Source organism: Moschus berezovskii, chromosome Y (assembly GCF_049115385.1).
Source record: "Moschus berezovskii isolate FMDL1 chromosome Y, NW_MosBer_1.0, whole genome shotgun sequence".
NCBI classification, from domain to species: domain Eukaryota; kingdom Metazoa; phylum Chordata; class Mammalia; order Artiodactyla; family Moschidae; genus Moschus; species Moschus berezovskii.
In genome coordinates, this window is record NC_142489.1 from 307,865 (window position 1) to 379,953 (window position 72,089).

The 72,089-nt window shown below is 38.4% G+C and overlaps 1 protein-coding gene and 1 pseudogene across 4 annotated transcripts; both read left to right on the forward strand.

Annotated features, from left to right (window-relative positions):
• Nucleotides 1–6,499: 6,499 nt before the first annotated feature.
• Nucleotides 6,500–44,359, forward strand: ZFX (zinc finger protein X-linked). Of its 4 annotated transcripts, none has more exons than XM_055438116.2 (8): nucleotides 6,501–6,854; nucleotides 23,596–23,684; nucleotides 26,576–27,145; nucleotides 37,581–37,730; nucleotides 37,951–38,094; nucleotides 38,545–38,697; nucleotides 39,230–39,370; nucleotides 40,487–44,359. In XM_055438116.2, the coding sequence occupies exons 2-8, from the start codon at nucleotides 23,624–23,626 to the stop codon at nucleotides 41,668–41,670; spliced, it is 2,403 nt and encodes an 800-aa protein (XP_055294091.2). In that variant the 5' UTR covers nucleotides 6,501–6,854; nucleotides 23,596–23,623; the 3' UTR covers nucleotides 41,671–44,359. The 4 variants fall into 4 exon arrangements, with proteins under 4 accessions (XP_055294096.2, XP_055294091.2, XP_055294094.2 ...); XM_055438119.2 differs by having other exon boundaries at nucleotides 26,645–27,145; XM_088834559.1 differs by lacking the exon at nucleotides 6,501–6,854 and adding an exon at nucleotides 24,922–24,976 and having other exon boundaries at nucleotides 23,605–23,684.
• Nucleotides 44,360–49,381: 5,022 nt separating this feature from the next.
• Nucleotides 49,382–52,396, forward strand: LOC129564575 (acidic leucine-rich nuclear phosphoprotein 32 family member B pseudogene; annotated as a pseudogene).
• Nucleotides 52,397–72,089: the final 19,693 nt, after the last annotated feature.

Sequence of the window (72,089 nt, forward strand, 5' to 3'; positions counted from 1 at the left end):
CTGGTTATTACTCTGGTTAGCAGCTATTGATGATCATTACTCAGATCCATTGATTTATTAGTGGTTGCAAAGTGGTGATATTCTATCAAGTCTTCTTCATATAATGTAGGGATACTTCTTCGGTTCAGTTCAGTTCAGTCGCTCAATCATGTCCAACTCTTTGTGACCCCATGGACTACAGCACGCCAGGCCTCCCTGTCCATCACCAACTCCTGGAGTTTACTCAAACTCATGTCCATTCAGTGGGTGATGCCATCCAACCATCTTATCCTCTGTCATCCCCTTCTGCTCCCGCCTTCAATTTTTCCCAGCATCATGGTTTTTTCAAATGAGTCAGTTATTTGCATCAGGTGGCAACTGATGGCAAAGTATTGGAGTTTCAGCTTCAGCATCAGTCTTTCCAATGAATATTCAGGACTAATTTCCTTTAGGATGGACTGGTTGGATCTCCTTGCAGTCCAAGGGACTCTCAAGAGTCTTCTCCAATACCACTGTTCAAAAGCATCAATTCTTTAGTGCTCAGCTTTCTTTGTAGTCCAACTCTTACATCCATTCATGACTATGGAAAAACCATAGCTTTGACTAGATGGACCTTTGTTGGCAAAGTAAGGTCTGTGCTTTTTAATATGCTGTCTAGGTTGGTCATAACTTTTATTCCAAGGAATAAGTGTATTTTAATTTCATGGCTGCAGTCACCATCTGCAGTGATTTTGGAGCCCAAAAAATAAAGTCTCTCACTGTTTTCATTGTTTCCCCATTTATTTGCCATGAAGTGATGGGACTGGATGCCATGATCTTAGTTTTCTGAATATTGAGGTTTAAGCCAACTTTTTCACTCTCCTCTTTCAGTTTCATCAAGAGGCTCTTTAGTTCTTCTTCACTTTCTGCCATAAGGGTGGTGTCATCTGCATATCTGAGGTTATTGATATTTCTCCCAGCAATCTTGATTCCAGCTTGTGCTTCTTCCAGCCCAGCATTTCTCATGATGTACTCTGCATATAAGTTAAATAAGCAGGGTGACAATATACAGCTTTGACATACTCCTTTCCTAATTTGGAACCAGTCTATTGTTCCATGTCCAGTTCTAACTGTTGCTTCCTGACCTGCATATAGGTTTCTCAAGAGGCAGGTCAGGTGGTCTGGTATTCCCATCTCTTTCAGAATTTTCCACAGTTTGTTGTGATCCACACAGTCAAAGGTTTTGGCATAGTCAATAAAGCAGAAGTAGATGTTTCTCTGAAACTCTCTTGCTTTTTCAATGATCCAACGGAAGTTGGCAATTTGATCTCTGGTTCCTCTTCTTTTTCTAAATCCACCTTGAACATCTGGAAGTTCACAGTTCATGTACTGTTGAAGCCTGACTTGGAGAATTTTGAGCATTGCTTTGTTAGCATGTGAGATGAGTGCAATTGTGTGGTAGTTTGAACATTCTTTGGCACTGAAATGAAAATTGATCTTTTCCAGTCCTGTGGCCAGTGCTGCGTTTTCCAAATTTGCTGGCATATTGCGTGCAGCACTTTCATAGCATCATCTTTTAGGATTTGAAATAGCTCAGCTGGAATTCCATCACCTCCACTAGCTTTGTTCATAGTGATGCTACCTAAGGCCCACGTGACTTCGCATTCCAGGATGTCTGGCTCTAGGTGAGTGATCACACCGTCGTGATTATCTGGGTCGTGAAGATCTTTTTTATATAGTACTTCTGTGTATTCTTGCCACCTCTTCTTAATATCTTCTGTTAGTTCCGTACCATTTCTGTCCTTTATTGTGCCCATCTTTGCATGAAATGTACCCTTGGTATCTCTAGTTTTCTTGAAGAGACCTCCAGTCTTCCCCATTCTATTGTTTCCCTCTATTTCTTTACATTGATCAATGAGGAAGACTTTCTTATGTCTCCTTGCTATTCTTTGGAACTCTGCATTAACATGGTCCACTGGAGAAGGGATACTTCTATTAAAAGATTATTCCCTTCATCAACTGTTTTTTTTTTATAACTTGAAGTATAGTTCATACAGGGCTTCCCTAATAGCTCAGTTGGTAAAGAATCTGCCTGCAATTCAGGAGACCCCGGTTTGATTCCTGGGTTGGGAAGATCTGCTGGAGAAGGGATAGGCTACCCAGTCCAGTATTCTTGGGCTTCCCTTGTGGCTCAGCTGGTCAAGAGTCCACTTGCAATTCGGGAGACCTGGGTTCAATCCCTGGGTTTAGAAAATCTCCTGGAGAAGGGAAAGGCTACCCACTCCAGTATTCTGGCTATTTCAGTATAGTTCATACAGGATAAATACTTGATCTTCCCCTTTACTAGTTTTTAAAAAATGGTTGGTTCTTTGCATGTGTTTGTGCTAAGTTGCTTTAGTCGTGCCTGACTCTTTGCGACCCTATGGACTGTAGCCCACCAGGCTCCTCTATCCATGGGATTCTCCAGGCAAGAATACTGGAGTGGGTTGCCATGCTCTGCCATGCTCTCCTCCAGGGGATCTTCCCATCCCAGGGATCAAACCCATGTCTCTTGCTTCTTCTGCATTGGCAGGTGTGTTATTTACCAGTAGTGCCACTTGGGAAACGTGGTTGGTTCTCTAGTATTCTCCAAAGGTGATCATATTTTAGATGTTAAGATATAGTTCACATGCTATAAAATTCACCCTTTTAAAGTATACAATTCACTAGTTTCTAGTATATTCACAAAGTTGTGCAATCATCACCACTAGGTGATCATTTTTAAAAGCCTCAGTATAAACTCAGGGACATATTTGATGTATTTTGATCCAAAGCAATTATTCTTTTAACATTCAATTGTTTTTCATCTTTAGCCAGCTGGAGCCTCTTTAAACTGGCTCCTGAGACCTTCTGACACTTTCTTTTTTGCTTTCTTTTATGAGAAGGTATCGCTGGTTCATCTTGTACTGTTCTGCTCCAGCCCAGGAATCAGCCATTTCTCCCAGAAACCCTGGTTCCTGTAGTGTGAAATTATATATAGAGATCCCAGTCTGGGTGCCTCGGGTGCTCATCATTACTGGTTATTGTTTCTAGACCTCATATATTGATTTTCACCTCTTCAGTGGAGCTAATTTGTTTGCTTTGTCCTGTGATTTATAATCCATGAGGTAGAATTTAGCTATTAGTAATTTTCAGGAATTAAACAGTGTCTTATTCAACTAATGATTTGTGTGAAAAATACTGTTTGAAAACCACCTAATAGCCAGTATTTATTTTAAAATTATTTCCCTTGGGTAGGGTGGTTTAAAGATTCAGAGTAAAAATTCTTACTTGGCATTAATTACAGTCAGCTGAATTCCAACATGATGCAACGTGTTCATGTTAAGTATAACTTAAGTATCAAGTACCAGATAAATGGTAAATTTTTATAGGGCATGCTTAGTTCAATAAAACTAGGTTCTTGCTAGGGGAAAGTAAATGCTTTTTTAACCTTTGGGATGTAATATAATGAATTACCACAACTTTATTCAAGAAGGTCTATATTTCTCATAAGTTAGTGATTTTTTGTTTCTTATTTGGATTTCCGTCAGTCAGTGATGAGAAATGAAAAGCAACAGCTTCTTTTTTTTTTTTTAACAGCTTCTTTTCTGAATAATCTTTTTTCTGAAGAGATGATTGAAAGGCCTTGTATTATTCCTGGCTCAAGGACCCATAAACATGTCAGGGATTTTTAGTTGAGTTATTAAAACACTGTCAAAACCTTGAGTAGTTGCTTTTAACTATCTGATATACGTTAACAGCTCTGAAGGAACAGATAAATTTTAGCACATAACTAAAATCCCTTTGACTGCTTTGAAACCATCTAGTTTGTATTCACAGCATATGCCTTTGAAATGTTCTGCTCTCAATCTCCCTAAATAAAATTTCACTTTATTGTGTTTATTTAAGTGAGAAAATGAAAGCACTTAAGAATGTTTGTATTCAGCCATACACAGCCTCCTTATTCTGAGTTCCCCAAGGGCAAGCCCCACATCTTTTTACTCCCTGTGCCCAGAATTCTCTAGGTCCCTAAGTCGGACACAACTGAGTGACTGAACTGAACTGAACTGAATACTAAAACAAAAAAAGTATCAATGCAAGAGAGGCTGTAGTAGGTCCCTTAAATGCAAGGTCTCAGGTGCTTAATCACTTAATGCTTGATTATCAAATGCTTTCAGTGATTTTAGGTGTCTTCAAGGTCCTACTGTGAATATTTTCACAACCTATATTTTGTGTTTTATACAATATGGAGCAATCTCCTTTTTAAAAAATATATTTATTTCTTTTTTCGGCTGTGCCGGGTCTTAGTTGTGGCATGTGGGATCTAGTTCCCTGATCCTGGGCCCCCTGCATTGGAGCACGGAGTCTTAGCCACTGGACCACCAGGGAAGTCCCAACATCGAACCATTGAACAATTTCTGATCTCTGCTGTTCATACTTCCTTTGTGACTTCACTTTTATCACATGAGAATTTGTATTAAATGTACTTCCAGTGAAATGATTTTTATCATATACTGTTTCTTACAGCCTTCCTTAAATGGATTTGAAATACCTTTTTAAAAAACGCGAAAAAAAAAAAGATTGTAGCTGACCTCATCTGTACAATCATCCATAGACTAATCTTTGTTGGACTTCAATAATGGTTTGTTAAATATAATTAATAGAACTAGGCCATCCTTTCCTTGTTTCCCATCAAACAGTCCTTTAAAAAAATATTTATTTTTGGTTGTGCTAGGCCTTAGTTGCAGGCATGTGGGATCTAGTCCCTGACCAGGGATTGAACCCACTCTTCCACATCTGGAGCAGGGAGTCTTAGCCACTGGGACCACCAGGGAAGTCCCCTAACAGTCTTTATATGGATGAAAGGTAATGGCAAAAGGCTCTTTAAAAGTATCTATACCTAAACTGCTTTTGGCTTTTTAAATTGAGCAAACATCTTTTTTATGTTCCTTGACACTTTTTCCTCAAATGCTAGTGGACTTAGAAGTATTGAAGGGTAATTATGGAAGAACTAGAACAAGAATATTGACGTTAGGTTGTGTCCTATGTTGCTTAGTTACATGATTGATGAGACCCATAAGAATGTCAAGAGACATGCCATAGCATTAAAAGGAGGCCCTTGGAAAGTACCTATTAAATGCTGGTTACCAATATTTTGAGATCATATTAGTGTGGTTATACAAGCTATTTTTCACTTTTTTTTTAAACTTGAAAAAATATTAGTTTTATTTACCTTTCTGTGAATAGTATCTCAGCCCAGTGGAATTTTCTATAAATGATGACATGTCATTTATCATTTAATTGCTTGAAAAAAATCAAGGTTAAAGCCTTGAGAGGAAATTTACCATCAAGTACATTTTCAGAGTACTTCTTACTGTACCTTTGCTTTTCCTTTTTGAAAGCAACTTTATAGTTTTACGAGGTCTGAAGGAAAGGACAAATTGCATTCTGGGAGTTTTAAAAAGTCATCACGGGATACTAATATAGAAGGCCTCTATATTTGAAGAGATTTCACACTAATATGCTATTTGCTTTATAACTTTTGTGTTCTTTACTGTTTAGAAGTATCTTTAGCATTTAGTGAGCTGAACAAAGAAATAAAGCATATCAGATTCGAATTAATGTAAAGGCTACATTATTTAGCGTTTAACTAGTAAGTTTTAAACATAGTTTGGGTTCACTATGGAAAAAAGCATACCAATTTCAGTAGCGAAATTGCAAAATACACAGTTTTGGAGTTGATAAATGTTTTGTTTACTCCAATACATATTTTTCTAAGTCTCTTTAAACTTTGAAAGGATTAGTTTGTAAAAAACACCCATATCGCCATTCTGCTGCTCCCTCTATATTTATTAAAGAATGTGAAAAATTCTTTATTTATGAAACAAGCACACAAGACATATATTTCAGACTCCCCAATCGTGAAACACAGATATACAGAAAATATACGTTAAAAATTCCTGTCCGTTGCAACGTGCGAAACAAGTTTCAAAATGTAACACTTTTTCTTTTTCCCGCCGTAAACTATCCATTAGGTTCTCTGAACGTTTATTAAAAAGAAAAAAGTAAACGGTTGTTACGTGCTCTAGGATAACCCTTCTCCCGCTCCTTTTGCCCACACACCCATTTAGAGTGGCAAGCCTATTTTCATTTTATTTCAAAGTTGCTTTTTTTTTTTTTTTTAAGCGAAGGCAGGGGATAGTGGGGGTTGCTAAATTTATCTTCTTCTCCAGCCACAGGGATGAAGAAAACACATTTACTGCGGGCGGGGGTCTGAGGGCCTGCAAACAACTCGAGCAGGCGCCTGGGCCAGGACCGGCGCGGAGAGGCGGTAGGTCTCCGGGGAGGGCCCGGGGGCCGACCGCGGCCCTCGGGAGATGGTGGGGGGTGGCCAGGCCGGTTGCGGGCCGCTTCCCTCTCCACGGGGTCGGCAGACCACGGCCCCGCGCGGGCTTTTACGGCCGAGACGGCGGCAGCGGCGCGTGTGTAGCGGCGGCGGGCGGGAGCGCGGAGGAGGTGGAAAGAAGGGGGGCGCTGTCACGGAGACTGCGGCCGCCGGAGACCCCGCCGCAGTGAGGCCACTGGACTCCCCGGTCGCGTAGCGTGAGAGCGCCGACCGGGGCGCCAGGGGGACACACCGGCAGAAGGAGGGGGCCTATCTATCCTTCCGCATTTTCCTGGGTCTCTCTCCCGGGCGGTGACGTGACGTGCTGACGGCGGGCCCGTGCCGGGGAGCTGGGCCGCTTTTTGTCAGCTCCGAACTCGGCCCCTCCTCCCTCCCTCCGCCCGCCCCACCAGCCGGAGCCCGGCCCAGTGCTCCAGAGAAAGGCCGGCCTGCAGCACCCGCCACCGTCGCCGACCGCCCGCACGCCCGTCCGGTGAGTTCCGGGCGCCGCCGCGGCCGTAGGGCCTAGCCTGCGCGCAGGGGCCTGGTCCCGGCCTGGTCGGCGGCCCGCGTGGCGCCCTTCCGCGCTAGGCCGGGCGGTGTGGCGCGCGGCGCCGAGCAGGCCCCAAGGAGGCCGCAGTTAGGCCCGGGGAGGAGCCCGGCTGCCTCGAGCGGCGGCGGAGGCGCGCTCCGCAAACGGGCGGAGGTTGGGGGAGGGTTGCCCGGTGGCCTTGGAGACGGCCGAGGGGCCCCGGGTCGGTGTCGCGGCCGGCCTGGGGCATTGCGCGGGGGTGAGGCCTGGCAAGGAGGCGAAGGCTGCAGGCGTGAGGTGAAGGCCGCAGGCCGGCCGGGCCGATTTTCGCTATGTAAATATCGACGAGGGGGGGAGGGACGGGGGACAAGATGGCGGCACCTCGGCGCCTGCTACAGGGAACGGTTGAGGGGGTTGCCGGGAGGGGGAGCCGCCATCTTGAAGGCGGTGTCTGAAGAGAAAATTCCGCTACAGCCCGTGAGGGGGGGTTGGAGAGCGGGCGGCGGCGGCGGCGGCTCCGGTGACGGGTCCCGGAGGCCCGGCGCGGCAGCGTGTGCGTGCGGAGGGGGCGTGCTCGCTCCCCACAGCGGCCATTGCCCTCGCCGCCATGATGGGCGCTCGGGCTCCAGGCGCTCGGCGGTAGCGCCACCTTCCTGCCCAGCCTCCCGCAGCCCCGTGACTGGCTCCTGTTTCCGCTGTATTTTAACTGAGCTGCCGCAGGCGGCCATAGCTGGCGCCCGGGCGCCGGGGCCATCTCGTCCCTCAGGTCCCTTCCCCCGCGCTGGTAGTATTTGAGGGTCGTCCGGACGGATGGCCGCCCAGGCATGTGGACTCATCACGCAAAAGGGACCCCAAGACATTTTTTAATTTTTACCACATCGAAGTCACACGTGACTGTTAGAGTGCCCTAGATGCAGTTGTTTTCCAACAATCACTGTCTTCTCGAGTAAAAAAAAAGTAAAAAAAAAAAGTTGATAGGTAAGAAGTTCTTACCACTTTTATGCTATAAGGGAAAAATGCAAATTGCACAACAGGGAAACGGAGGAATGAAAATCTTACCGAGTCATTTGAATTTTATTAATTCGGCAACAGCTTTCTAGAAAAGATACAGTTAAGCTCTTAGCGATCTGTTGGTAGCATTTTTCCCCCCAGGAGTAAGAAGAGGGCAGAAGTTTTATATTCTTACTGAAGGACAGCATAAAGCGATGCAGTGCTGTTCCAGTACCTGTACCTGTATGATATTCAGTTTCTCTATTTGATGTGAAAAACTACGGTGCAGTTCCACCTTTTAAGTAGTTTTGATTGCGTACTCTACTCTCCCGTGAACTCGGAGCCCAGTCCCAGGTGGTGCTCCGAAAGAGTAAAAAGATACTTGTCGTGCAGACGGCGACTCCAAGAAGTTCGTTGTTGAGAGGCAGATGAGGTGAGATGTACTGAGGTGGTGCGGGGAAGGTACAGCCAGTTATTGGGGTTTCAGAGGAAAGCAAGGTTAGGTCACATTTTGAGGTTACTGAAGGATGGGTAGGACTTTGACGGAGATGGGGGTGGGGAAAGGGCGTTTCAAGGGTGAACGCTTCTTACAGAAAACAGCAAGTGTGTATAATTTGGTTGGAGTAGATGGTGTAGGTAGGGGAGTGGTGGCTAAGGTAGATGGAGCTTGCTTTGCAGGTAGAGAGGCTTATACTTGATGGGAAAGGCCCAGAGAGCCGTCAAGTATCAAGAGTGATGACGCACCTGAGCGCGGCTTTATAGTCTCTTGGTCCTTCCGCTGGCCTCGGAAGAGTTTCAAAATTGAGATATAATGAGAGTAGCAAGTTAACCTTGAAAAGCAGTGTTTCACTACAGGAATGATTATCAAGAATGTTTGGAAGTTCAGCCAATTTTGCTACTTTAAAAAAATAGTCTGTTATAGATAACTGCTCCTTTTTCCTGTCCTAATTTCTCACTTCAAGTAACCTTTTGTTCAAGAGTTGCTATAATTTCTGTAATAAACCAATGGGGAGGGACTTCTAGGTTTTCATTTACCGTGGTTGAACATTACAGGATCAGTGCTGTGGGTTACTTTACCAAAAGGAGGAATGAACCTGTAAGTATCCCCATGGTAATTTTTAAAGAAGTCAGTTTTAATGATGATTAAAAAGGCAGGAACCTTCAGATGGCTTTTTTGAAATCCCTATTTTTATGCTTGGTAAGAGGAACCACCTTTTTGATTAAGAGGGTAACTAAGGCTGTTTGCTAAACTAAGCCTTCTCATGTTTTGATTAATATTTGAACTAGTCTAGATGCATTTTGGGAACGTGTTTCCTAGAATTTTATGATAACGTAAATTTATAGGTGGCATAAATATTCATTAGAAAGTTGTTTCACTTTTTCTATTTTTTTTTTAGAGTGTCGTGTTGATTGTAAAGGGCCATGGGTTAGAAACGTTTGAGACAGTGCATTGTAGGAGGCTGACTCTTAAGCAAGATACTAAGGTGGGCTGTGGTTGTTGAGATGGTAAAGGTAAACGTAAACTTGAAAGAACCAGTTGCTTTGTATCTTGACGACTGGGAAATCCATAGAACTCTCAAAGAGAGAATTGTTATTGCTGCACATGCGGGACAGCAGCAGTGGATGTTCCAGTGCAGCGAGAGTGGGTGAATCAGATTCAGAGTTGGACTCAAGTACACTTAAGAGGACAGACATCTATGATTTAAAACTGGTGGAACACTGGCCATCTTGGATAAACGAGGTGTTGATTTTCAGTTTGTGTATCTTTCAGATAGATTCAAGTTTGCCTTTTTAAAAAAGGATGCTCATAATGCATTGAAGAAAACTTTTCTTTCGCATTGCTGTTTGTAAATGCTGCTTTTCTAAACCCATCTAGACTTTTATTGCCACTGATGTCCTTGTTTGTATCATTTGTGTTTGTGTACACTGGCAATTCCAGACTTTTCTTTTTTACTCTTTAACTCCTCAACCTGTCCTTTAAACCACTCAGCCTCAACAGAGATTACCTAATCGTTTACTTAGGCCAGAAAGATAGACGACTATCAGATATAAGCAACTGAATTTCCTTCCTGCCACTTCAAGCTCTTCCTTTGTCTCTCCCTAGGCTGTCCTCCTGTTCTTCGCTTGCAGGAAGAGTTGGCCTCCTTCAGACCCAGATGCTCTCTGCCTGTGGGATCCACCGGTCCCAAAGGATGGAGCTCTGTCAGTGTGGTTCTGCCACTTGCATCATTGCCCTCTAACTCGCTGGTGCCTTTTTCCCTGTCCTTAAAAACATTCCTGGGTTTGCTCATCTTACAAAAACTTCAGCTGTTTTTCCTTTCACCAGTGCTTTTATTTCTTTTTATCCCACCCTTCCTAGATCTGATACTTTCCAAATTGGGAAACTTTTCCACAGCATGTCAGCAGGTGTATTTCATAAAAGTGTTCTGTGTTTCACAAACTGTGCCTTCTCTGCCCTCTGGCACGGGATTTTCCTCCAGGTCAGTCATCTATGCTGTTTTCTTGAATCTTCTCCCGTGGTTTTGGTGCCCTTTGCGATGCCCACCCTCTTTCTGGTATCTCATCTAGCATTTCCAGTTGCCTATTAACTACCTCTATTCAGGTGTCTAACATGGCTGAAACCAAATTTATCTGGAACATAGCAGATGCCCAGTACTGTTTTTTGGGGAGAAAATTGTTCTTTAAACCCAGAGCCCCTAAAATAACTCCTGCTTCTAGCTTGTTTTCTTTATTTTATGGTACCATCATTTTTCCAGGCTTTTTCTTCTGTCTCATATAGCAGTGTCCATATGTTTTAACTTAGCATTTAACCTATTCTGTTTTAGCTGTGTATTTATATTTTTGTTATCTTTTCTAAACCTGTAGAGACAGGTTTTCATTTATCCTTGTCCCAGAGCATTACCTGGCACATAGTAAAGACAGTTACCTAAAAACAATTATCTCAATTATTGGGTGCAGAGAATTGTATGTAGTTGGATAGTTTTCAACTATTAAAGTATCTGTCTAGTCACTGTGTTCTTTGACCAAGGGGTGTATGTAGTAAGACATACCACATAAGCTGAGTAACCCTCACTGCTTAAACTTGGGGTTAATATAGCCAGTCTCCTCTTATTCCTGTCGAATTATTTTCCAAAGAACTTTTTTTTATAAAATCCAGGAATCTTGTTTTACTCAAAGGGAGGTACATTTTAATTTTGAGGAAGCTACATGACCTTGAAAATACAACCATTAGGATTGAAAAAATATTTAAAATTTTAAAATTATGAAATATCTCAGAATTGCTAAAAAGCAACTATTGCTCAGATTTAATAGATCTTAAATATCTTATACGTATTTGTTTCATAACTTGCTCTGTGTTTAAAAAAAAACCTCACAGATTATAAAGAGTGCCTCCCTATCCCATTCCTGTCTTTTCTTTGCCAGAAATAATCACTGTCCTAATACGTATGTACCAGAAACAATATCAAGTACTGCTTTGTGTGTTTAACTTTACATATATGGTATCGTACTGTTTATCATTTTATATATATTTTTTCACTTAGCAAAGTGTTTTTTTTGAGATTTTTTTCATGCTTGTTTGTGAATCTAGCTTAGCGATTCTCAGAGTGCTCCAGGAATTCCCAGGGATCCTTGAGATTCTTCCAGCCTCATTCTTTTGTGCACTGCACAAGTACTGTACAAAGGCGCCACGGAACATGATGTCATGATAGATGGAACACAGACGCAGTTATGGGAATCCAGCTGTCCTCTATTAAGCCTGTCTTTGAAGAGATTTGCAGAAATGTAAAACAGTGCTACTCTTTTCACAATTTTTTGTTTTGAAAAATAGTTCTTTAAAAATCAGTGTTCATGTTTACATATAGTGGGTTGATTTTCTATGAACTAATTTTTTTAAGATGGCTTGGATTTAATTTCTAACATAAACATATCTAGCTAGAACCCACATAAACAAAAACTCTTTTGAGGTCTTAAATTTTTAAGAGTGTAAAGAGGTCCCAAGTCCAAGAAATTTGAAAACCACTGATCTGCTTCATTCATTTTACTTATATTTTAATGTGTAAATATACTGTGGTTTATTTATCTATTCTTAGGGAGGGGCCATTAGGTTGTTAGCTGCTACTGCTGCTAAGTCACTTCAGTTGTGTCCGACTCTGTGTGACCCCATAGACGGAAGCCCACCAGGCTCCCCCGTCCCTGGGATTCTCCAGGCAAGAACACTGGAGTGGGTTGCCATTTCCTTCTCCAATGTGTGAAAGTGAAAAGTGAAAGTGAAGTTGCTCAGTTGTGTCCAACCCTTAGCGACCCCACGGACTGCAGCCTACCAGGCTCCTCCATCCGTGGGATTTTCTAGGCAAGAGTACTGGAGTGGCTTGCCATTGCCTTCTCCGAGGTTGTTAGCAGTTTTCTGCAATTTCAAACAATGTGGCCCTGAGCATCCTGATAGGGGGTTCTTCTCTCTTGAGATTGTAGAAGTCGAGTGGCTACATTCAAGAGTCAGTGCATTTGTCAATTTTATTGGGAATTGTCAAATTGTGCTCCATTTGACATCCCCACCAGCTGTGTATGAGCCTCTATCTCTCCAGACCACTGCCAAAAGGTTAGACTTTGCAGTTTTCTCCAGTCTTTTGGGTAAAAATGGTATCTCATTGCTGTTTTCATTTTGCATTTCTTAGATTACTCATGTTGTTGAACTTTTTTCCCCATGTATCTATTGGCTGTATGAGTTTTCTGTGACTGACTTGTGCCTAACCTTGGTTCATTTTTTATTGGATTGTTGCCTATTCCTCATTGGTTTATGGTTATTCTTTTTATATTGTGAATATTAATGATGTGTAGTTTTACACACCGAAAATACCATTTTCTAGTCTGTGGCTAATCTTTTAGTTTTGTTTGTGGAATGTTTTTTGTGTAGGACTTCTTAATGTGAAAGTAGTCAGTTTTCTTAGTTTTTTTTTTTTTTTAAATACATGTTTTACGTTTTCTTGTATCAGCAAGAAATTCTTCCCTTGCCCCAAGGTCATAAATGATATTGTACTTTTTTCATATTTAGGTCATTAATTCATCTGGAACTTTTTCTCTATTGTGTGATGTAGGGATCTAATTTTATCTTTTTAATACGAATTTGCTGAGTAGTTTGGCCTTCCTCCTCACTAATTTGTAACACTACTCTTGAAGTTTATCGTGTACTCAAATATATATCTGTTTCTATTTTCTTCTGATTTCATTGGACTGTTTGACTATAATACCTCTACCACTCTGATTTAACAATGATAGCTTTATAATTAAATCTTAATAAGTGTTCTTTTTCAGAGTTTTAAAGCTGTTTTCCTTCATTTTCGGGTCAGTTTGTTGGTTTGTATGAAAAACTGTTGGATTTTTATTGTATTTGCATCAAATTTACAGAATAATATATAGATTATATAGATATATGCTAAGTAGTGGAGCTGGGATTTGAGTCTTGGGTATATTCTACTGCTTTTCATAAAGCTCTTGCACAGCTTTTATTAGATTTTTTGCTAGAAAAAATTTGTATAATTTTTGTTATTGTGAATATCTTTTAGATATTGTTTCTAGTTATTGCTGATATATAGGAAGTACTATGGACAATATATTGATAATGTAACCTTGTTGAACTTGCATATTACTATATTTCATAGATTCTGAAGTACATTCCCCTGCTCCATTACATCTTACATCTCTCCCCCTCGGAGAGTCACATAGATCTTCAGTTGATAGTGTCCTGTAATCATGGTTGTCCATGTCTTGATGTTATTGTCTTTATATGCGTGTACTTGGTCAGGACTCTTCATTTCGTCATCACTTAAATGAGTACGTGGATGGTTGTTTTGTAATTTCTGCTCAGCAATACAACTGAAAGCAGAAGGAATTGTGAAGTGAATGTCTTACCAGAAAGAAAATCCCATAGATAATAATGGAACATTTTACGAAATGCTGTATCACCAATACTCTTGTTGGTAGAGGACAGTATTGTTAGGAAAAATTGAAGAGCTTTAAGTAGAAGAGCATTCCAGAGTAGGACCCTGAATGTGAAGTTTTAGGAGTCCCCCTCTATCAATTATTTTGCTTCTATTTTTTTCTTCTGTATATGCATAGGCTATGGTGGAAATACATCTAAATCCATCTAAAAGAATTGTCTTGATAAGTCCAAAGTGAAATTTCTAGATATTAAAGTGTAGTATCAGTTTAATTGACAGTGTATTTTCCTTAGTTGTAGGTAGAACAAGGATGCATCTTGAAACAGGTGGTATTTTTGGATTCAGTGAAATGTGGGAGTTTATAATTTGTTTTTATTTTCTAAATACATAAGTGTATGTGAATAAAGATGTTTTATTTCTTTTGATTCCCTTTTGCCTCCTCTTTGTTTTTTGTTTTTTCTTCTACTTCATTGACTAATGCCTCTAGCACAGACTTGTATGAAAACGTTGATAACAGGCATTATTGTCTAGGTACTTTAATGTTTAATGGAGTGCTTCTAATATTTTATCATTTTGGAGGGGGGCGTACTAGTTTTTTAGTTTATGTTCACTCTTCTGCCTAGCATTTTAGAGTTTTCGTTATGAAAAGTAGTTGATTTTTTAATGTTTTTGCTGCATCTATACATGTGATGGGTTGTGTTAATAGATTTTGTATTTTTAACTGTCTTTGGAGTCCCTCGATATCTGTGTCCTTTTGTTATTGCCATGTAGTTTTGTTTTTATGCTAACTTTTTAAGACGTATTGAGGAGTATTTCTTTTTGAAACAAGTTGTGTTTAATAAAGATGATCTGTTTTTAGAAAGTTAGAATCATCTGTGAAATTGTCTTTGCCTGGTGTCTTTTTTTTTTTCCCTGAAATTTTTTTTGATTAATAGTTTTTTTCATGGTGATAAGTCTTTTGGCTTTTCTTGAGTTTTCTTTATACAAAATAAAGTATTCTAGAAAGATATAACATTTCAAATATATTGGTATAAAATATAGTCTTCTCTAATGACTTTAAAATGTCTAATTTCATTAATTTGTTAATTTTTTTTGATGAGTACTGCCAGTAACTTGCCTATATTAAGGCTTTTTAAATAGTTCTTTTTATTGACCCTTTTTGTTTCTGCTCATATGGTTAATATTTCTATCTTATTTGCATTTATTCTGACATTTTAAAAGTTTAATTTGAAGTTTAGTTCATTAGTTTTTAATCTCTACTGTTAAATGCCTTCAAAACTATAAAATTTCTTCTGAACTGTAACTGGATACTATGAATTTGATATGAATTGATTTTTTGTTATTTAGTTCTAAATGTATTGTGATTTTTATAATTTTCCTATTGCTCGTTGAATTACTGAGACTTTCAAATTTATGGGAATTTTTTTGGGGGGTGTTATTAGGTCTGTGACATTTATTTCTGATTTTACTACTTTATAGTTGGGGGACGTTGATTAATACTCAAAAATAAACTGTATTTCTCTATACTGACAACAAACAATTTGAAAATCAGATTTAAAAGCCAGTACAGTTGATTGATTGTTTCATATTTTTGTTTTGAAAGCTAGTAGTACAATTTATAATAAGATCAGAAAGCATTCAATACCTTGAAATAAACCCAGCACAACTTACTAAGACCTTTAGTTTAAAAGCATTACTGAGAGGAAATGAAAGACGAGCTAATAAATGTGGAGAGACACAATGTTCATGGATCATAAGTGTCCATATTATAAATATGTCAATTTTGACATACAGAGAGATTCAATGAAGTCCCAATCAAAACCCCAACAGGTTTGTGTTTTTTTTGATAGACCATATCAGATTTATATGGAAATGCAAAGGTTCTGGAATAGCAAAGCCAGTATTGAAAAAAAAAGTTGGAAAACTTACACTACCATATATCAAAGCTTATTATAAAGTTATAATGATTAATATAGTGCATACAAGGCCGAATTGGTCAATGGAATAGAATAGTCTGAAAGTAGACCTACGTATATAAGGTCAGTTGATTTACAACAAAAGTGTGTTGGGATTTTAATTGAATGTAGTAATCAAAGATAATTAATATTACTGATTCAATATATTGAAGAGCAAGATTGATTTTTCTGTGTATTTGTATTTTTTTAAAAAATCCTACTTAGTAGAGTTTTCAGTTATTCTTATCGGTGGTATTTTACATTTTTAACTATGGCATAAAAAAGAAAAACCTTTGCCTTCAAGTATATTAATTTTGTATCAGCACACTTTATGAATTCACTCTGAAATTAAGATTTTAGTTGATTCTCTTGAATTTCCTCTGTAAGTCATATGTAAATAAATATAATTTCTTTCAAATAATATCTTGCATTTCATTATATTACTGCCTTGGCTATCAGTTCCCATACAATCTTAAATAATAATAGTGGGCATCCTTGTCTGAAGTTTGACTTGAGAAGAAATACTTCTAGTGTTTCACCTGAGTTTTAATACATTTCTTTTTATTATAAAGTGATACTGATATCAGTCTCCTATCTAAAAATACATATTGTAACATGAACTAGTTTTTGATTTGCATGTACTTGTGTGTTTTTTTAAACAACTTTATTGAGAGAAAGCTGTTATAAAATGCACCCTTCAAAACTGTACACTTAAGTGAATTTTTTGTAGATTGAGTTGTCCCCCTGTCACCAGTAATTTTAGAACATTTTTGTCACCTCAGAAAGCCTGTACCCAGTTAGCAATCAGTTTCCACCCCCTGCCCCTGCCAGTCTACTTTCTGTCTGTATGGATTTACCTTTTCTTCACATTTCACGTTAGTGGAATCCTTTTGTTGTCTTCCTGTTCTTCCTTTTTCTCTTCACCTCCTTCTCTTTCATAATAAGAACACTTAACATATGATCTACCCTTTAAGGAAATTTTAAGTGTACACTACAGTATTGTGAGCTATAGATACTATGCCATATAGAGGATTTGCAGAACTCTCTATCCTTTACCATTATTTCTCCAGCATCTCCTCCATTTAACCCCGGGGAACCACCATTCTACTCTCTGCTTCTCTGAGTTTGACTGATGGGATTTTGAGACTGAAAACTATCCCACTGTGTTTATATATTACATTTTCTTTATCCATTCATCTGTCAGTGGACATTTAGGTATTAATGTTTTGGCAACTCTTAATCTGAACATGAATAGGGGCTTTGGAAAAATAAAATTTTAGGAAGACTTGTCATTTTGAGGTCTAATTTTTTTTTCCTGTTTAAAAGCTTTTTTTAAAGAAAATTTTTTTAATTGAAGTATAGTTAATATGCAGTGTTGTGTTAGTTTTAGGACAAAATTTTAATAGATTTTGAAAGTTTGAACTCTTAGACTTCAACCAAAAAATGAAATGACTGATTGGCGCAAATGGTTTTATGGAAAAAACTAATCTGTAATAACTTGGCATTAAATTTTTGAGCAAAACGTACAGAATTCCAAGTAGGATAGGGCAAGGTAGGAGGAGCTCTGACATTTACAACAGGAAGCGTTTTTTTTTCCCCTCTTCTTGACACAGAGGGTGGCGAGGTTGTTTAAAATATTCTGTTAGTGGAATTTGGATTAAACCTTTTAGTTTAATATTAGTTATATATATATCTATCTTATTTTTTGAGTGTTTGATCTGTCAGGTGTTGATAAGAGTTTTTTTTACTTTTTACTACTATTGATTTTTTTGGTTCCGTTTCTATTTCATAGTTTTTTCTTTTCTTTTTTCTTGCTTTTACATGTTTCCATGCTGTTTTATTTGACACGTACAAATTAATAATGACTTCAAGATAGACTAGAGAACACACATTTATTTTTACTTTCTTTTGAAATACAAATCCAAATTCAAAGGAAAAAGAAAACCTGAGGGATATGCCACTTGTAGTCCAGAATATGATGAATTTCTGGTTGCATAAAGCAACTGGGAATCAATCAATGACAAAGCCCTAGAGAGCTTAGCTTAGTGAACATGTATCCCTATTTGAAAAGCTGGAAGGACCATCCCCAAATTGTCATTTTGTGTTATCCCCAGTGTCAGAAGTGGGGACATCCTAGGAGAAAGAGCAAGCCATGGGCACAACCAGATAATTAAAGTTATGGAAAGCCAAGCCATTTACTTATCAGTATAGGTATCTCTAGTGGTTGTCCTCCTGACCTAATGCCAGAAATTTGGCTTTCTGAATTGCAAATTCATCCATAGGAAATTCCAATGTGAATATTGTGGGGAGAAAGCTAAGGTCAGTGCTTTAGGTAGCTTATAGCTATCCTGAGGATATTGGACCTCCAGTACCTGCATGATGGGATACTCATCCACCATAAAGGAAAGCCTGGCTAGCTACATGGTTCCTTTCTCTCCCTTGGCCTTATTCTAGACAGGACTCCTTTGGTCAGAACTTGGGTTCATTGCTAGGCAACCAGGGATTCTCACTTGGGCTGAGAAAATACAGAATATAGCCCAGCTATCAGAATGTAACTCTAGTCTAGACCCTCATCCACAAATATACGTGGAGAACCTGTAAGAACAAAGCTTTTGAGGAATACCATCAGTCTGAAAGAGAGGCACCAAATTCAACCCACTGAATAATGAAACAGCAGAGGAGACAGTTTAATATAGAGTACAGAATAAATCCTCAGAGATATTTGAGAAGATGCAGTATCCACTGAAAAAAGATTACTGTGAAAAAGAAAAGTAAGTTTATTTTGAAATTAAAACATTTTTTAAAAAGCTTTTTGGCCATGCTACTTGGCATGTTGAATATTAGTTCCCTGACCAGGGATTAAACTCGTGCCCTCTGCATTGAAAGCACAGAGTCCTAGCCTCTGGACCGCCAGAGAAGTCCCCAAATATGATATTTTAAGTAAAAACCAGTGGATGGGGTGAAGATCAAATAGCTAGTTTAGAAGAAAGGGTTTAAGGATTCTGAGAATATAATAGAAAAGGATAGAACATACAGGAGAAAAGGTTAAAGCAATGTGGAGGCTAAATTTATGAGTTCTAACATTCTATGATAGAAATTCTAGTAAGAATGAACAGAGAAAATGGAAGAAAGTGTAGAAACAGAAGAAAATTTCTTCAATTCAAAAAGGGCTCAAACTTTTAATTGGAAGATTGCCACCAGAGCTTGTTAGGGTGGTAGCGATGAAAATAAAGGGGACGTGATGAATTTAAGAGTGACTGGCTGTGAGACAAATTTAAGGGCTGAATTGGTGAGAGAAGTGAAATAGCATTCCAGATTTGAAAGCTAGATATCTGAAGAAATGATAGCTACATACCCCACAGTGAAGAATGTGGGAAAAAATTGGTAAAGAAATGTAGCTTGGGAGAGAACATATTAGGCTTTAAATGTAAATTTTAAGCAGTTTCATTTTCTTTTTAAGAAAAGTTCTGTTACAGATGGGTCTGCTTTTGTGTTTCCTGTAACTTGAGCAGTTTCATCTAACATGTATAATACAGTTTGAGTCTCTGAGCATGTCTTGGGGAGAGGAACTAGAGTTACATCATAAAATTAAAAGGCACTGAGTTTTTGGAAGACCAGAAGCAGACAAGTGATTCTTTTATGCTTATGACAAAAAAGCAGAGTGAATACGTAAGTACCCTGTTAATTTGCCTGAGAGGAAGATTGTGAAAGTGTCTAGGTATCAAAAGATATAAAACAAATAAATTATATTCTTTATCCCTAATTTAAGACAGATAAAATGCCACTGCTATACTTATTAACTTGGCGTGGTATTTTTATTGCTTTATTTTAAAGGATGGAAGAAAGTTATTTGAATTTCCTGAGTTTAGCTCAACCCATTATTTCTCTTAAAATGGTACGTTTTTCTGCTGTGAATTCTTCCATAGCATTTTTAAGATCATGTATCCAGGAAGGGAATATTTTACCAAGCTTAAGGTGACAGTGGGGTCCTGGAATTATTTTGAGGACATTTGATAGACTAAAACTATGTGTTCACCCAAATCGTTGGGTTCTTGGTTCTCTGAACCATTCTGCTGATTTGTCTTCAGATTCAGCTGGTCCTTGGACATGGTTCTTGCAGCAAAGGTAGGGGTGCTTTCAGTTACATCATCAGTGTGCACCCCCTACCACCCCGACTTTGTCACAGTCCATAGAACTTTCCTGAGTAGTCCCATTCTAAGAACATTGGTTTCAGTCTGATTATCAGAGAGGTTTCTAACCCAGAGGGGTTACAAAGTTGAAGTATAGTCACGTCTGCCTGGAAGTTCAAAAAATGTTTTTTCCTGATTTGAGTTTTTATAATGACAAAATAGAAGGAAAAATAAGCAGTCAAAACTGTTGAACAGTTACTGCTTACCTGAGTCAAAATAAGGTGAGTGGACACCCTCCATTTGGACCAGAGTATCTGAGGAAATGGATATGATGTGAGATGTTGGGAATAATAGCGAATAAGTCTAATATGGTAACTTGGGTTAATATTTTAGAGCACCCTGAGTTTTGGGGAACTGCTGGAGCTTTCTGAGCAGGGAGTGCCTTGAACAAAACAGTACTTCTGAAAATTAGTCTGCCTACAGATTGCAGGAATGCCCTGGCAGTTGGCACCAGCCCTTACTTGTAGATTCCTGGTCATTTGTTGTGGGAGTGGCAGAAAGCGAAAGCCCAATTGAGAGGCTATTTTTGTCCCTTGGGGATCAGGAAATACGAAACCGAGAGTGAATGGTGACACTAGGAATAAAAAGGGACACAGTCTGACAACCTGGTGGAATATAAGCAGGGAAGAAGGAAAAGGCCTTAGTGGTCATATCGGGAGAAAGCGGAATTTTCTGCTGATGAAAAGCTTCAGCAAACAGCCTGGTGGAAGTGTTAGGAACTACCCTGAGTATTGGATTTGGGGAATTATCTTTGTGTAAATCGTAATTGAAACTCTGGAATAAAGAGAAAGAAGCGAATAGGGCTAAGTGTCCTGTTCTGGGCAGGACCGCAGTAAGGGAAGAGGGCCAGCAGAGTAGACAGAAGCTGGGAAGATGGGGAGAGACAAGAGTGTCACTTAAACTGAGGAAGGAGAGAATGTCAGAGTTGAGGGGATTAGCTGCCAAACTCTTAATAGAACAGCTGAGAAAAGGAGTTACTGTGCAGGTGGAAAATTCTTAGAGCTTATGGGTTTGGGTTTATGTAGGGAAATTGGGGAGAGGAACCTTAATACCTTAAGGAACCCCATTTATTACCTTCTAAATTGACTTAATTTCATGTTTTAAGACTATGTCATTATGCTTAGAAAATTAGCTTACATTTATAATTTTGTAGTTACATTTTTAAAAGGGGAAAATGGACTATGGCCAGAGGTGATTTTGTTGGGGAGAGAGCAGTGACAATTTATTCAGAGCATTTATGTTTTACTTTTTTTTTCTTTTTTACATTTCTTATAGTTGAAATATTTTTGTTTCTGGTCCGTTTAATTTTAATACCTTCAAATAAATAACATGAAACTTTCACTTTCCTGAAAATGGATAGAATACATCTCAGAATTGACAAGCTGAAAATCTGTTTATTAATGTTAATTGAGTTTCTCATGGATATTTCATTAAGGATTATATATGTGGAGAAGACTCCTGAGAGTCCCTTGGACTGCAAGGAGATCCAACCAGTCCATTCTAAGAGAGATCAGTCCTGGGTGTTCACTGGAAGGACTGATGGTAAAGCTGAAACTCCAGTACTTTGGCCACCTCATGTGAAGAGTTGACTCACTGGAAAAGACTCTGATGCTGGGAGGGATTGGGGACGGGAGGAGAAGGGGACGACAGAAAAGGAGATGGCTGGATGGCATCACCGACTCGATGGACATGGTGATGTTCATTTGAGTGAACTCTGTGAGTTGGTGATGGACAGGGTGGCCTGGCGTGCTGTGATTCATGGGGTCGCAAAGAGTCGGACATGACTGAGCGACTGAACTGAACTGATGTGTATGTAAATGCAAGGTTAGCATCTGAGAATAATCATAAATAATTTACAGCAAACAAGTACAGTCAGAAAAAGGGAAAAAGGATAAAATGCTGTAGAAATTCAGAGGAAGGGGGATATTATTTTCATCTTTTTCTTTTTTGGGTGTGGGGAAGGGGGTTTGGGGAAAGGTCCAAACAGATGATAGAGGAAAGGTGTTCCTGGTAGAAGAAATTCTGAGCCAAGTATAGAATCTGGATCTTATGTGGATATTGAGCAGTTTTGGTTGAAGTGTGTGAATGTGGTGTTTGGGAATGTTGCTTGAAGGAGAGCAATTTAGGGAAGATAATGAGAAAAAGATAATTTGCAGCTGGAACTTAGAAGATGGCAGGAGTTTCAACTTTATTTGAAGGAAACAGGGAGCCATTAAACATTTTTTGAACAGAGGCCTGATATCACCTAGCTGATGCTTTTTAAAAAAATGACTCTTGTTTCTGTTATTTGAAATTTTAGCAAGCATCATGCGGCACTTTTATCATCAGCAAAAGATGATAAAAGTAAAAGAAAGATGTGTTTAATACTACCATTTAGGTTGGATTAGAAAGTGAGAAAGTAGAGATAAGGAAACCAGTGAGGGAGGAAGTTTATGTAATACTTGTAACATGAGTAAGCCCTAATCCCTGATGTCTGCTCTTTTGAAGCAGTGATTAGTATTAAGTAGTATATTATTTGAAGCAGTGATTAGTATTAAGTAGTATATTATTTGATTGGTTAATTTTTTTGTTGTAAATTTTTGGCTTTTGTAGAAAAGGGAGCATTAAGGTCATTGGGGTGGCTTGCAAAACTCAAGGCAGACTGTAGCTGGACCTCAGAAAGATCTAGAACCAGGAGCTAAAAAGCTGTTGTTGGTAAGCTTCCCTTCCCTGCTCCCTCTTCCCTATTTCTCAAGGCATTCACTGGATTCTTTTTGTTTTTTATTTGTAAACTTTATCTCACTAGTCTAAGCTGAAGTTGGTAAATAGTCTTCCTCACCTCCTATGTTCCAGCCATGAGGAGAGGAGAGAGAGAATGATAGACTGAGTGACCTCTGCTCATGGTTTCAATTCTAGGGATAGGACTTTGATTTTATTGTGCTCAAAGATGAACTTATTTGTACTGTTTTATAGTTGGTGCCAATCAGCTATGGCCAGGAGAGTAAATTCACTGTGGGAATTTACTTCTCTAGACTGGAGGGTTAGTTAAAAGGTCATTGTAAGTTAGGCAGAGATCCTAAAGGGTGTTTGCTACGATTACACACTTTGAATTTTTAACTGTTGTTTAGTGTATTGGTTGGAAGATAGCAGACTACATTAAATTTAGAGAAGTAATAAGAAAATTGTGCAGAAATTTCCTCTCAGTAAGCTACAGAGTTAAGTCTTAATGAAGCCAGTTGCCCTTGTGTGAGTGAGGAGTATTACAGACTGAGAGGAGACAAGAGTGCTGGGATGCTGGAAATGTTCTCTATCTTGATCTGGGTATAGTAGTGATTACACAGATTTATGCATGTGTCAGAATTCATCAGGATGTTTGCTGTATGTATGATGTATGTAAGTAGTATCTCAGAAAGTCTAGGCAAAGTTGATTTTTTGATTTATCTACCTTTGCTTGTCATACAAATGCCCATATATCATTATATTTTTGGCAATTTAATTTTAACTTTTCTCTTTTATTTCACCTAGATACATTTTTGATAGATATTCATTTGTCACATAATTTTGAGTGTTTCAGAAGTGTAAATATTATGATGACATTTTTAATACATGATATAAAAACCTAATGCTTGGTTTACTCTCCCCCCTAATTTAGGAGCTGTGACTGATGAAAATTAAAGGCCATGGATGAAGATGGACTTGAATTACAACCACAAGAATCAAACTCATTTTTTGATACAACAGGTATAACTATTTGGGTTGTTCCACTTCCCAACTACCAGATTTGGAGTTGGTTGTCAAGTGGACATATTGCTAGATGCTCTCGTTGATATTCACATTTAGGGATCTTATTATCCTGTCAAACCTACAGATGTTGAAGTGAGTGCATTATTATTTCCCTGCCTAAAAATACGGCTCCCTCTTAACCATCACTCATTCTTGTCAGTAACAGCAGCAGGATCAAAATCTTAGTGTATAGTTCAGTTATAGCAATAAGTTCTATTAAAGTTCTTCCTTTGAAGATATTCCTTGCTTACATCTCTTCATTCTACTTTCTTTCACACAGACCAACTCTATCATCTCATTCTTAGTCTTCAGTAACTTTTAAATTCTTTTCCTTCCCCTTAGTCTTTTTTGCCTAGCCCAGCAATCAGAGTATTCATCATAAAATAACATGTGGATCTTGTCATTTCTCTGTTTCCCATTATCCAGCAGGTAAAGTATAAACCAAGGCACTCTGTTTTCTGACCCCATCCTACTTTTAAAATCCTCTCTCTCACAAAGTAACAAAAGGAGCCATTTGCTTCAGGAAAATGGAGTCTTACCTCACTCCCCAAACTGTTCAAGGAAAATTAAATTTATGAAGTTCTAAAAATAGAAGAAAAAGTATTCACAATTTTTAATTACTCGTGGTTCCCATTATATAACATAGTGAAGTGATTATGCTAGGTTTTGTCATGTAAAATGGTTTTATAAAACATTAACTAGGAACCTTTATAAATAAAATGTTAATGAGTTTTCCATTGGACTTGAAATGACTATTGTAGTATATTAAGGAAATAGTAATTAACAGGAAATTAAATATTAATGATACTTACTTTTAACTTTTCTTTAATCTCTAAATCTAATGGGGGTTTGTGTATTTTTCTTAATATGGGATAGTCTTTTGATTCAGCTTTGGTAATTTCAGCTTGATAATGATAAGTGCAAAGTTATGATTCTTTCTTCTTTAGAACATGAAGTATAATTAATGTGCTTGAAGGAGAGACTAAGCTCTTTGGAGAAAAATGCACGCTATTTACTAGCTTAATCTTGCCGCACGCAAGCGTAGATCATGGGCTGAGGGGTAGATTGAAGGGCTGTTGCATTTTAGCCCTGATGGTTAACACTTATGGTGTTTGTTTATCTTTGAGCAAGTCACTTAATCTGCCAGGGCCTCCATTTCCATATGTCCTAATAATAATGAAACCTTTCATTACAGTTTTTCAGAACACTTCCCATATATTCCCATTTGATCATCACAACAGTCCTGTGAGGTATGCATGGCAGATACTACTGTCCTCATTTTACTGATGAGGAAACCGAAACTCAGAGGTTAAATGACTTGCCCAAGGTCACAAAACTAATAAGTGTCCAGATCCTGCCCTGTGGTTTAGATTTTTTAACCAGTACTCTTGCCACTAAATGCTTTCATCTTCATGCCTGCAAAATGGAGATTACAGTGCTCTATTGCTTGATGTTACATTGAGAATATTGAAAACAGTATAAAACATTTTGTGTAAGTTCTATGGGAATTAAAGCAAACACGTTGTTATTTCTAGGAATAATTAAAATTAAAATGAATATTAACTGGCTTTAAGATGTCTTACATTTTTAAAGGTTCTTTGGCCCTTGTTGATTTTTTGTGTTCGTTAAAAAATTTTTTTAAAAAGCCCTATGTGTCTCTGCGGGCCTGGCCATTGATACAGTCATTGAGTTAGGCAGCTGCTTGGACTCAGCTTGGTCTGAGTCACTTCCAGAAGCACTGATCGACTGAATAGCTATTTAGGTAAGACTTTTATAAAATATTGTTTGCTTTTCTCTGGATCAGGAGCCAAGATACTAGATTTGTTTTGTCTTACATTATGTTTTTGGCAAGGATATCTGATTTTGATTCTCATTTGTGGCATTCATTCAGAGTAATATTTACTGAGCACCATAATCTGTGCAAACTGTGTGATCTTGGTGAAGTCATTTAATCTCACTGGGCTTCAAATGATTCAACCCTCTACCTTCATTTGTTAACTGCAGAGTGGACTAGAATAGGGTTTCTTATATTCTGAGGAACTGCCTGGGGGATGGGATATGGGAAGATGGGAGGAAGCTGGATGGAGGCAGACTACCCTGGTGAGGTTGGATCAGGCCCTGCTCCAACTAACCTTACCCTCCACTGCTGCAGAGCAGCTGCAGTTTTATTCATCTTACCTTTCCACAGAGGCTCCTTAACCAGTTGTCTTTCCTCTTTAACTGTGGCCTTCTAGCCCTGGTTTTATTTATGGCCCAATCCTTTTTATATTCTAGATTCAGAAGATAGTTTCTGAATTTCCATAGTCATAAATGGAGGATATTGGTGGGATATTGTCCTCAGCAAAACAGGAGAAAGGGGAAAAAATGGAAGGGAAGTAAAAGAAAACATGGGAGAGGTGAAAAGAAGAAAAAACATGAGAGAGACCATGGAGCAAGAAGGGAAAGAAGTAAAAAACATATAATGAGGGAAATGGTATATTTACCTCCTGAAGTTGCTTTACTTACTAGTTTTTATAATCATCCCTTAAGTACCTATACATATGGGTTTAATCTTAGTCAGCCTAGGAAATTATTTTCATGAATATATTTTTTTGTGTGACTGTCTCAATTTGTTTTTCTGTTATTTCCTTATTAATTGATTTGGGATGAGTATAAAAATTCTTCTGTTAAGAATTTCTAATTTCTGGTATGATTCTAAAATATATTCTCTCTTTAATCTGTCTTAATGTTTGAGACAACTGAGGAGCTCTAGACTGTTTCCCTGGTATAACTTAAGTAACACTTGTATTAATTGAGGTAGTCATGCAGGTCTACCTGAAATTTGTGATTTTAATTTTTGTTTTTTTAAGGAGCTGATGCTACACACATGGATGGTGATCAAATTGTTGTGGAAGTACAAGAAACTGTTTTTGTTTCAGATGTTGTGGATTCAGACATAACTGTGCATAACTTTGTTCCTGATGACCCAGACTCAGTTGTCATCCAAGATGTTATCGAGGACGTTGTTATAGAAGATGTTCAATGTCCAGATATCATGGAAGAAGCAGATGTATCTGAAACAGTCATCATTCCTGAGCAAGTGCTGGACTCAGATGTAACAGAAGAAGTGTCTTTAGCACATTGCACAGTCCCAGATGATGTCTTAGCTTCTGATATTACTTCAGCCTCAATGTCTATGCCGGAACACGTCTTGACGAGTGAATCCATACACGTGTCTGACATCGGACACGTTGAACACGTTGTTCATGATAGTGTAGTAGAGGCAGAAATCGTCACTGATCCTCTGACAGCCGATGTAGTGTCAGAAGAAGTATTGGTAGCAGATTGTGCCTCAGAAGCAGTCATAGATGCCAACGGGATCCCTGTGGACCAGCAGGAGGATGACAAAGGCAACTGTGAGGACTACCTTATGATTTCCTGTAAGTCTTATAGTACAGTGATTGTCAAAGGTGTTTTCAAAGGTTGTCTTTCCTAACTTAGCTTGGGAGGATATTTTCTTGACTTCTATAAAATTTAAATTAAATCTCATTGATCTTTCTTCATTGTTGTTTCAGCCTGGACCCTGTAAGACAACTCAAAATTAAGAAAACTGAAATGATATGGAATAGTCATTTCTTTTTAAGGACACAATAGAAAGATGAAATTTCTTTAGCCTAGAAAGACAAAGGTGGAAAGGAATAGAACTGAACTTTGTGGAATCATGAAGGATGTGATTAGGCTTTTACAAGCCTTTATTAGAATTAGGAAACCTCTTGAAACTTAAAAAGGAGAAAAATGTGTAATCAAACTACTTATATTCTTGTATATGGATGTACAGTACTACTTACATAATAATTTATGTACTTATACAGTATGTAAAATACTGTTTATTATAACAGCATGGAAAAGAGTTCTGGCACAGTATTTAAACAAGTGATTCCAAAACATGATTTCAAATGTGACAGACTCATACTAGATTATTGAAGAAAAGTAACTGTTTTGGAACACACCTCTAACATCTGGGAGGACAGCTGTGTCGTCTTAAAGGCACCACTGTCTTGGTGCCTCTGTCAGAGATCAAATCCACAGTTGAAAAGACCACAGTTCTGACCCAGTGTGGAAATTCCCATGCCTTTAGGAACTGAATTCAAGCAAGACTCACAGACTATTTGCTCATATAAATTTACGAGACTGTTTGCTTTGCTTGAATACCTGTTACAATTAATTTAATAGAACATGTTGGAGTCCACCAGCATTTTAGGAAATACCTTTTAAAAGTTCTTAAGATTTTGGAAATCAGAGAATTGTGTGAAAAGAAAAATGCCTTCACTCCCACACGTTTATTGTACCTCTGCTGTGTTTCAGAAATTTGTGTAGATAGTGCAAATATAGACTATAGCCTGCCAGGCTCCTCTGTGCATGGGATTTCCTGGGCAAAATTACTGGAGTGGGTTGCCGTTTCTTCTCCAGGGGATCTTCCCAACCCACCCAGGGATCAAACCCGCATCTCTTGTGTCTCCTTCATTGGGAGGCAGATTCTTTACTGCTGCACCACCTGGGAAACCCAAGAATATGGATATATGCTAAATAAAAAAACACAGAAAACCATTGTTCTTGGAGAGTTTGCAGTCTACAATGGGAGAGAAAGATAGGTCACACTATGATGTAGAGATAGGACTAAATTAATGTGGAGACAGAATGGAGTTGCTGACCTTTGAACTCAGTGATGAGTTCCTAGTTTAACAAGATGAAGATGGTCATGGATGAGAGGAGCCATTCTAGGAAAATGGTATAGTATGTCAAAAAAGGTCTTGGGTTCTTCTGAGAGTAATGGGAACTTTAGGATGTACTTGTATCTTTGTGCACTTTCTGTTTAATTACTTAGAATGCATTTCTAGAAGTAGTATTGATGGATCAAAGGGTACACATATTTACACTCTGGTTATATTTGCCTTGATAGTTTGCCTAATATTAACTCTACCCACCAAGTTTATGAGAATGTCCATTTCCCTACATTCTGACCAGGACATTGTTTCCCCTTTTAATTTTTGCCATTCTGACAAGGAAAAATATTAATACCCTGTTTGAAACTTGAATTTATTTTAGGAAGATAATCCTAGTAGTAATATGATGTAAGAATAGGTGAGGAGAGGTTAGTGGTAGAGAGTAGATGAGATGGTTCCTAGATGAGACAAAGAAGATCCTGAGTACCTTCATAATAGTAGGAGTATAGAAGGGGAGTTCAATTTAAGAGAGTTTAGGAAGTAAAATGAATGTGATTTGGTGGTAGATTAGGGGTAGGGATTTAAGGGAGAAAGAATTCGAGGAGGACCCTAAGGTATTCTACCTTGGGAGATGACTGCCTGGTTATGCTGTTACTTGGGAGGAGGAATAAATTCAGTGGAAAGAAAGTGGTTTAGGACCTGTTTAAAGTTTGGGTTGTTTGCTGGGAACAATCTGGTGGATGTTTCTGTGGAAGTAAAAAATATGAATTTGGTGCTTTTGAGAGAGTTTGTGACTAGAGAGGAAGAAATTTGGGACGAGATTATATAGCTGGTATCCTGTCATATCTGGAAATGGATGGTGGGCCCCAGAAAGTGCTTATCAAATAAGAATGTCAAGTAGTGATCCTTTGGGAATTTAAGAAGTAGGCAGAGAAGAGCCCATGAAAATCAGGAAGGTTTAAGAAAAAGAGGAAGAGAAAAATCTTTAGAGTGTTTTTAACACTGTCAAAGATAAGAATGTCTAAGAGTGTCAATCACTGAGGAGGGAGTGGCCTTTATCTTTAGGCAGTTAGGAGGTCATTGGTATCTTTTTCAGTGAGCCTTTGTTTTTATTTTTGTGGAAAGGCAACTTTATTTTTTAATTAAATTTTTTTTTCTTTTTTTTTGTTTTTTAAATTAATTTTAATTGGAGGATAGTTACTTTACAATTTTGTGATGGTTTTCTCCATACATCAACATGAATCAGCCACAGATATACATATGTCCCCACATCCTGGACCCCCCTCCCGCCTCCCTCCCCATCCTATCCCTCATGTATATTACCATATGTAAAAAAATTTTTAACTATTGGGTGTAATATAGGCTCAAGGATGTATAGTACAACGTGAGGAATATAGCCAATGTTTTGTAATAACTGTAAATGGAAAGGAACTTTAAAAATTGTAATAAAAAGTTATTGGTATCTTAATTAGAACAGTTTCAATAAAGCATGGGCCAGTGGAGAGGACATAGAGGAGATAAGCTATAATGGGTTGAGAAGTTGGTGGAAGTGGTGGAGTAGGTGAAGCAGTTTGTATAAATTGCCATTTTGGTCACTGAAGGGACAGAAAAAGCGTGAGTACAGGTTTTGATGGTTGGCTGGATGGTGGAAGTGTGTTGAGCATTTACAGGTTTATAGGTGCAGAACACAACTGTTGAACAGGGACTGAAGATAAAGGAAGAACTAACAGGTGGAGCAGGTTCCAGAGAAGAGGAACGGAGTAGGGTCCAGGGCAGTGGTGGAAAACTGATAGGTGAGTCCTAGAAAGGAAGAGTGAGAGAGAGGTAGTTAAGGTTCAGGAAGACTGGAGAGCCTGAGACAGTGAGTTTAAAGGAGTGTTTGAATGTTGGAAGCTGTTCTCTCTGTGTAGCAAATTACCTGCTAGTATAGAAGGACCTGCAGAGGTTGGGTGGGAGCTGAAGGGTAGTAGCAAAGGCCTTTATCTTATGGGGATGGGCCAGGATAGGAAGCTAATAAGAGCCTATAAGATAGATTGCTGAACTGCAGGGGCCCGGTGAGATTGGGAGACTTAAGTTTACTTGTAAGATGCATTATTCAGTATGAAAATGCTCTTTTTAAAATATAACTGCCAGATTTTGTATCCCACTACTAGGCAACCCAAGGGCAAGGCTGGAGAAAGGAGGGAGTTGGGTTCTTTGTGCTTTTTGAGGGGACAAGGATCTTTGTCTCCATCAGTGGAGAGAAAGCACTCTCCATTCTTGACTTGTTTTTCCATTTTCTGCCCTGTCTTAAACCTGTTTTCTGAGGAGTAAAATGCATGGCATTGATTCGACCTTTAGCATCTCACTTTATTACCCTTTTAAGAAGTCAACTCTTCAAGAAGGTTATCCAAAAAGCCAGAAGTTTCTTTAGTAATGATTGACACAGTGTACTAGATTCTTGTATTAGAGCTCAGGCTTGCAAAATTTTTATTAAAAAATCTTTATAATCATCTTTTTTGTAGGCCCTGGGCTTTCTGCTAATTTATATAGATTTTAATGTTTCCTGAAAAAGTAAATAAAAATGGATACAAACTGCTATTATACTGTATTTTAGTATATTTTATATATGTACATAAAATACATATTTTAATAGTAAAATGCAATTTTACTTTTTGTTTCCTTCTTTACTTTTAAAATAGAATATCACATCCAAGCCCAAAGAATATAAAAACATATGTATTAGTACAAGTTCTTATCCCCCTATTTTACTCTAATGAAATGGTTGGATTAGTTTTAAATTGGGTTTAGGGACGGTGGCTTTTGGTAGTTTCTTTTGTCTTCTCTGTTACACAGACTCTTCTTCACTGTTTTCCTCTACTCCACACTGTCATCCCTTTTCCCCTCAAAGTAATAATCATGTTAAACTGTTGGCTTTGGAATCAAACCAGTTGAATGCCTTGTGATTAATTAGCTTTTCTCTTGTTTTTGCCTCTCAGTAAAGACACTTCTTTTATGCTGCATTGTAACTTAAAACCCATATTGATTTCAGAAGTTTAGGATTTAGAGGGCTTTGTGCCAAACATGTACAGGAATGGCCTGATTTTATCCGTGATAGAGAATGCTGAGATGCCATTATTAGCAGTCAGCTTTAATGTTCTTCATAACATGGTGAGAGATGGTGGTATCTCTGAATTCCTGTGATGTTTATTCATTACTTGATAGATCAAAGAAGAATATGAACAGATGTGCAAATATTCTTCTCATTAAAAATTTCAGGAAGTCATTGAATCGAGAGAAAGAAAGCGCTAAGTTGTGTCCGACTATTGTGATCCCAATCAACTGTAGGTTGCCAGTTTCCTATGTCCATGGGATTCTCCAGGCAAGAATACTGGAGTGGATTGCCATTTCCTTTTCCAAAGGAGTTGAATCAAGGAGACTGCTAAATAGCTTTTAGAATCTTTAGTGTCCCTCTTGGCAGATCTCTTCCCTCTGAAGGTCTCATTTAAAAAGATGATGACATAGCAAGTAGTAGTGTTGTGGGTAGTGTACATTGGCACACTTTTTCACAGTATAGACTGCCTTTGAAGTCAGGATGATCTCTATTGCTGTCTAGATGTTGTGATTGCTTCTAAATTGTTTCTTGAGGACAAGAACTATCTGTTGCATCTTAGCTACTTACATATCTTCCCCATCAAACCCTTTGGCATATTAGTTGTGAAATATTTGTTGAATAAATGAATATATGAATGCTATAGCTGAAAATCTGTGGACATTATGCCTCATCTAAGGTATTAATGACACATTTCTTCCCTACCAGTAGCTGTGGCTCTTACTTGGTTCTGGTCAGGCTAGATTTGGTAACTTTGCTTTATGACACTTAGGAGTTTCACACACTAAGTGAAAAGATGTTAGGAAATTTGGGGTACACTTGAGTGAGCTAAATGCCGTAGAAGTGTTATAATCCCAAGTTCTGTGGAAGCTTGCTTGAAGACATGTCTGAATTTATTTCATTTCTACTCCTATGCATTTCCTTCCTTCCTTAAATTGTTTTGAAGCAAATTCCACCTATCATTTCATTCATAAGTATTTGAGTATATAGTTCTCAAAGACAAGGATTTTTAAAAAATGAAGCAGTAATACCATTATCACATCTTTAAAAAATAGTGTATGGTGAACTTAAATTGAAAGGGGAATGAAATGTTCAGTGGGCAGCCGAGAGGGGAGGAATGGAGCATGCTTAAATGGAAGGAGCTGGAAAAGATAAGTTCAGAGACTTTTGCTTGGGGTACAAATAATGCGTTTGCTGAGGCAAATGAAGTGGTGAGAAATGAGTGGCAAAATAGGGAAGGGCACAAATCATACAGGCTCTTAAATATCTTGTACTAAGAGGGGAGTTGTTAGAAGGTTGTAAATAGATTAATAATAACATGCCTAGATTTACAGTTTAGAAAAGTAAGCTTAATGGTAATGTTGAGAGCAGACAAGGTAAGAGTAAAATCAGAAGCAAAAAAAATACACTATTGGAGGAGGTTGTAGAAGTCCAGGTGAGGAACAGCTGATGATGGTTTTTGAAATAAGGTTCTCTCAATAGAGTTTGGCAGAAGCTGCTTTGTGACGTGTGTAGAAAGTAGGATCTGGATTAAATTTAGGGTTGGGGAAGAGGGTTTGAAGCTCCCTCTCAGGGAACTTTCTGTGCAACTGGGCAAATAGCAAAACCATTGCTGGAAGTGCAGCACATGTAGACAAGCTGAGGGTCCGTCTACAGGGTTGCTGCCTGCCACTGTTCACTGTCCAGCCACAGTGTCAACTGTACCCCTGAGGATGCGGAGTGTGGTGGCCTTGGCCTTCTAGTTTAGGTGTTTTGACCAGTTGGTCTCATGTTAGCTCCTAATTAAGAACAACTTTGTAGTGAAGACATCCAACTAAAAGTTTTTTTGGGAATGATTAAATAAATAAATCCAAACCCCTTTATGTTTGATGCATAAACTCAGAGGATCAATACAGTCAAAGGACTTGTTTTTTGATTCTAGGAGTTACTAGCACAGGAGACATGATAAAATATTTATTTATTTCTTTGTTCTACGGGCTGATTCTTGAATGTGTATGTATCTTACCATTTTTAAAATATATGTGCTCTATCAGTTTTCTTCCTTAAACCATTTGATAAACCACAGCAAAATTTCAGAATTTAAAAAATATATATCCACATGGGAATATTTCTGAAATGTGAGAAAAGTCTTATTTATTGAACTATTATAGAGAAGATGCTTGTTCTGATAAAACTCAGAAAGGTTTGTGTTAATCCATAGAAAATTATTGTCTTTACTGTAGGCATTCTGAAAATTACTTAGAAATCACAGCACTAAAATTATAGTGAATTAAGAGCTTTCGGTTTAATGTCCATTCTGCATATCGGTTAGATTTGTACTAGGAATGAAAAGTGTTAGTCACTCAGTCATATCCGACTCTTTGAGACCCCATGGACTGTAGCCTGCCAGGCTCCTCTGTCCATGGGATTTCCCAGGCAAGAATACTGGAGTGGGTTACCATTCCTTTCTCCAGGGGATCTTCCCGATTCAGGGGTCAAATCTGGGTCTTCTGCATTGCAGGTGGATTCTTTACCGTCTGAGCCACCAGGGGATAAAGTGCTCAAATAAAATAAAAATGCTGTAGTCCTTCCTTCTCCCCACCTCAAGAAAGATTGGGTTAAAAGTTCTACATCTTACAAGTCTTAGATACAGTTGGAGCTTCAGATTGGGCTTGTGATTCGTATTTACTATTTATCTGCTTGAGCCCTAGACAAAAACTGTCTGATAGCTTGCTTTTGGGACAGATCTCTGCTTACTTGATGGGATAATGGGAGTTGGTTAGTGGAGAGACGGGAGAGAGAACATACCTGTCCTTTCATAGGGATGATAGAGAAGCAGCATGGTGTATGGAAATAGCACGTGTAGCTTAGAGTCAGCCAGCCTTCAACTTGGATGCCATGCCAGCTGCCTATGAGCTGTATGCATTTGAGCAAATTACTAATTTCACTTTTTTGAAGTCTTATTTGTGAAAAGGCAGTAATACTACCTGACCGACAGTGTGGTTGTGAGAATTAGAGGTCAGGCATACCAGGCTTCCAGCACAACCTGTCAGTAACTACTAGCCATAGTAATCATCCACACAGAGTCTCTCTGTTGGTGACATCCATTGGGTTAGCGAGACTAACCCTGGACTGGCTTCATTTAAAACCTTCCTGTTGTCCCATCAGGGCATTTTTGGGTAAAGGCAGGCATAGGGTGGAATTGTAGCAGTCATTTCTCTTCCCCCGGAATTTGTGAAGAAAGCAGTTCTTGGTTAACTAGGTTTAATTAACTATGTGTTTTAGACCAATTCAGTGTAATTTGGCTTATAATTTTCATTAATTATGTCTCTGATGCCATGTTGGAGATGACTGTAACTTAGGGTAGGCACTTGAATGGCTCTGATCCTTTAAGTCTCTGTCTACGGAGACTAAGTAAGCCTTTGAACCTCTCTAGGAAAGTTTCAAGAGTTAAAGGAGATCAGATTATAACCAATTCTTTGAAATATTTTATAGGCTATATAATAGAATTAAGTTGAAATTTTAACCTCATAGGATTCTTGAGGAAGAAAAGAGAGGGAAGTCTAAAAGTGAACTTCTGAGTTAACTGATAGCTTGGTTAGGTTGAAATGAATTTTCCCTGAGAATTTGTGATGGCATGTTTCATTGTCATCCAATGTTTGGTTTAAGAGCCTAATGCCATTTTGATTCTCATTTCTTTGTAGACATTTCTTTTTCTTCTGAAAGTTTTACAGATCATCTTTTCATCCCCATTGGTCTGAAATATGATCATGGGTTGTATTTAGTTAGGTGTGGATCTTTTTTCATGTGTTGTGTTATCATGCATGGTGAGCCTTTTGAAGATTCATGTTCTTCAGCTCTCTGAAATATTTTATTTCATATTTTGTGAGACGAATTTAAGTACATAGTTTCTAAATTGCACCAACCACATTTCAAGTCCTTAGTAGTCAAATGTAGCTAGTGCAGATATATAGAACATTTTCGTCGTCACAGAAAATTCTGTTGATTAGCACTGACCTGCAGGCTCAATGAAATTGCAAACAATGTGATCTCTTAAAACTCAGAGAAGAGATACAGAGGTTAAAAAAATGTATTATAAGACAATAGAGTTAAATAGTAAACTGAAGAAGTTGAAAAGTAAGAATATGATCAAGATAAAAGCCACCATAGAAGTAACTATAAGAATAAATATGCCTCAGTATATAACCAGGGACAGAGGGATACCTGGCTTTAGAAAATCACAAAAATGAAATGATTAAAAATAAAAAGATATAAGTGATTATGGGGAAGATGGATAGATATGGGAGACAGATAAAGGAGACAAGTGCACATAAGTGAAATTCCAGAAGAAGGGACAACTGAACTAGAAAAATACTTATAATGGAAAGAATTTTTCTGAAATAAAGATTAGAATCTTGAAGGAACTTTCCTGAAATAAAGATTAAATCTTTCTTTCAAGTTGACCACGCAGTGCTAGAAGACAGTGGAACAGTATCTACAAAGTTCTGAGAAAATGTAACCTAAGGATAAAGTACACCTGTATTTTGCTGTAGTTTTGCTTTTGCTAATGAGATCGTTGATAAGTCAAATTTTTCTTTAGCTTTTAAGTTTAAGATACTAAATGGGATGTAATGATGATTATTACATAAGACTTGACAATATTGCAAAGTAATTAGCCTCCAATTAAAATAAATTAATTTTAAAAGAAAAAACTAGGAAGAAAATTTACTAATGATGCAATCTCTGGTTAGTGAGACTATAGGGGATTTTTTTTAATACCAAATTTTATATAGTGAACATTTCTTTAAAAATCTGAGGATGGAGGACCGAGGTCTTAAGTTCTAAAGACAGGCACCTCCCCACTCTGTCTCCCACCCCTTACTTATTTACTGATGGGACTAATCACATATCATTTCAGAGCTTTCCTTTCTTTTTTTGGAAAAGGTAAGAATCAAATAGAATATATAGAAATGCTAAGGAAATTGCAAAATGCTATGCAAACGATAGTTATTATTAGAAGTGGTCTTAATTTCCAGAAATTATGCTCTTCTGTTTTGGAGAGGACTTATTCTGAAACTTTAGTTCTTCATTACAACATTAGAAGGAGGCGCTTATGCAGAAATCATATGTGTGATGACTCAGTGTTATGAAAGCCTTCTTTATCTGTTTTTAGAAATTCATTTTTAATGGAATCTTTAAAATCACAGTGAAATTTTTAGTACTTAATAGGACCACCAAAGTGTTTTCTTTTTAAAGCAAATCACTTCTGTAATATTTCATATTCAGAATAATTTCATAGTTTAAGTTAGTAGACACATTCTCAAGGTGAAAATCTGAAGGTGAATTCTCCTTTTGTAAAAGACTGAATAATGAGAATAGATTCTGCTTTATCACTGGAAGAGATCCATTTGTTCAGTTTTCATTTGGGCTCCAAGTTCTGCAATTTTAGTCCTAGATAGCCCTCTTCCCCATGCATCCGACCTCTGTCCTCATTTTTGAGGCCTTCTTGCATTATTGCAGTAGACTCAAAAGTGGTATCTCTACTCTGTGTCTTGATCCCTTTGAAGCCACCTTTCTTAAGGCCAGCTCTGTGAGACACTTCCACCATCTACAGCAGAAGTTCTTGAACTGCTGATCAGAATTCCTGGGGCAGGGCACCTCTAAATCTGTCAGGCCCCACCCCTGCAGTTTCTGATTCTGTAGAACTGCTTGGCGGTGCCCATGTTTTTAAGTTTCCTGAGAGGTTGTCATACCTGACCAGACTTGTGAAACCTCCTGCCTATCACAGTCAAGTCTGAACCCCTCTGCCTGGTTGTACAAAGCCCTCCGTGACCTGGCTCTATCTTAGCAGTTAGCCACGTTTCCAGTACCTGTTACAATCAGTTTTACATGTCTACTTGTTGAGATAAAAATCATACAGTTTTATGTGAATCAAGTTAAGAGATTATATTTATAAAAAGGGCATTTGAAAACGATAACATTTTATTTTTAAAATGGTAACATTTTATTTAAATATTTATTTAAATATTTAATATTAAATAATAAATATATTATTTATTATATATTTCCTGCCCTTTTTAGTGGATGATGCTGGCAAAATAGAACACGACGGTTCCTCTGGAATGACCATGGATGCAGAGTCGGAGATCGATCCTTGTAAAGTAGATGGCACTTGCCCTGAAGTTATCAAGGTGTACATTTTTAAAGCTGACCCTGGAGAGGATGACTTAGGTAAGAAAAGACCTGCAGCATAGTATCCATCCTGATTAAACACTTCACCCTAATTACTGTTTGGTGGTTTAGACAGTGAATATTTGTAGTCTTTTCTGAAAATAACCTTTTAAGTGAGGATTCCAATATAGCTGTAGAAAAGTATGCAAATGTAATAAGTAAAACAAGTGGAAATGATGTTTTCACATAGATTCTTGGAGCTGTCATTTTCCCTTGATAGGTGGGACTGTAGACATTGTGGAGAGTGAGCCTGAGAATGATCATGGAGTTGAACTACTTGATCAGAATAACAGTATTCGTGTGCCAAGAGAAAAGATGGTTTATATGACTGTCAACGACTCTCAGCAAGAAGATGAAGATTTAAGTAAGTAGGTGGCCTTTTTGTGGGAGAGAATTTTATGTTCCTGAAGCTTTTTTTTTTAAATATGGCCAGTAACTGGAGGAAACAAGTAGCTGTATTATAGAGACTATGATTCTGCTGTATTCCAAGAGAAACATCAGTGACTTACTGTGTGTGCTTAGAATATGGCTTTAAAAGCAAATTATGGAACTGTATTCAAAATCATATAATAAACCATAATGGAAAAGAATATGGAAAAATAAAATTTAAAGAAAGCAAATTATGCTAAAAGCCAAGAAGTATATGATTCATTCAACAAATATTGATTGAGTGCTTACTATGTGAAAGCTGTGTTCTAGGTATATAACATGTGAACCTTCTTTCTACTTGTCCATTAACCGAATTCACATGAAAATACCTTTCCTGTGATCTCTGTAAACGTGGTCACAGAAGTTTCTAAAATTTTCTACTTAGATGTTGCTGAAATTGCAGATGAAGTTTATATGGAAGTGATTGTAGGAGAGGAGGATGCTGCTGCCGCTGCAGCAGCCGCTGCCGCCCACGAGCAGCAGATGGATGACAACGAAATCAAAACCTTCATGCCAATAGCATGGGCAGCAGCTTACGGTAAGTCCTGTTGCAGTGCTTGGGATTGAGTTGGTTCTTTAATGTACATTCATGATTGAAAACAGTTTCTGTGGTCTTAGGTTTCACAAATCTGAAATACCAGCATCCTGTAAGGGTTATTTGATTTTGAATAAGAATAGAGGAAGATTATAAAGTCTACTTTTTGTCTTTATTTTTAAGAGGAATTTCCTTCATGTGTATATCACGTAGAAGGAAGTAGTGCAAGAAGTACACAGGCTTTCAAGCTGAAACTTTTCATCTTGATTATATGTGGCCCATGACTTTACAGTTTGGGGAGACAACAAGGGAGTCCATGGGGCAAAATGCTGACATATTTTTTAGATATGGAAGCTAGGCATTTCTTACAGTCTTGCTATAATAGATGTGGTCATAAAACCCATTACCTAGAATGGGGAATTTCCGTCATTCATGAGTATCATGGCTTATTTTCGTTGTTATAGTTAATAAAGAATCCCTAATTCTTTATAATTTATAATACTGTATAATTTTGTTTTTTAATGCACATTGTTAGGTAATAATTCTGATGGAATTGAAAACCGGAATGGCACTGCAAGTGCCCTCTTGCACATAGATGAGTCTGCTGGGCTTGGCAGACTGGCTAAACAAAAACCAAAGAAAAGGAGAAGACCTGATTCCAGGCAGTACCAAACAGGTGAGGGCATACGAGTTCCACAGCGCAGCGTGCTTTGCGAGCTCTCAGATGAAACTCTAGTATGTATCCTTAAAGGTGTTGTGATGGCATTTTAGCTGCTAGACCACATAGAGTTTTTGTGTATGAATTTAAAAATATAATTTTAAGAATTCAGTGATATTCATGAATGATTTCCTTGGATTAAAAATAGCAGCGAGTGGATCAAATGTAGATTTAAAAAATTCAAAACTTGGGTGATTTTTATGTGGCTATGCAAAGAAATCCCTGAGATATGTTATAAGCATTAACTTTTTTAAAAAATGAACATATTTAAAGAATCTGATTATGTCAGCATAAAGCAGGAATAATTTACAGAGCAGCAGGACAAGTACTTCAGTTCATGTGGCATATTCCTGTCTATTCTTACATGCTGATTAGCATACTAAAATTTTTTAGACATCTTTAAGCTGTACTGTAAATTGACAAGTTATATTGTTAAGAATAACCAAAACAGCAATTGTGATTATGAAACTTTTTTTAACAATAATTTTCCACCAATTTCTTAATTGGTATAGCTTCAGTTGGTAGTTGGTAAAAGTTACATATTTATTTCATTTATTTTTTCCAAGCTGAAGGGAGTGAGATTGGTACAGTCATACTGAGTGGAGTCTCCAGACCAGGTTCCCTTCATGATGAGGCTGCTAACTCTTATGTTGAAAAACTATAAAAGGAATGTTAAGCAGCAAGTACGGAGAAGGCAATGGCAAGCCACTCCAGTACTCTTGCTTAGAGAATCCCATGGATGGAGGAGCCTGGTAGGCTGCAGTCCATGGGGTCGCTATGAGTTAGACATGACTGAGCAACTTCACTTTCACTTTTCACTTTCACACATTGGAGAAGGAAATGGCAACCCACTCCAGTGTTCTTGCCTGGAGAATCCCAGGGACGGGGGAGCCTGGTGGGCTGCCGTCTGTGGGGTCACACAGAGTCGGACACGACTGAAGTGACTTAGCAGCAGGAGCAGCTTTACATAGGAGTACTTGCCCAATAATGTTTAGAACACACACTTTGAATTCTTGAAGAAACCAAAACAGAACTTGGTTTGATCACTCATGCTCCTTTCTTTTCCTTTCTTAGCAATAATTATTGGCCCTGATGGACATCCCTTGACTGTTTATCCTTGCATGATTTGTGGGAAAAAGTTTAAGTCGAGAGGTTTTTTGAAAAGGCACATGAAAAACCATCCTGAACACCTTACCAAGAAGAAGTACCGCTGTACTGACTGTGATTACACTACCAACAAGAAGATAAGTTTACACAACCACCTGGAGAGCCACAAGCTTACCAGCAAGGCTGAGAAGGCCATTGAATGCGATGAGTGCGGAAAGCATTTCTCTCATGCTGGGGCTTTGTTTACTCATAAAATGGTGCATAAGGAAAAAGGAGCCAACAAAATGCACAAATGTAAATTCTGTGAATATGAGACAGCTGAACAAGGGTTACTGAATCGCCACCTTTTGGCGGTCCATAGCAAGAACTTTCCTCATATATGCGTGGAGTGTGGTAAAGGTTTTCGTCATCCATCAGAGCTCAAAAAGCACATGCGAATCCATACTGGCGAGAAGCCATACCAATGCCAGTATTGCGAATATAGGTCTGCAGACTCTTCTAACTTGAAAACGCATGTAAAAACTAAGCATAGTAAAGAGATGCCATTCAAGTGTGACATTTGTCTTCTGACTTTCTCAGATACCAAAGAGGTCCAGCAACATGCTCTTATCCACCAAGAAAGCAAAACACACCAGTGTTTGCATTGTGACCACAAGAGTTCGAACTCCAGCGATTTGAAACGACACATAATTTCAGTTCACACAAAAGACTACCCCCATAAGTGTGACATGTGTGATAAAGGCTTTCATAGGCCTTCAGAACTCAAGAAACATGTGGCTGCCCACAAGGGTAAAAAAATGCACCAGTGTAGACATTGTGACTTTAAGATTGCAGATCCGTTTGTTCTAAGTCGCCATATTCTCTCAGTTCACACAAAAGATCTTCCGTTTAGGTGTAAGAGATGTAGAAAGGGATTTAGGCAACAGAATGAGCTTAAAAAGCATATGAAGACACACAGTGGCAGGAAAGTGTATCAGTGTGAGTACTGTGAGTATAGCACTACAGATGCCTCAGGCTTTAAACGGCATGTTATTTCCATTCATACAAAAGACTACCCTCACCGTTGTGAGTACTGCAAGAAAGGGTTCCGAAGACCTTCAGAAAAGAACCAGCACATAATGCGACATCATAAAGAAGTTGGCCTGCCCTAATAATACTTGGGCAGATTTTTGTAGAGATGTTGGCTTTGAAACAGAAAAATCATTTTAAAAGCCAGTCAGTCTCGCTTACATACAATACTGTATATTGACTTACGCTATGTACAAATAGATTTATTGCTTCTAGTTGACTTTTTTTTTTACATTTTGTTCAATAGTGTGTTCTGAATTCTATTCAGTTTGTTTAATAAATGGGGAAAAGCAGCAACAAGCAAGTTGCTTTTAATAAAGTAATCCCTGATTCTATACTGAGTTTTTCTATCTTAGAAGTTTTATATTTATTTAAGTATTTACCTTGCTTACCTTGATGGTACTCTTCTAAGACCATTTAACTTAAAGTAATTTTAGATTGGTAACTCTGAAAGTACTCATGTTGACTTATTTTTTCCCATAAATTTCTCACAATAAAATTTTCAGAGACATCTACTAACATAAATGGGAGATTTTACGGTCAGGTCTAATTATCCTAACATGGAAGTCATTTACTCTTGTTTAATATTTTCAGACCACGTGACAATGAAAGTTTTCATTTGAGCTTTTGCGTCCCTGGCATTGCTGAGTGAAGAGCAGTGGCCGGGTTCGGGTTTACCTTTCGTTTTGTTCAGCAGACAAAATATCCTTTCAGGGGGTGCTTTCTTTGGAGTATTTACACCTTTTGTCAGCATAGCAAACTTTTAGAAAACTTTATTGAAAAATTTTGCTTGATCCTGTTGTATTTTGTCTGTGCTGCTTTGTGTTGGAATGGTTGTGTGCTACAAATGAGACTTACTGAGGACTGCATTTGGAATTTCCTAGAGGTAATTCGTGGCTCATAGGATCTTTTGCAACTTTATATATGTAAATGTACCCTGACTTACGTATATGCACATATATATGACATGTATCGTGTGTATCGTGTGTATTGCTTATTTTACATATTTATACACACAACCCCAATTAGTTGTTTAACATCTGTAATGAAAAGTATTAAATTCACAATAATATGAAAGATGCAGGGATGCATGAGAGAGCATTTTGTAAATCATGCTCTTCGGAGAGACTACTCAGGTGAAGAATTAGAAGGAAAATAAGGACACTAGTATTTTTAAAGAGTAAAGGTATTTTCTTTTAAATATCTTTGGTAACTGAAAAATAGAACTTAAGATGTTTCTACATAGAATGTTTTCATATAACTTCAGCTTCATGCCTTTATATTTTTCTGAAAAGCTAATGAGTATCCAGATATATACTCCCTCAGTTCTCTCTGAGAAGTCCATGAGGGCACTCTGTGTCACCAAGTGAGGGGACTAAGGAAGCAGCGATTCCGAGTACCACAGAATGGGTGCTAATTACGACTTCCACTTGACAAGTTGAGATTGCTTGTTACTTCTCCGTTACAGCTAGCAACCTTTCAAAAATGTGACACGCAACATTGGCTTTGATTAGAAGGTAAAGGTGTATTCTCAGTGCATGAGAAAATTTTGAGGCCTTATTTGGAACATCACCAAGTCTTTCACAGTTGTGTTTTTCTTTAGCAGTTAACTTTTTTTAAACAAATAGATATGATTCAGGGTCATAAATACACAGAATGTACTTGGTTACTTAGAATTTGGTTAAGGTGAATTTTGGAGAACAGAAAATAGGTTTTGGGGTCTCTTACATTGGCTGTTGACACATGAGTATCTGGCACATTGTGGGAGATTTTGGAATTCTTTCCCCACTTGTTAGCTGCCTTGCCACTTCATTATGGTGCTCCAGCCCCTTTGTGCTATTAGGTTTTTAGCTTTCATCTTTCTCTTTGCCATTGATACTTTGTAAGAGTTATATTTTTAGGGTTAGAAATCTAATAGTGTTTGGCAAGCCTCTGAAGTGCTAGATTGATTGAGTCCATTTCTAAATCAAGTGCTGTAGGCTGGTATGAACACCATCCTTAAATGCCAGTGAAAGCCAAGGCATAGAAATGCCTGTGCCCTTTTGCCCCCCATAATGTGCTTTTTTTTTTTAAGTAACTAACAATTATGTGATTCATTGCCCTGCAGTACAGTTGAAAGCTCTGTCTGTTTTTTTGTGAGAACCTTTAAAATCTCCCTTAATTTTTATTTTTCCCACAAATAATGTAAAAGAAAACACTTAAATGGAAGTGGAAATTTATTACTTTTAAAACATCCTGTAAAAATTAATACAGAAAATATAATTGGTCATTTATATTTTTTTAAATAAACTGAAAGATAAAGAACACAACAATTTACACACTTTATATTTCTCTTACATGGTCTGGAATCATACACCGTTCTTTTCTTTTTAAAGCACAAATTGAAACCTTTAAAAGGTATTTAAGGGTTTGGTCAAGTGAATATGATAAAGTGTATTTGTCTGTATAAAGAGAAACTGAAATCGTAGTCACTGTTATGTACTGACATTAGTTACAACCTAGTTTTAATTCTTAAAACAATTTTGACTAGCAAAGCTAAAAAGTGGATGTTTCAGTTAAATGTTTTAAAGAGGTACAGATTTTTACAAGGACATAATATAAGTTATTGTTCTGTAGAAATATCCTGTTAAATATTGTATGTCCCTCCCTCTGTACACTTTGTAAAAAAGTAAAATACATAAAAAGAAAATCATATAGGGATGTGTGACATTATTGTAATTGTGTACTTGAGAATAACGTGCAAAAATAAAAATCAGAATATTTTCCTGTTAATGTTTAGTCTATTTGATACCAGTACTAAGTTAATGCTTTTTCTTAAGAAAAAAAAAATGTACAGTTTTTGTAAACACAATAAACATCAAAAGCAGTGGATTATTTTCCTTTCCCCATTTCTTAATTCCTTACATGCCGCAGCGGAATGCACAATGCTTGATCGCTTTGAATTTTGTGACTTGGATTTAAATACTACTAATATTTGAGTTCTGCAAATTTGCAAGTAACATTTCAGAGAAGTTAAGAGGTGATTGGGAAGTCCTTTGATGAGCATGTCCTTGAAATTGTTATTTTCTTTTATCTTCATAAAGGATTTGTTTTATTAGCATCTCTAATTCCCCCAAGATAGATTTCCCCATGCACAAAATGGTTTTTGAGAGCACTTAAAGTTTACTTCAGCATCAGTCCAATAGCACGTTTAATCAGTGGAGTTGTTCCCACCTCCACAGCAGAAGCCCTGCCCTAGAGTTACCCCTTTGTACACAGTTGGAAGGCTTTAGTAGACACTAACATCCTAGAGAACGGTCGTTATAAAAATCAGAAGTCAGGTAAAAGTTGTCAGGAGTCAAAAGAAAATAATAAAACAGATTTGAGTCATCTTTGATTTTTAAAGATGAGATCTTACAGTTATTTATTGGAACAAGTGTTTCTCTAATAGTTGAAACACTAATCAAAATTTGAGGTAAATGATTAAGAAAATATGGTGAATGTCACTGTCTAGAGCCATAAAAAAGACAAAACCACTCCATGCTGAAAAAATCACGATAGAACCCCTGATGGATAACATCTTACTTGTCTGATCCCAACCACAAAGTACTGCTCTCTTCTCTGGGAATCTCAGTATTAATAATTTCCTTTATTTCTCACAAATTCTAGGATTCATGTAATGAAAAGCTTTATGAGTAGTTGAAATCTTAAAAGGGTGATAGTTCAGGGCATTGGCTTTCAAAGTGTGGCCTGGTGGCAGTGGTGGCTTTTACCTGGACTTTGTTAAAGATGCAAATTCTCAGCCCCACCCTAGATTCACTGAATCAGAAACTGGGTGTGGGACTCAGTCAGTGACCTGTGTCTTAACATGTCTTAACATATGACTCTGATGCATGTTCAAGTTTGGGAAGCACTGCTTTAGAGCACTTGAGGAACTTTAAAGATTACTGGTGCATTAATTTTTTGTAGTAGACAACACACACACATGCCCTAGAAGGAAGCAGTGATGGTGAAATGGGACTCAGTTTATATGTTCACTTCATACCACTTTATACCCCTTTTGAAATGTGAGCCTGTCAGTCTATCTTTTAGTATACATGTAAATATCCTGTATGTACTTCATAAATCTTGTATGGCCTCCCCAAAGTTACATTCCTCAAAAGTAAATAGAATTCACAGGAAGGTTCAGCAAGTATAAAAGGCTGAAAAAAGTGTGTGTTGAATTGGCCCAGCAGTACTTAAGTAATTTATATCTGAAAAACCATTTTGCCACATACGTAGCTGTTAAGGTCACATTAAGTTTGCCCTTTTGGATTTTGTTTTATCTTTTGTGTATGTATTGTTTGCCTTTTTCATAAAATAACTCTTGGATTTGTTATATATTGTTCCTGTTATTTTTGACACCTTTGCTATTGTAAATAAATTCCTATTTTTAAGTTACTCTAGTGGAGTGTTGCCTGTAGACAAGGCCTACACACACACACATACATGGACACGAGGCTTAAATCACACAGTTAACTCCCCAACACAGTACAAGCGGAAAGTAATGTGACTCCTTCAGTAGTTCAGCATTTCTAGGCCCAATGAAAGTATCACTGTTATACCTAGATATAGCATCTGCACTTCCTCAGACTTCAGAATCTTTTTCATGGCCTCTGATGGAAATTCTTAGTCAACCAAGTTTGAGGTCAAAGTAAAAAAAATTAATCATTTTCCTTGATTTATCCTATTGTCTTGGTCTCGGGTTACTTGTGTTGCTGATACTGGTGCACACAAAGGATTTGGCGTTGTAGTGATGTGCTGATACTATAGAGCCACAAGGGAAGTTCACCACAGAAAACCTACGCAGTATGTCTGGATGGTGTTTATTCACTGATGATGTGAATTACTCAGAAATAGCTAAACCCATTGACAAAAATGGAATAGTTAACTAGACCTATATTTTACTTTTCAAGAGAGGCCAATTTCTGCTTTTCCTTCATGCTGTGTTTGAACCCATTTCCCTTTGCCTGAACTCTGAAGTGAGGGGAGGTATTCCAAAGCTATCTGATGGAGTTTGGGAGGTCCTAATCACATTGAAAATAGACATAAGAAACCACCCACATTGGGTATGTGGCTTCATGTTGTAAAGCTGGATTGAGAGACCCAGAGGCTGAATCTTTTCCTCCATCCAGTCTAGGCCTTGAAAAATGCAGCCAGTCACTTGAAAGTGTGGGATTCACCTTACCCTCTGTGAGCTATAGAGAGAGGGCTTGGTCCTCTCCCAGACAAATGGAACAACCATCTTCCCCACTCAGGGGAAGCAAAGAAGAGTTCACTTAAGCCATTCTCATAAAGTAAGGGTTAGTCCAATTCTGGGTTGCCCTCTGGCATTAGCCCACTAGCAGAGATCTTTACTTTTGGCCTTGCATATTCCTGTTGGTTTTTCCTCTCTTGAGGTAGTTGTGACAGACTTTCAAAGATTTAGTTCCTGTTTCTCCCAGGGTGGTATGCTTCAATTTTTCTTCAGGAAAAAAAAAAATAGCTTTTAAAGGGAACATTTATTAAGCTATACAAAGATGGATATCTTGCAAGTTATTTTTATTGTGTGTGACCCACAATACACTTGCTTTATTAAAGGGCTGTTCTTTGTTTTCTTCCAATCTCAGTTGATAACGCGTAAATCTTGTGTTTTGTAACCACAGCATTGATTCTGTTGTATGTTTAGTGATTTTCTTTTCAAACATCAAGTATTTCTGTAAATATTGCTTGACTTGAAAGATTTTTTTAAATGCACATTCTTTTTGGAGAGAATATGGAAAATTCAGAATGGTACAGAGAAGAAAGTAAAATGCCTTCCCCTCTTATCCTATTACCCAGAACATTGGTGGTGGTGGTTTAGTTGCTTCAATTGTGTCCAACTATTGCGACCCCATGGGCTGTAGCCTGCCAGGCTGCTCTGTCCATGGGATTTCCCAGGCAAGAATGCTGGAGTGGGTTGCCATTTCCTTCTCCAGGGGATCTCCACACAGGGATTGAGCCTGCGTCTCCTGCATTGGCAGGCAGATTCTTTACACTGAGCCACCTGGGAAGTCCCACCCAGAACATCCTTTAAATGAATCTTTACTGTGGGATTTCCCTGGTGGTCCAGTGTTTAAGAATCTATGCTTAATGCAGGGGATGAAAATTCAGTCTCTGGTCAGGGAACCAACATCCACATGCCCTGGGGGCAACTGAGCCTTTGTGCTCTAGGGCCTTGTCTGCAGTTGTGTCCGACTCTTTGCGACCCCGTGGACTGTAGCTCGCCAGGTTCCTCTGTCCATGGGGGTTCTCCAGGCAAGAATACTGGAGTGGGTTGCCATGCTCTCCTCCAGGGGATCTTCCTGACCCAGGGATTGAACCCAGGTCTCCCGCATTGCAGGCGGATTCTTTACTCTGAGCCACCATGGAAGTGCACTAGGGCTGGGGCAGAGCAACTACTGAGCCTGCGCACTGTGGAGCCTGTGCGCCATGACGAAGACACAGCACAGAGAAAAGAAAATCTTTACTGAGTTTTAATTTTGTTACATTTTTAAGTTATAAAATGCACATTATTGTAACATGCCGTACAGTACAAAATAAGTATAAAGGCAGCTTAATGATGTCATTTCTACACTTCCTTCAAGCCAATTTTCTTGAGGTAGTCATAGTTAATAGACTGTTTGCCTTCCCTTCGTGCTCATACAAAACTGTACAAAGATAAATATGTAAACAGAGCAAGAGGACCTTTGGAGGAATGTAAATTTTTTTTTGACCAAAATAAGACTATGCATGTCTATAAGTCACATAATATATCATATCTATCCCTTTGGGAAAATAAACTGAGCTCTATCTCATTCTCTTTAACAGCTGAAAAACTTGCCAGAGATTGTACCCACCATAGTTTAGTCAACTTAGATACTATTAAAGCATCTATTGATCTTTATATATTTTTCATAGACCTAGCTACTTTACCACATGACATTCTCAATTCTAATTTACTTTAGTAGTCTTGAATTTCTGTGTTTGCAGTCATAATGCAAAAAGATGTCAATTATTTCCATTTTCTATTTTATGTTAGCTGCTGCTGCTAAGTCACTTCAGTCGTGTCTGACTCTGTGTGACCCCATAGACAGAAGCCCACCAGGCTCCCCCATCCCTGGGATTCTCCAGGCAAGAACACTGGAGTGGGTTGCCATTTCCTTCTCCAATGTGTGAAAGTGAAAAGTGAAAGTGAAGTCGCTCAGTCGTGTCCGACCCCTAGCGACCCCACGGACTGCAGCCTACCAGGCTCCTCCATCCAATGGGATTTTCTAGGCAATACTACTGGAGTGGCTTGCCATTGCCTTCTCCGTTATGTTAGCTAGAACTTCTAAAACAATGCTGAATAATATATATATTACAGCAGACATTTCTGTGCTACTCCTGCTTTTAATGACAACAGTCCAGCATTTAACCACTTGGTATAATGTTGGTTTTGGAAAACATGTTTATCAAAGTTAGTTTCCTTCCACTATTATTTTACTTAGAGACTTTATTAGGAATGACTAATGTTATCAAATGTCTTTTAGCCACGTTACTTGATTTTCTATTTGTTGATGTAGTGAAGTATACTGAATTACATTGATAGGTTTCCTAAAGTTAAACCAAATTTGGATTTGTAAAATAAATGTACCCTACTTAGGAAATTTTTATTGTTCTTTAAATATATTATTACTTAAAATTGGCTTCACTTCAGTCGCTCAGTCGTGTCCGACTCTCCGCGACCCCATGAATCACAGCACGCCAGGCCTCCCTGTCCAGGCCTCCACGCCTCGCCAGGCCTCCACGCCTCGCCAGGCCGCCAGGCCTCGCCAGGCCGCCAGGCTAGTATTTTTTAAAAGAATTTTTGTATCTGTGTTCATGATTTTGGTGTTTCCTTGTTTTGTACTGTTGTCATCCGGTTTAAATGTTAATGCAGCTTTTCCCTCCATGGTTTCTCTCCGCTCCCGCGAGTAACTTGGCTCCAGGGGCTCCGCTCGCCTGCCTGCACGCAGCCCGCCACCCAGGACCGCGCCGTTGGCCTCTGCCTTGAGCAGACCCCTACCGACGGCCCTCGCTACGCAGGCTGGGACGCCTCTCCCCTCTCCGCCCCCGCCGCGGAAAGTTAAGTTTGAAGAGGTGGGGAAGAGAGAGAAACATGGACATGAAGAGGAGGATCCACCTGGAGCTGAGGAACCGGACCCCGGCAGCTGTTCGAGAACTTGTCCTGGACATTTGCTAATCAAATGATGGGAAAATTGAGGGCTTAACAGCTGAATTTGTGAACTTAGAGTTCCTCAGTTTAATAAATGTAGGCTTGATTTCAGTTTCAAATCTTCCCAAACTGCCTAAATTGAAAAAGCTTGAGCTCAGTGACAATAGAATCTGTGAAGGTCTGGATATGTTAGCAGAAAAACTTCCAAATCTTACACATCTAAACTTAAGTGAAAATAAACTGAAAGATATCAGCACCCTGGAACCTTTGAAAAAGTTGGAATGTCTAAAGAGCCAGGATCTGTGTAACTGTGAGGTTACTAACCTGAATGACTACCGAGAGAGTGTCTTCAAGCTCCTGCCCCAGTTGACCTATCTGGATGGCTATGACCGAGAGCATGGTGAAGCCCCAGATTCAGATGCTGAGGTGGATGGTGCGGATGAAGATGAGGATGATGAAGAAGGAGAAGATGAGGATAAGGAGGAGGATGAAGATGGTGAGGAAGAAGAGTTTGATGATGAAGAGGATGACGATGAAGAGGAAGATGTAGAAGAGGAGGAGGATGAAGATGAAGTCAGTGGGGAGGAAGAAGAATTTGGACATGATGGAGAAGTTGATGAAGATGGTGAAGATGAGGATGAAGAGGAAAAAATAGGGAAAGGTGAAAAGAGAAAAAGAGATGATGAAGGAGAAGATGATTAATAAGACCCCAATAACCTGCAAAAAAAGAACTGTTCAGTATTGGTTGGACTGCTGACATAGATTTGGTAGCTGTTTTGTTGTTTTTTTTTTTAAAGAAAAAAAAAAAGGTAGCTGTGATACAAACCCCAGGACACCCACCCACCCAAAGAGCCAAAGAATAGTTCCTGTGACATTCCACTTTCCTCCATTTAGTCCCTCTTGGAAATCTACCACTAAGCTTGGGGACTTCACCCCAACAAAATTGTAAGCGTTCTTAGGTTTTTGTGTAAGACTTGCTGTAGCGTGGATTGCTGTGATTGGTGAGTCAACTGTCCGTGGCTACCAGTTACACCAAGATTGTAACAGCTTTTTTACTTTCTGTACAACAAAGAAGCTTTGTAAATAAAATCTTAACATTTTATAATGTAAAGCTAAGTCCATAAGATAAACTTGGAAACTTTTCTATAATCTCGATACAACTCAGTCGTGAAAGCATTTGGGTCTGCTGCCTCTTTGTAAAATGATAGGTTTTTACTTTAATGATCTCTTCTACTTTAATTGGTCCACCAACTTTTCTTCTTAAATGAATTTTGGTATCTGTATTTCCCTGGGAAATCATCCATTTCTTCTAAATCAGTACTTTGCAAGCATTAATGTTCATTCACCTCACCTGAGGGAGGTTGTGAAAATGCTTATTCTAATTCTGTGGTCCTGATGTGGGGTCCAAGATTCTGCATTTCTTGCATGCTCCCTGGAGATAGTGATGCTGGGTCATGGATCATATCGTCCAAGCCCACTAAGAATCCAGTGGTTCTCAATTTTGGTCAAACATCAGAATCACATGAGGCAGCCTTTGTCCCACTCAGTGCCTGGGCAACACCCGAGACCAATTAAATTGGAATCTCTGGGAGGGACTTCAGTTCAGTTCAGTTCAGTTCAGTCGCTCAGTTGTGTCCGACTCTCTGAGACCCCATGAATCACAGCACGCCAGGCCTCCCTGTCTATCACCAACTCCCGGAGTTCACTCAAACTCATGTCCGCAGAGTCGGTGATTTAGACGTCAGTAATTCTCTAAGTTCCTCAATTGATGACAATGTGTAGCCATGGTTAAGGACCACTTTTCTAGATTTTTCTATTTATTACTATAAAAATGCACATAATATTCTCTTATAATTATTTTATTCTCTTGCATTTCTGGTAATATCTCCTTTCTAGTGTTGATCACTGCTTTTATTGGTTTGGGTTCATACTGTGGCCCAAATATCCTCTACATTTTTTGGAATTTTATAGTTTTCTTTTTGGGCAAGGCATAATAAATGTTTTTGTGGGGAACATACAGTACAGGAAAACTAGTACAATGTATATTTTTCCATTTCTGATATACATTTATAGATAAAGTTGGATTTGATTATAATTTCAAATATATATTATACTGTTTTAACTACCTGATTTTTAAATTTTTGAAAAAATATTAAAATCTCCCATCATATTGGTGTTTTATTCAGTTTCCTTGTATTTCATGTTTTGCATTATATATTTGGCATTTGTACATTTCTGTTACATAGATGTATGACATATCTTCTTTATGATTGTACAGAGAATCTATTTTGTCCTTTGTAGAGTTTGATCTTGAATTCTGCTTTGTCCGATATGTGTTTTCTATTTCAACAATCCTTTCTTATTGCTTATATTACAAATCCTCAGTCATGTTATCATACTCTATTTATATGTAAGCACATATTGCAAGATTTATTGCTACTGTTGTTTCTTATTCATTTTATCTCTCCCCATTTGACATCTCTGTGCTGAATAAATTGTCATTTGATTGATGCATACCTAATGTTTATTCCCTCATGTCTGATATGTGGGTGTCTTATATTCTTTCTGAGGCCTTGACTACCCCAAAATACCTACTTTTGCCTTCCCAACTGTCTTAGTTGGAAGGTATAAACTTTTGGTCACAATCCCTTAGTTGGGAGATTATAAACCTTTCACCGCTGATAGATGTTATTTCACTGGTTCTCTATTCTATATGTTTCCTTTGTTTTCTAAAGTTCATATGATTTTTAAAATATCTTTGGAATTCATAAATCTCATTAAGATACATCGTGTGTGTGTGTGCTGTTTTAATCGTGTTGGAAGTTATTTGTTGAACACTTTCTTGGTGATGGGTCAAGTCTGTCTTCAACTGAAGAAAGAATCTCCTTAATTTCACATCCCAGCATGTGATTGTTATTGTACTGAAAAATTTAAATGTTTGAAACCTATGTCTCTTGAAGAGCAAAGCAAGAGAGTGGTGATATTTGTAAATGTGTAGCTTGTCCTAATGGACTAACAGTGCTTCTGAGTTATTTTTATGTGGTAGAAGGAACTTCAGCCAGAAGTTTCCTGTCATAGAATAACAGCAGTCTGGGTACCCCTTTTGCTTCAACTTTAAGAAGCATGTGTAAAGGTCTTAACTTAACGCTTAGTCTATAGATGGTGCTAGATAAGAATTCTCCATATCCTACTTTCTCAGTGTATTATAAATCTTGTTAAGCTAGCAAGGAGAGCATTTATTGTTGCAGACATAGCTGTTATTTCTGAATGTGTTCTCACATTATTCAAATTTAACATGGAATGCCATCTTTGTTTCAAAATGAACCCATTTATGCTCTGACAGGTGCAGCAATGTCTGAGAAGTCCCACTGCTACCCATTCTCACCAGAGCATATTCTCAGACTTTTAAGTCTTGCCAACTTTGTACATGTAAAAAAAAAAAAAATTTACATTGAGGCTTTAACATATCCCTAAATATGAATAATATTGACCATCTTTTCACACTTTTACTGATCATTTGTGTTTCTTCTTCTGTGAAAGCCTGTAGAGATTTTTTTTCTGCCCATTTCTGTTGGATTGTTTACCTTTTCTTTGTTGATATTAGTCCTTTGCCAGTTATATGTAATTTAGCAGTCTCTGCATGAATTTTCTCTTCCTCTATGGCTTGCCATTTTACTCTTTCTATTGCTTTGTTTAATGAACATAAGTCTTCATTTTAAAGAACCAAAGCTGAAATATTTTCATTATGTTTAGTGCTTCATGTGTCTTAGGAAAGCCTTCCCTTCCCTACTCTAATAAAGATACTCTCTGATGTTATCTTCAAAAGCTTTGTAGTTTGACTTATCGCAACTAAGTCTTTAATCCACAGAGTCAGTTCTAGAATATATATGCCTAAGAATTAGGCATCCAATTTAAATTTTTTCAATTTCAAATGGATACAAATTCAACTCTTTATTGAAAAGCCAGTACTGTCTTTACTGATTTTCAGAACTAGCTGAAAATACTCCTATGTATATGAGTCTATTTCTAGGTGTTCTGTTTTGTTCCATTTGTCATTTCTCTTTTTCTGCAACTATACCACCCCGTTTGAATTACTATAACTTTTTAAAAAGCATCTTTATTAAGATATAATTCACATACTATAAAATCCATCCATTTAAAATACACAATTGCGTGCTTTTAGTATAATGAAAGAGTTTTGCAACCATCACCGTGATCTAAGTTTAGAATATTTCATCACCCCAAAAGGAATCTTGTACCCACTAGCAGTTCCTCCCTGGTCCCCCTCTCCTCCCAGCCTCTGGCAACCATTGGTCTACTTTCAGTCTCTGTAGATTTGCTACTCTGGTAATTTCAAATAAATGGAGTCATATGATATGTGCTCTTTTTGACTGGCATTTTTCACTTAAAATAGTGTTTTCAAAGGTCATCCATATGGTAGTACATGCGAGTGTGCTCAGTCACTCAGTCATGTTTGACTCTTTGTGACCCCATGAACTGTAGCCCACAAGACTCCTCTGTCCATGGGATTCTCTAGGCAGAAATACTGGAGTGGGTTGCCATGCCCTCCTCCAAGGGATCTTCCTGACCTAGGGATTGAACCCAGATCTCCTGCGTCTCCTGTATTGCAGGTGGATTCTTTACCCACTGAGCCACCTGGGAAGCTCCCCATATTGTGGTATGTATCAGTAATTAATTCTTTTGATCCTGGGTGTTCATTGGAAGGACTGATGCTAAAGCTGAAACTGCAATACTTTGGCCACCTCATGCGACGAGTTGACTCACTGGAAAAGACTCTGATGCTGGGAAGGGTTGGGGGCGGGAGGAGAAGGGGACGACCGAGGATGAGATGGCTGGATGGCATCACCGACTCTGTGGACTTGAGTCTGAGTGAGCTCTGGGAGTTGGTGATGGACAGGGAGGCCTGGCGTGCTGTGATTCATGGGGTCGCGGAGAGTCGGACACGACTGAGCGACTGAACTGAACTGAACTGATGATAGAATAATATTCCATTGTATGGGTATACCACATCTGTTTATCCATTAATCAGTTAATGGACAATTGAATTCTTCCACTTTTTGGCTATTTTGTTTTTTTTATTTTATTGAAGTATGGTTGATTTACAATGTTATGTTAATTTCTGCTATACAGCAAAGTGATTCAGTGAAAAAATTCAAACCTCTAAAGGACCTCAACAATCCAGTTATACATACATATATATATTCTTTTTCATATTCTTTTCCATTATGGTTTATCACAGGATATTAAATATAGTTCCCTGTGCTATACTGTGGTATCTTGTTGTTTATCCATCTTATATATAACAGTTTGCATCTGTTAATCCCAGACTCCCAATCCATCTGTCCCCCATCCTGCCTCCCCCTGGGCAACCAGAAGTCTGTTCTCTATGTCTGTGAGTCTGCTTTGTTCATTCACATTGTATTTTAGATTCTACATGTAAGTATTGGTATATCATATGGTATTTGTCTTTCTCTTTCTGGCTTACTACATTTTGGCTATTACGAATAATGCTGCAATAAGCTTTTGTGCACAAGTTTTGCACGTATGTGTATTTTCATTTCTCTTAGGAGTAGAATTGCTAGGTCATATAATAATTCTATGTTTAATATTTTGACCAACTGCCAGACTATTTTCCAAAACAATTGCATGATTTTACATTCCCATCAATAGCATTGTGAGGGTGCCAATTTCTCTGCATTCTTGCCAACACTTGTTATTGGCTGTTGTTTTGATTATAGTTATCTTAGTGTATGTGAAGTTTTATCTCATTGTGGTTTTGATTTGTGTTTCCCTAATGACTAAGGAATGAAATTTCCAACTTACCGTGACATTAGAACATTATTTCATTATTAGAACATTATTTCAGTGGGTTAATTCTACTTTATTAAAATTTAATGGGGTAATAGCATACTTACTTAATACATTATTGGGTTTCCCTTTTGGCTCACCTGGTAAAGAATCTGCCTGCAATGCAGGAGACCTGGGTTCGATCCCTGGGTTGGGAAGATCCCCTGGAGAAGGGAAAGGCTACCCACTCCAGTATTCTGGCCTGGAGAATTCCATGGACTGTAAAGTCCATGAGGTCACAAAGAGGTGGACACGACTGAGTGACTTTCACTTAATGACTAAGGATGTTGAACACTTTTCATACGCTTACTGGCCATGTGTATGCCTTCTTTGGAGAAATGTCTATTAAATCCTTTGCTCATTTAAAATTGGATTGTCTGTCTTTCTATTATTGAGTTGAAAGAGTTTTTACGTACTCTGGATACTAATCCCATGACTTACTATAGTTTAAGAATAATTCTTATATTTCTTTTTAAAATTTTATTTATTTATTTATTTGACTGTACTACATCTTAGTAATGGCATTCGGGATCTTAGTTGTAGCATGTGGGATCTAGTTCCCTGACCAGGGATGGAACCTGGGCCACCTGCATTGTGAGCACAATATTTAGCCATTGGACCACCAGGGGAGTACCAAGAATAATTCTTATATTTCTTAGGGAAAGTCTACCCATTTTGTTCTTCTTCAAGGATGTCTTGAGTTTCTTGGTTCTTTGCAATGACCATATAATATAAATTTGGGGAGCTTATTATGTACTTATAAATGTATCATTCTTAACATTTTCCTTTTTTTTACTTATAGCCTTATGGTGTCATCACGCTTTAAAATTAATCTCTTGTAAGCAGTAAATAAGAAAAATTTAAAATATTCGTACAGTTTTAGTCTTGTTAACTGTAATTGTCTTAATGTAATCAGTGATAAATATTTTGTATTTGTCTAACCTGTACATTTTTTGTATTTTTTATTATAAAAATTCAAGTATAAACAAAAGCAGTCAGAATAGGATAATGGATCCCCATTTACCCATTATCCATATTCAATAATTATCAACATTTTGCCAATCTCCTTCATCTATTCCTCCCATCCCATTTTATGCTGCAGTATTTTAAAGCAAATTCTAGATATCATGTAGCTTCACTGATAAATACCCAAGTACGCTTCTCAAGCAGATGGCATTTAAAAAATGTAACTACTATGCCATCACCATTTACAATAATTGCTTATCTTATATTACCCAATCCATATCCAAATTTCCCTAATTGACTCTTTTATTCTTTAAGAGTTCTTCACCCACTCAGTTCAGTTCAGTTCAGTTCAGTCACTCGGTCGTGTCCGACTCTCTGCGACCCCATGAATCACAGCACGCCAGGCCTCCCTGTCCATCACCAACTCCCGGAGTTCACTCAAACTCATGTCCACAGAGTCGGTGATGCCATCCAGCCATCTCATTCTCGGTCGTCCCCTTCTCCTCCCGCCCCCAACCTTTCCTAGCATCAGAGTCTTTTCCAGTGAGTCAACTCATCGCATGAGGTGGCCAAAGTATTGCAGTTTCACCCACTCAGCCGCCCATTTTTACAGAATTAATTTTTTCAGAGAAATCAGGTCATTTGTTATATGGAATGTCTCACAGACTGCATTTGGCTGGTTGCTTCCTCTTGATGTCATGTAACTTGTTCTGTTGCTCTTATTTCTTGCAAATGAATAATTAGATCTGAAGCCTTGATTAGATTCATATTCAGGTTTTTGGCAGGAATACTTAATAGGTGGTGCTTCATATTGCATCACATGCTTGGGCACAGAAGACCTGGTTTTCGCACTTTCAGTGATTGTTGAGTAAATTTAGATGCATATTTAGCTTTTATCTATCTAATTGCTTTATTTTGGATTTATTGTTTTTTCCTGCTTCACTTTTCCCCTTCTGTTGGTCTGCAAATAAAAGAAATTTCTTTTGCTGTTTTAATAATTGTTACCCTGTACATTATAATATGACTTCTTAACTTATCAAAGTCAAATGTTAATTGGTACTTTTATACTTCTCTGAGAAAATGTAAGGACTATAGATTAGTCTTCCTAACTTAAATGCTACTGGTGTCATATATATGTTTTTTTGGAGAAATTTTTTTTAATATTTTATTGAGATGCAGTTGACATATAGCATGATATTAGTTTCAGGCATTTAACATAATGATTCAGTATTTGTATATACTGTGAAATGATCACCACAAGTCTAGTTAACAACATCTGTCACCATATATAGTTACAAGAACAATTTTTTTTCTTGTGATGAAGACTTTTGATTTACTCTTTTAAAACTGGCTTTTTATTATAGTTGATTTACAGTGTTGTGTTTCTGCTGTACAGCAAAGTGAATCACCCATACATACACATGTATCTACTCTCTTTTAGACTCCATTCCAATATAGGTCGTTCAGTTCAGTTCAGTTCAGTCGCTCAGTCGTGTCCGACTCTTTGCGACCCCATGAATCACAGCACGCCAGGCCTCCCTGTCCATCACCAACTCCCAGAGTTCACTCAAACTCATGTCCATTGAGTCGGTGATGCCATCCATCCATCTCATTCTCTGTCGTCCCCTTCTCCTCCCGCCCCCAGTCCCTCCCAGCATCAGAGTCTTTTCCAGTGAGTCAACTCATCACATGAGGTGGCCAAAGTATTGGAGTTTCACCATCATTACAGAGCACCAAATAGAGTTCCCTGTGCTATACAGTAGGTTCTTATTAGTTATCTTTTATTTATAGAAGTCTGTATATGTCAATCCCAGCCTCCCAGTTTATTCCCCTTTCCCCCTTAGTAGCCATAAGTCTGTTTTCTAGATCTGTGACTCAATTTCTGTCTTGTAAATAGGTTCATTTGTATCATTTATTTATTATAATTTTATTTATTTGGCTGTGCTGGGTCTTCGTTGCTGCACAGGTTTTCTCTAGTTGTGGCGAGCAGGGGCTACTCTCTAGTTCTCTTGTTCTAGATCATGGGCTCTAGGCCCACGGGTGTCAGTAGTTGTGGAACGTGAGCTCAGTAGTTGGGGCTCCTGGCCTTTAGGGCACAGACTCAGTAGTTAAGGCACATGGGCTTAGTTGCCCCATGACTGTTGTCATATATTTTAATTCTCGGTGTGTTGTAAACTCTAGATTAGAATACTACATTGGCAGTTATTTTCATTATAGTGTTTTCTGGATTCCGTTGTTCCCACTGAGAAGTCAGCTACTGATCTAACTATAGCTCTTTGGCAAGTGATTAGTTTTTTCCCTTGTGTGTGCTTTCTCCACCCCTGTAATTCTGCTGTGATATATCTGGGTATGAATTTCTTTTGATATTTCCTGCGTAGGATTTGTTGGGTTTCTTGAAACCAGAAATTAATGACTTCGCTCTTTAAATGTAGCTTCTTCATTCTCTCTCTCTTCTCTTTCTCGGAGTTCAGTGAGATCTGTTTTAGGTCTCTATATTGTATCCCATGTCTCATACTTTTTAAAATACATTTTCCATCCTTTAAATCTCTCCATGCTTCATTTTTGGGTAGTTTCTTTTGACCTACCTTCCAGTTCAGTAATTCTATCATTGACTGCATATCAGTTCAGTTCAGTTCAGCTCAGTCATATCCGACTCTTTTCGACCCCATGGACTGCAGCACACCAGGCTTCCCTGTCCATCTCCAACTCCTGGAGTTTACTCAAACTCATGTCCGTTGAGTCGGTGATGTCAACCAACCATCTCATCCTCTGTCGTCCACTTCTCCTCCTGCCTTCAATCTTTCCCAGCATCAGGGTCTTTTACAGTGAGTTGGTTCTTTGCATCAGGTGTCCAAAGTATTGGAGCTTCAGCTTCAGCATCAATCCTTCCAATGAATATTCGGGATTGATTTCCTTTAGGATTGACTGGTTGGATCTCCTTGCAGTCCAAGGGACTCTCAAGAGTCTTCTCCAACACACAATTCAAAAGCATCAATTCCTTGGCGCTCAGCTTTCTTTATGGTCCAACTCTCACATCCATACATGATTACTGGAAAAACCATAGCTTCAACTAGACAGACCTTTGTCAGCAAAGTAATTGAAGAAAGTAGGGAAAACCACTAGACCATTCAGGTATGACCTAAATCAAATCCCTTACAGTGGAAGTGACAAATAGATTCAAGGGATGAGATCTGATAGAGTGCCTGAAGAACTTTGGATGGAGGTTTGTGACATTGTACAGGAGGCAGGGATCAAGACCATCCCTAAGGAAAAGAATTGCAAAAAGGCAAAATGGTTGTCTGAGGAGCCCTTACAAATAGCTGAGAAAAGAAGAGAAGCTAAAGCCAAAAGGGAAAAGGAAAGATATACCCATCTGAATTGCAGAGTTCCAAAGAATAGCATGGAGAGATAAGAAAGCCTTCCTAAGTGATCAATGGCTGCATATAGTCTGCTCTTAACCCTGCTATTCTTTTTCTTTTCTTTTTTTCCTTCCTTCTTTCTTTGCTTTCTTTTGTTTCTTTCACTCAACATGATTATTTTGAATTTCCTCCATATTTGCACATATACTAATAGTTCATTCCTTTTCATTGCTAAGTGTTATTCCATTGTGTGGATATACCACATTATTTTTATACATTCACCTATTAATGGATATTTGGATTGTTTGCAGTTTTAGGCTATTACAAATTAAACTGCCATGAACATTTATGTATTTGTGTGGATATAAGTTTTCATTTCTTTTGGGTAAATGGAGTGAGTGGTTTGTATGGTCTGTATTTAACATTTTAGACACAAACTTTTTTTCCAATGTAGTTGTATCATTTTAAATTCCACTAGCAGTATGAAGAGTTCTGGTTGCCTCACATCCTCACCAAGACTTATGATCATTCTTTTAAAAATTGCCCCCATTTTAATGCTTATGTATTGATAATAATTTTTTTCTTTTTTGAAATTTCATTTTATTTTAAAATAACACAGTGCAATTGATTTCTGGTATAAAAGTTTATGAGCTTTAAAAATTAACATAAAATAAAAATGATTCCTTTTTTGTTTTTGGTGTACAGTTCCATGAGTTTTAACAAATATATATGTTTCTATAACCCCTGCCACAAACTGATTGAAGAAAAATTCCATCATCCTAAAAATCTCCCTCAACCTGCCCCTTTGTAATCCTACTCTCATCACATCCCTAATCCATGGCAACCAACAATCTTCTATAATCTCTTTTCCAAAATTCCATAGGAAAGGTATCTTGCAATATATAACTTTTGAAAGTGACTTCTTTCACACAGTACAGTGCTGTTGGAACTCATCCATGTAAGTTTGTTCCTTCTTATTGCTCAGTAGCATTCCATTATAAGGCTATACCACAATTGTTTATTCACTCACCCATTGAAGATCGTTTGCGTTGCAATTATGATTTGAGTTGCTATAGACATTCATGTTTTTGTGAACATAATTTTTCATTTATGTAAGGTGGTTTCCTAGGAGTGGGATACCTGGGTAATGTGGTAAGTGTATGTTTTACTTTGTAAGAAACTGTCAAAACATTTCCTGGAGTGGCTGTACCATTTTGTATAACTATCAGCAATGTATGAGACTTCCATTTGTTCTGCGTACTTGTCAGTACTTGTTATTATAAGTTTATTTTTTTTTTGTTTTAGTCATTCTATTAAGTTTGTAATACTATCTCATTGAGATTTTAGTTTAGATTTAGTCACAGTTCCCTAATGACTGGTAACTTTGGCCATCTTTCCATATGCTCATTTACCATCTATATCTTCTTTGTTTCAGTGTCTATTAATGCAGTTTTGAAAGTGAAAGAGGAGAGTGAAAAGGTTGGCTTGAAGCTCAACATTCAGAAAACAAAGATCATGGCATCTGGTCCCATCACTTCATGGGAAATAGATGGGGAAACAGTGGAAACAGTGTCAGACTTTGTTTTTTTGGGCTCCAAAATCATTGCGGATGCTGATTGCAGCCATGAAATTAAAAGACGCTTACTCCTTGGAAGGAAAGTTATGACCAACCTAGATTGCATATTAAAAAGCAGAGACATTACTTTGCCAACCAAGGTCTGTCTAGTCAAGGCTATGGTTTTTCCCGTGGTCATGTATGGATGTGAGAGTTGGACTGTGAAGGAAGCTGATCGCCGAAGAATTGATGCTTTTGAACTGTGGTGTTGGAGAAGACTCTTGAGAGTCCCTTGGACTGCAAGGAGATCCAACCAGTCCATTCTAGAGGAGATCAATCCTGGGTGTTCATTGGAAGGGCTGATGCTAAAGCTGAAACTCCAATACTTTGGCCACCTCATGCGAAGAGTGGACTCACTGGAAAAGACTCTGATGCTGGGAAGGATTGGGGGTGGCGGGAAGAGAAGGGGATGACCGAGAATGAGATGGCTGGATGGCATCACCGACTCGATGGACATGGGTTTGAGTGAACTCTGTGAGTTGGTGATGGACAGGGAGGCCTGGCATGCTGTGATTCATGGAGTTGCAAAGAGTTGGACACGACTGAGCAATTGAACTGAACTGAACTGAATGTAGTTTGGGGCTTCCCTGGTAGCTCAGAGGGTAAAGTGTCTGCCTACAATGCAGGAGACCTGGGTTCGATCCCTGGGTTGGGAAGATCCCCTGGAGAAGGAAATGGCACCCCACTCCAGTACTCTTGCCTGGAAAATCTCATGGACGGAGGAGCCTAGTAGGCTACAGTCCATGGGGTCAGAAAAAGTCAGACCTGTACATTAAAATCTCAATGAGATAGCATTACAAACTTAATAGAATGACTAAAACAAACAAAAAAACAAACAAAAAATAAATTTACAGTACCAAGTACTGACAAGCACGCAGAACAAATGGAAGTCTCATACATTGCCGAGAGGAGCAACCCCACATCCAAGTAGCAGCCACTGCGCGGGCGCAGGAGGGCCGAGAGGAGCTATTCCACGTTCAAGGTCAGGAGGGGCGGCCCTGAGGAGATACCCCTCGTCCAAGGTAAGGAGCAGCTGCTGCGCTTTGGAGCAGCCGTGAAGAGATACCCCATGACCAAGGTAAGAGAAACCCCAGTAAGATGGTAGGTGTTGCGAGAGGACATCAGAGGGCAGACAGACTGAAATCATAATCACGGAAAACTAGTCCATCTGATCACACGGACCACAGCCATGTCTACCTTACTGAAACTAAGCCATGCCGTGTGGGGGTCACCCAAGACGGGCGGGTCATGATGGAGAGGCCTGATAGAATGTGGTCCACTGGAGAAGGGAATGGCAAACCACTTCAGTATTCTTGCCTTGAGAACACCATGAACAGTATCAAAAGGCAAAATGATAGGATACCTAAAGAGGAACTCCCCAGGTCGGTAGGTGCCCAATATGCTACTGGATATCAGTGGAGAAATAACTCCAGAAAGAATGAAGGGATGGAGCCAAAGCAAAAACAATACCCAGTTGTGGATGTGACTGGTGATAGAAGGAAGGTCCTGATGCTGTAAAGAGCAATATTGCATAGGAACCTGGAATGTTAGGTCCATGAATCAAGGCAAATTGGAAGTGGTCAAACAGGAGATGGCAAGAGTGAACGTAGACATTCTAGGAATCAGTGAACTAAAATGAACTAGAATGGGTTAATTTAACTCAGATGACCATTATATCTACTACTGTGGGCAGGAATCCCTTAGAAGAAATGGAGTAGCCATCATGGTCAACAAAAGAGTCCGAAATGCAGTACTTGGATGCAATCTCAAAAATGACAGAATGATTTCTGTTCTTTTCCAAGGCAAACCATTCAATATCACAGTAATCCAAGCCTATGCTCAGCCAGTAACATTGAAGAAGCCGAAGTTGAACGGTTCTATGAAGACCTAAAAGACCTTTTAGAACTAACACCCCAAAAAGATGTCCTTTTCATTATAGGGGACTGGAATGCAAAAATAAGAAGTCAAGAAACACCTGGGGTAACAAGTAAATTTGGCCTTGGAGTAAAGAATGAAGCAGGGCAAAGGCTAATAGAGTTTTGCCAAGAGAACGCACTGGTCATAGCAAACACAAGAGAAGACTGTACACGTGGACATCACCAGATGGTCAACACTGAAATCAGATTGATTATATTCTTTGCAGCCAAAGATGGGGAAGCTCTGTACAGTCAGCAAAAACAAGACCAGGAGCTGACTGTGGCTCAGATCATGAACTCCTTATTGCAAAATTCAGACTTAAATTGAAGAATGTAGGGAAAACCACTAGACCATTCAGGTATGACCTAAATCAAATCCCTAATGATTATACAGTGGAAGTGAGAAATAGATTTAAGGGACTAGATCTGATAGATAGAGTGCCTGATGAACTACGGACGGAGGTTCGTGACATTGTACAGGAGACAGGGATCAAGACCATCCCCATGGAAAAGAAGTGCAAAAAAGCAAAATGGCCTTACAAATAGCTGTGAAAAGAAGAGAAACGAAAAGCAAAGGAGAAAAGGAAAGATATAAGCATATGAATGCAGAGTTCCAAAGAAAAGCAGGGAGAGATAAGAAAGCCTTCCTTAGCGATCAATGCAAAGAAATAGAGGAAAACAACAGAATGGGAAAGACTAGAGATCTCTTCAAGAAAATTAGAGATACTAAGGGAACATTTCATGCAAAGATGGGCTCGATAAAGGACAGAAATGGTATGGACCTAACAGAAGCAGAAGATACTGAGAAGAGGTGGAAAGAATCACAGAACTGTACAAAAAAGATCTTCACGACCAAGATAATCATGAAGGTGTGATCACTCACCTACAGCCAGACATCCTGGAATGTGAAGTCAAGTGGGCCTTAGAAAGCATCACTATGGACAAAGCTAGTGGAGGTGACAGAATTCCAATTGAGCTATTTCAAATCCTGAAAGATGATGCTGTGAAAGTGCTGCACTCAATATGCCAGCAAATTTGGAAAACTCAGCAGTGGCCACAGGACTGGAAAAGGTCAGTCTTCATTCCAATCCCAAAGAAAGGCAATGCCAAAGAATGCTCAAACTACCACACAATTGCACTCATCTCACATGCTAGTAAATTCATGCTCAAAATTCTCCAAGCCAGGCTTCAGCAATACGTGAACCATGAACTTCGAGATGTTCAAGCTGGATTTAAGAAAAGGCAGAGGCACCAGAGATCAAATTGCCAACATCCACTGGATCATCGAAAAAGCAAGAGAGTTCCAGAAAAACATCTATTTCTGCTTTATTGACTATGCCAAAACCTTTGACTGTGTGGATCACAATAAACTGTGGAACATTCTGAAAGAGATGGGAATCCCAGACCACCTGACCTGCCTCTTGAGAAACCTGTATGCAGGTCAGGAAGCTACAGTTAGAACTGGACACGGAACAACAGACTGGTTCCAAATAGGGAAAGGAGTACGTCAAGGCTGAATATTGTCACCCTGCTTATTTAACTTCTATGCAGAGTACATCATGAGGAACGCTGGGCTGGAAGAAGCACAAGCTGGAATCAAGATTGCTGGGAGAAATATCGATAACCTCAGATATGCAGATGACACCACCCTTATGGCAGAATGTGAAGAGGAACTCAAAAGCCTTTTGCTGAAAGTGAAAGAGGAGAATAAAAAGGTTGGCTTGAAGCTCAACATTCAGAAAACAAAGATCATGGCATCTAGTCCCATCTCTTCATGGGAAATAGATGGGGAAACAGTGGAAACAGTGTCAGTTCAGACTTTATTTTTTGGGGCTCCAAAATCACTGCAGATGGTTATGACAGCCATGAAATTAAAAGATACTTACTCCTTGGAATGAAAGTTATGACCAACCTAGATAGTATATTAAAAAGCAGAGACATTACTTTGCCAACCAAGGTCCATCTAGTCAAGGCTATGGTTTTTCCCATGGTCATGTATGGATGTGAGAGTTGGACTGTGAAGAAAGCCAATTGCCGAAGAATTGATGCTTTTGAACTGTGGTGTTGGAGAAGACTCTTGAGAGTCCCTTGGACTGCAAGGAGATCCAACCAGTCCATCCTAAAGGAGACCAATCCTGGGTGTTCATTGGAAGGACTGATGCTAAAGCTGAAACTCCAATACTTTGGCCACCTCATGTGAAGAGTTGACTCACTGGAAAAGACTCTGATGCTGGGAGGGATTGGGGGTGGGAGGAGAAGGGGACGACAGAGGATGAGATGGCTGGATGGCATCACCGACTCGATGGACATGAGTTTGGATAAACTCTGGGAGTTGGTGATGGACAGGGAAGCCTGGCGTGCTGTGATTCATGGGTTCGCAAAGAGTCAGACACGATTGAGTGACTGAACTGAACTGACTGAATGCAGTTTGCCCATTAAAATTTTTAAATTTCTTTTTTTTCTAATTTAAAAAAATTGAAGTAAAATTGATGTTCATTGTTGTGCTAGTTTCTGGTGTACAGCCGAGTGATTCAGATATATATATATGTGTGTGTGTGTGTATATGTATATATTCTTTTTCAGATTATTTTCCATTGTAGTTTATTACAAGATACTGAATATAGTTCCCTGTGCTATACAATAGTGAAGTGAAGTCACTCAGTTGTGTCTGACTCTTTGTGACCCCATGGACTATAGACTACCAAGCTCCTCCGTCCATGGGATTCTCCAAGCAAGAATACTGGAGTGGGTTGCCATTTCCTTCTCCAGGGGATTTTCCCGACCCAGGGATCGAATCCGGGTCTCCTGCGTTGCAGGCAGACGCTTTACCCTCTGAGTCACCAGGGAAGCCCGTGCTATACAATAGGACCTTGTTATTTATCCATCCTATCTATACTGTCTTGCCTCTGCTAATCCCAGACTCCCAATTCTTCCCTTCCCTCTCCCACTTTCCCTGTTGGTAACCATAAATTTGTTTTCTAAATTTGTGAGCCTGTTTCTTTTTTGTAAATAAGTTCATTTGTATCATATTTTAGATTCCACATATGAGTGATGTCATACGATATTTGTCTTACTCTGTCTGACTTCACTTCATATGACAATCTCTAGGTTTATCCATGTTGCTGCAAATAGCATTCTTTTTATGACAGAGTAATATTTCATTGTATGTATGTACCACATCTTCTTATCCATTCCACTCTTAATCAGCATTTAGGTTGCTTTCATGTTCTGGCTATTGTAAATAGTGCTGCTATGAACACAGAGTGCATGTATCTTTTTGAATCATAGTTTTCATCTTTTCTGGATAGGAGTGGGATTGCTATATTATATGGTTGCTCTACTTTTAGTCACCATACTACACATTAGATCTTCAGAGCTTATTCATCTTGCATAACTGAAACTTTGCACCATATGACTAACGTCTCTCTATTTCTCCTACCCTTAGCTCTTGGCAACTACCATTCTGCTTTCTGCTTTTATGAATTTGAGTGTTTTAGATTCTACATATAAGTGAGATTTTGCAGTATTTGTTTTTTTGTGGCTGGCTTATTTCACTTAGCATAATGTCCTCCAAGTTGACCCATATTGTTGCAAATGGCAGGATTTCCTTCTTTTTAAAGTCAGTAATATTCCTGGCTGGAAGAAGCACAAGCTGGAATCAAGATTGCTGGGAGAAATATCAATAACCTCAGATATCCAGATGACACCACCCTTATGGCAGAAAGTGAAGAGGAACTCAAAAGCCTCTTGATGAAAGTGAAAGAGGAGAGTGAAAAGGTTGGCTTGAAGCTCAATATTCAGAAAACTAAGATCATGGCATCTGGTCCCATCACTTCATGGGAAATAGATGGGAAAACAGTGGAAACAGTGTCAGACTTTATTTTTTGGGGTTCCAAAATCACTGCGGATGCTGATTGCAGCCATGCAATTAAAAGATGCTTACTCCTTTGAAGGAAAGTTATGACCAACCTAGATTTCATATTAAAAAGCAGAGACATTACTTTGCCAACAAAGGTCCGTCTAGTCAAAGCTATGGTTTTCCAGTGGTCATGTATGGATGTGAGAGTTGGACTGTGAAGAAAGCTGATCACCGAAGAATTGATGCTTTTGAACTGTGGTGCTGGAGAAGACTCTTGAGAGTCCCTTGGACTGCAAGGAGATCCAACCAGTCCATTCTAGAGGAGATCAATCCTGGGTGTTCATTGGAAGGACTGATGCTAAAGCTGAAACTCCAATACTTTGGCTACCTCATGTGAAGAGTTGACTCACTGGAAAAGACTCTGATGCTGGGAAGGATTGGGGGTGCGAGGAGAAAGGGACGACAGAGAATGAGATGGCTGGATGGCATCACTGACTCGATGGACATGAGTTTGAGTGAACTCTGGGAGTTGGTGATGGACACTGGCGTGCTGTGATTCATGGTGTCGCAAAGAGTCAGACATGACTGAGCGACTGAACTGAACTGAACTGAACTGAATATTCCTTTATATGTATACATATCACATATATTCGTTATCCATTTATCCATTTTGTTTACTTTAGTTTTATACCCAGAAATGGGATTGCTGGGTCATATGATAGTTCTTGCTTTCATTTTTTGAGAAACATCTGTACTGTTTGCTATAACGTCTGCACCAATTTGTATTCCCATCAGGAAAGTACAAAGGTTCCCATTTCTTCCTTTTCTCCTTGCCAACACTTATTATATTTTGTCTTTTTGGTAACAGCCATTCTAGCATGTGAGTGATATTTCACTGTGGTTTTGATCTGCATTTCCCTGATGATTTGTGATGTTGAGCACTTTTTCATGAACCCATTAGTCATTTGTGTCATCTTTGAAAAACATGTCTGTTCAGATTTTTATCCATTTTTAAATTGGGTTATTGGCCATTTTGCTATTGAGTTGTATGGATTTCTTATATATACTAAATATTAACTCTTATCAGTTATACGGTTTGCAAATATTTTCTCCTCTTCCATAGGCAGCAGCATTTTGTTGATGATACTCTTTACTGTACAGGACCTTTTTGGTTTAACGTTATCTCACTTGTTTATTTTTGTGCTTTGGTATTATAGCCAAAAAATCATTCCAAAGACCAGTGACAAAGAGATTTTCCCCAATGTTTTCTCCTTGGAGTTTCATGATTTCAGGCCTTACATTTAAATCTTTAATACATTTCAAGTTAATTTTTGTGTAAGGTATAAGATACAGGTCCAGTTTCATTCTTTTGCATGTGGATATTCAGTTTTCCAAATACCATTTACTGGTATTGGAAAAGATTATTGTTTTCCCATTGTGTGATGACTTCTTTCAGCTTTTGTAAATCTGAAAAAGTCTTTACTTCCCTTCATTTTTGAAAGATATTTTCACTTGGTTTAGAATTTTTGGTTTACTTTTTTTCTTTCAGTATTCTAAAGATGTATCTTCACTGTTTGCATTGTTCCAAAGAGAAATATGATGTTCTTCTGTTAAGTAACATTTTTTAAAATTGTCTGGCTGCTTTTAAGATTTTCTCTGTATCACTAGCTTTGAGCAATATGATTATGATGTGCCTTGGTATAGTTTTCTTCATGTTTCTTGTGTTTGGGATTCACTGAGCTTCTTAGATCTGTGAGTTTATAGTTTCCATTATATTTGGAAAACTTTTGGCTATTACTGATCACTATTAATCCTGTCCAGTGTAATTTCATGTCTGACACTATAATTTTTATTTCTTAAAGCTCAATTTGAGTCTTTTAAAATATATATATATATATCTTCCACATCTTAACTTCTGAGGGCATGAAATACCTTTTAACCCTTTTTAATGGTCAAGCAGAGACATTACTTTGCCAACCAAGGTCCGTCTAGTCAAGGCAATGGTTTTTCCCGTGGTCATGTATGGATGTGAGAGTTGGACTGTGAAGAAGGCTGATCGCCGAAGAATCGATGCTTTTGAATTGTGGTGTTGGAGAAGACTCTTGAGAGTCCCTTGGACTGCAAGGAGATCCAACCAGTCCATTCTAAAGGAGATCAATCCTGGATGTTCATTGGAGGGACTGATGCTAAAGCTGAAACTGCAATACTTTGGCCACCTCATGCGACGAGTTGACTCACTGGAAAAGACTCTGATGCTGGGAAAGGTTGGGGGCTGGAGGAGAAGGGGACGACGGAGAATGAGATGGCTGGATGGCATCACCGACTCTGTGGACATGAGTTTGAGTGAACTCCGGGAGTTGGTGATGGACAGGGAGGCCTGGCGTGCTGTGATTCATGGGGTTGCGGAGAGTCGGACACGACTGAGCGACTGAACTGAACTGAACTGAATGGTCTTGTCTACTAATTCTAACATCTATGTCATTTTGGGGTTTGATTGATTGATTCCCCCCTCATTTTGGGTTGTATTTTCCTCCTCCTTTGCATACCTAGTAATTTTTTTAATTGGACACCAGACATTGTGAATTTTACCTTCTTGAGTGATGGATAATTTTGTATTCCTATAAACATTCTTAAGCTTTATTCTGTGACATAGTTCCTTAGAAACAATTTGATCCTTTCAGGTCTTGTTTTTAACATTTGTTAGACAGGATCAGAGCAGTGTTTAGTCTAGGGTTAATTATCCCCTCAACTGACCTCAGATTCTTATGAGTACTCTGCCAAATTCCCTGTGAATTTTGAGGTTGTCCAGTCCGGTTAGTGGGAACACGCAGTATTCTTGGCCCTGTGTTAACTCTGAGTCCTGTTCCCTCTAATCTCTTCATTTGATTCTTTCCCTGGCCTTGGGCAGTTCCCTGACATGCCTGTGTTGATTAGTACTCTGCTGAATACTCAAGGGAGGCCCTCTGCAGAGAAGCTGGACTTCTCTCCTCTCTGAAACTCATTCCTGAAGATTCTAGCAGTTTTGATCTCAGATTTTCAGTTCTGTCTCTTCAGCTTGGGGAGGTCACTGGGCTATTTCTGAGTTCCCCTTCCCTGCCCCATGACCTGGGCACCTAAGGCCATAATGTGGGTGCTCCTAGTGTTCACCTTGTTTGTTTTCCAGCTCTCTCCATCACTGTCATTTGTCGCCTAATGTCCAGTGTCTTATAACCCAGTGTTTCATATATTTTTTCATCTTTTGGTTGTTCCAAATGGAAGGGTAAATTCAATCTTCTTCTTCCATCTTGGCCAGAATTCTCCTAATAATTTTTGATGGAATGTTTGACATATATATGAAAAATTATAGATAATTTGATTCTCTGTGAAGTATTGTTTTCTTATAGAATTGTTTTACTTTAGTTTCAGGCTGGCAACTGAAAGAGTCAGTTCTCCTTAATGTAATCAGGGATTAAACTGATTTGAAGCGGAGAGTAAGTCTTTTTGAGTGTTTATTCATTTCTGATTCATCCTTATTCTTAAAAAAGGCCCTTCAGAGATTCTAGCTGAAAACATGGAGTATTTATCAGGGTCCCTTTTCCTTGGTAGACCCTAAACTCTCAATTTCCCCCATCCCTTTGGGACTATTGGAAGCACTGCTCAGCTCCTCAGACTATGAGTCATTGCTTCTGCTAAGCTTCTCAGCTTTTCAGCTGCTTTTTAAAAAATCAGTAAATGCCTTGAAGGAAAAGCAGCCAGCAATGAATGTTGGTCTCATCTTTGTGTGTTTCTCATCTTTTATCTTGGCTCTCAAGACCTCATTGCATTGGCTCTGATACCTTCAAACAGATTTTTAAAAATATTTTACCTCGTTTTTCCAGTTGTACTTGATGAGAGAGTTGGTATGCAACAAGTTAGTCCACTATTGCCAGAAATAGAAAAGCTACCTTTCATTTTTTTGTTGGTTACTTTCCTTCATCAAGGTGTTTTAAATTTGCTTTATATTCTATAATTACAATTCCAATTTGTTTTTAGTGGAAGTTCTAAATTTACATACACAGCATATTCATCACCAGTCATTTCACTATTGCAGGCCGTTTTTGAGCTCTTTATTTTATTCAGCATTAGGTTGCTTGGATTTTATTCCCAGAAGTTTTTCTCTGGAAGCCTCCTTTCCCTGTTTCAGCTGGCTTGGTTTCTTTCCAGGTCTATTTGTACAGCTGCTATCCTCAAATTATTTCTACTTATTATTTTCCTGGTTGTATGTACTGTTTCTTTAATATTATGTCTTTCTCTTTCTAGGCTTAAAAATTACACAGTCACATGCTCTACATTCCTGAAAAGGGTTTGGGAACGTACACTTTTGAGTCTTTGCATGTTTGACTAGATCTGCATTCTGTTTTCACTCTTGGTATTTGAAGCTATATTATTTCCTTTTTTATAGCACATAGAGGCAGTGATGAGAATTCTGAAAATGATATTATTCTAGTTCCTTTGAAGGCAATGTTTTTCCTCTTTGGGAATTTAAAGAATTTTTTTCTTCATTCTTGGTGTTCTGAGATTTCACTACAATAGGTCCAGATAAGTATTTAAAAATTTGTCATATCTTAGCATTTGCTTCACTCTTTAAATATGAAAACTGTATCTTTTTTCACCTCTGAGATTTTCTTTTTTTTTTTAGATTTTCCATCTCATTTATTTTATTATAGCCTCCCCTATATTCTCTTCAGC

What these genes read in the sequence shown, in the direction of transcription:
- ZFX (XM_055438116.2), top strand. Translation starts at nt 23,624, where the DNA reads ATGGATGAAGATGGACTTGAATTACAACCACAAGAATCAAACTCATTT. An exon ending in CTCATTTTTTGATACAACAG is followed by an intron (nt 23,685 to 26,575) that starts GTATAACTATTT and finishes TGTTTTTTTAAG; the next exon opens with GAGCTGATGCTACACACATG. An exon ending in TTCCAGGCAGTACCAAACAG is followed by an intron (nt 39,371 to 40,486) that starts GTGAGGGCATAC and finishes TTCCTTTCTTAG; the next exon opens with CAATAATTATTGGCCCTGAT.